General features: G+C 45.3%; 9 protein-coding genes across 9 annotated transcripts in view; 3 read left to right on the plus strand and 6 right to left on the minus strand.

The window, feature by feature from the left end:
* Positions 1-1,334, minus strand: part of LOC306665132 (histone H1.3-like) — a 2,126-nt gene extending 792 nt beyond the window's left edge. Inside the window, exon 1 of the mRNA XM_079146412.1 lies at positions 1-1,334. This exon is cut by the window's left edge and continues 792 nt beyond it. Within this exon, the coding sequence (XP_079002538.1) occupies positions 614-1,279 (666 nt within the window). The 5' untranslated portion in view covers positions 1,280-1,334 and the 3' untranslated portion in view covers positions 1-613.
* A 4,863-nt stretch (positions 1,335-6,197) lies between these two features.
* LOC306666837 (histone H4) lies at positions 6,198-6,538 on the plus strand. Its single transcript, XM_079149102.1, has one exon. The coding sequence runs from the start codon at positions 6,219-6,221 to the stop codon at positions 6,528-6,530; it is 312 nt and encodes a 103-aa protein (XP_079005228.1). The 5' UTR covers positions 6,198-6,218; the 3' UTR covers positions 6,531-6,538.
* Positions 6,539-11,494: 4,956 nt separating this feature from the next.
* LOC306665170 (histone H4) lies at positions 11,495-11,850 on the minus strand. The gene has a single exon (XM_079146433.1). The coding sequence runs from the start codon at positions 11,833-11,835 to the stop codon at positions 11,524-11,526; it is 312 nt and encodes a 103-aa protein (XP_079002559.1). The 5' UTR covers positions 11,836-11,850; the 3' UTR covers positions 11,495-11,523.
* A 1,011-nt stretch (positions 11,851-12,861) lies between these two features.
* On the minus strand, positions 12,862-13,346 carry LOC306665230 (histone H3.2). The gene has a single exon (XM_079146562.1). The coding sequence runs from the start codon at positions 13,319-13,321 to the stop codon at positions 12,911-12,913; it is 411 nt and encodes a 136-aa protein (XP_079002688.1). The 5' UTR covers positions 13,322-13,346; the 3' UTR covers positions 12,862-12,910.
* Positions 13,347-14,163: 817 nt separating this feature from the next.
* LOC306665671 (histone H2B type 1-C/E/F/G/I) lies at positions 14,164-14,860 on the plus strand. The gene has a single exon (XM_079147341.1). The coding sequence runs from the start codon at positions 14,193-14,195 to the stop codon at positions 14,571-14,573; it is 381 nt and encodes a 126-aa protein (XP_079003467.1). The 5' UTR covers positions 14,164-14,192; the 3' UTR covers positions 14,574-14,860.
* A 12,209-nt stretch (positions 14,861-27,069) lies between these two features.
* On the minus strand, positions 27,070-27,544 carry LOC306665943 (histone H3.1). The gene has a single exon (XM_079147605.1). The coding sequence runs from the start codon at positions 27,517-27,519 to the stop codon at positions 27,109-27,111; it is 411 nt and encodes a 136-aa protein (XP_079003731.1). The 5' UTR covers positions 27,520-27,544; the 3' UTR covers positions 27,070-27,108.
* Positions 27,545-28,535: 991 nt separating this feature from the next.
* LOC306665472 (histone H2A type 1-H-like) lies at positions 28,536-29,083 on the minus strand. Its single transcript, XM_079147050.1, has one exon. It carries the CDS (start codon positions 29,003-29,005, stop codon positions 28,613-28,615), a length of 393 nt encoding a protein of 130 aa, XP_079003176.1. The 5' UTR covers positions 29,006-29,083; the 3' UTR covers positions 28,536-28,612.
* Positions 29,084-29,350: 267 nt separating this feature from the next.
* LOC306665473 (histone H2B type 1-C/E/F/G/I) lies at positions 29,351-29,801 on the plus strand. The gene has a single exon (XM_079147051.1). The coding sequence runs from the start codon at positions 29,397-29,399 to the stop codon at positions 29,775-29,777; it is 381 nt and encodes a 126-aa protein (XP_079003177.1). The 5' UTR covers positions 29,351-29,396; the 3' UTR covers positions 29,778-29,801.
* A 7,681-nt stretch (positions 29,802-37,482) lies between these two features.
* On the minus strand, positions 37,483-37,896 carry LOC306665646 (histone H4). Its single transcript, XM_079147333.1, has one exon. It carries the CDS (start codon positions 37,853-37,855, stop codon positions 37,544-37,546), a length of 312 nt encoding a protein of 103 aa, XP_079003459.1. The 5' UTR covers positions 37,856-37,896; the 3' UTR covers positions 37,483-37,543.
* Positions 37,897-70,072: the final 32,176 nt, after the last annotated feature.

Consider the following 70,072-nt stretch of genomic DNA (forward strand, 5'->3'; position numbering starts at 1 on the left):
ATAAATCTCGGAACAGCCCAGCAACACAAAAAGAAAACCAACTTCTACGCGACTGCCACACTACTTTCTCTTATTGCTTTCTGAACAAACCTGGGTGCGAGGGACAAAACAGGGCTGAAGCCTAGGGTTCCTGGTCCCGCATGACGCTTGCATTCCTGCTGGGAGCAGACCCTATCGCTTGCCAGAGCCCTTGGTAGCGGCGCTCGATACCCTCACCAGGCGTCCTCGATCCGTGGAAACAAATTCCGTCTAGCAGCGAAGCTACAAGATGTTACAAGACCATAAACATCACCGATTTGGCGAAAAGCACAGGCTATTAAGTGCACAACTCAGCGCACACAAAAGCCCTCATTAGCACTGCAAACAGGCTGCACCATCTTGGAAATCTAGCCATGCGCGCTTGCGCACGCGCCATGCGTATTGGCCAAAGGACTAAATAGCCAATCACACGGCAAGGCGGGAACTCAAAATTCAATTGCAGATTTGAAGTTAATATCAAAATTAAACACATTGCTAACAAAGTTCAAATCAACTCAGCTCTTTTCAGTGAGATCTGTGGGTGGCTCTGAAAAGAGCCGTTGAGACTTTTAAAGCAGGACGTCCCGCTCCAATCTTACTTCTTCCTGGGGGCCGCCTTCTTGGCCTTTGAAACCTTGGGCTTAGCCGTCTTGGGTTTGGCTGCCTTCGGCTTGGGGGCTTTAGCCTTAGATGGACTCTTGGCAGCCTTCTTTGGCTTGGCCGCTTTCACCTTCTTAGGGCTCTTGGCCACCTTCTTGGCCCCTGCAGGTGCCGCGGGCTTCTTGGCCTTTTTCGGCGTCTTCTTGGCGGTCTTCTTCGGGGTGGCCGTGCCTGTCGCCTTCTTAGGCTTTTTCGCAGCTCCAGCAGGCTTCTTGGCCTTGGCAGCGCCCGCCTTTTTAGCTTTGGGCTTGGCCTCCCCGGAGGCCGCCTTCTTGTTGAGCTTGAAGGAGCCAGAGGCGCCGGTGCCCTTGGTCTGCACCAGGGTGCCCTTGCTCACCAGGCTCTTGAGGCCCAGCTTGATGCGGCTGTTGTTCTTCTCCACGTCGTAGCCTGCGGCCGCCAGCGCCTTCTTGAGCGCGGCCAGGGACACTCCGCTGCGCTCCTTGGAGGCGGCCACCGCCTTGGTGATGAGCTCGGACACCGGGGGCCCAGACGCCTTGCGCTTTCCAGCGGCGGCGCCAGCTTTTTTCGCCTTCTTCTTCACAGGTGTTTTCTCCGCAGGTGCGGGCGCGGCAGGAGCAACGGGAGCGGTCTCTGACATGTTCCTGTCTAGCCAGAAAAAGCTAAAAGTAAGCTCAAACTGTCAGAACGGCGAGTGCCGGGCGCCGGCGGCTGGGGTTTATATAGAGAGAAGCTGCGTGGTGATTGGTTCCCAGTGCCGTGCGCCGCGCAGTGGAGAGGGTTCCTCCGCTCTGCCGGGCAGCTGTGTTTGTTGCCCCTCAAAAAAGAATAAAAATAAAAGAAACCTGGGCACGAAACAATTAGGGATTTGGGGGAAACGGATCCCAGAGGTTTCAGCCTTCATTCCTGCCTTATTTTCTACGAGTACTTTCAAAACCGACACCATGAAACTTTCCTGATTCCCCCAACTCTCTTTCTAACTTCACTCAAATTGAGACAACTTTCAGGTTTTCCTCAAAAATACTATTTCTCCCGGCTTCATTTGCAAATCTTTTTTTCTGAGCATTGTTCTGCGCATTTTCATCTTGTCAAGATTATATAAATAAACTAATTTTTACTCAACTATATAGGGAAATTCGGTTTTTTCGCCGAAGCAATAGCACAGGCACTCCCGCGAGCTGTTTGCATCAAGCTCTAGGAATTGGCACTGGGATAGAAAGTTCTACATACAAGAGGGAAGATTATTTTAGGAAAACAAAATAGATTTTTTTAAGCAAGTTAAAAACCTGTGTATAAGTTGAGCTGATGAATCTGTTTTAGTGATTTAAACAGTTTCCAATCATGGGGGCGAGGCACCTCCCTTCGTCTTCTAGGTAAACATTTCTAAATAGAGTTTTCAAATACAATGAACATTAGAGACCACCCATCTACAGAAATAGAAAACTGAATCATGAAGTAATAGAATGACGGTTCTACATGGTTTACCAACATTATTTATGTCCTGTCCCACTTCTATAATACAATTAAATGACAGGCACCTTGTCATACAACTTTCCCTTCTGATCTTTAAAATAGAATGTACACATTTCCTATTTTTCAAAATATGCTACTTCGAATTTCAGCATTGAAAATATGAACACCGAGGACTAGAAAAAGCACTTTGTGAAATTTCATAATTCTCACTGAGATTTTCACATGTGAAATAGGCTGCCACAACTAATTTAATTTTAAATAACTGAATGTGTGTCCCCCTGAGGTATTGGACAAATATTTAAATGCAAACATGAGTGATTATACTGATGAATCTCTTTAGATGACAATACAATAGAGCTGATATAAATAGGTCATTATTTGAGCACAAAAGCAATGCTTCCATCAAATAGTTATCAAAACGAAATCCCATGTTTGTTAAATAAATAGGAAAACTATTTTAGTGTTCTGTTTAATTTAATAAACATGTATATTTCCAACACCCAAGTCATTCTGTCCTATATTCAATGATCATTTGAAGATTTCCTTCTGTAAATCCAAGACAGAATAATCGACTTTGCAGACACCACGGCTTCACACTTAACCAATTCCATAAAAATAACTTGTCTTGCTTTTAGACTTTATCGACTAGAACCAAATCTCTGGGACCCTAAGACCATATTGTGTAATATAAAATACAAATACTACTTCTAAAAGATGCCAGCTAATAAGACTGCATCAGCAGCAGAAAATAATGCTTCTAGGAAATATTTTATGGATTTATGGAAAAGGGGGCTATTTGACACCATCTGTAGCATCTTTCATCAACAGCAATAGGCAGAGACATTACATATGCACTTTCCTTCTTAGATACAGTGATTTATATTATGTAGAGTCAACATTAATAAAATTCAGATCATTCGTGTAGTCATAACAGAATTTGTCTAATAATTACTGGAATTTTTCACATATATTCCATGAGTGTTAGGATAACTGATAAAAATATCCACCAGAGACACTTCTCTGAGTTCCAGTGAAGGTTTATTGACGGAGAGAGTCTGCCAGGCTGCCCCTCTGCAAGGTGCAGCGGCCTGTAGGAAAAAACTTCTTAACTATATAGTCATGTACAATGGAGAGGTTAAAAATAACCTGTCTGGCCCTGAGTTTGTTACTTGACATCTTTGCTGTGGTTCTGGTAGTTAGGGACTTTTTTGGGGTGCGCCTATGGGGAAGATCATGACTGATGGGCAGGTGCTGATTTTCAAACTGGAGTTACTTTGACCTAAGGACTTAACAATGAGCACATGTCACCATTTCATTTTTGTGCAACTCTTACTGGTTCTTGTGGTTATTTAGATTCCTTATAAATGAGAAAACATTGGGGTTAAGGGACAGTTCTTTATTTCTTGGTACATAATCTCTGCCCTTCATGGAGAATTGATTTCACTAGCAAAGGTCCTATCCACATGTTTATAGAAGGTTGATATTGTAGGGAATATAGTTGCTCTATTATTGCATAGGACATAGTTGCTTCTCTCTAACTGTAGCATGGACAGGTTTCCTGAATGCTGAATCACACATGGGATTATAAACTTGAAGTCAAAAAACGTTTCACCTATTACTTTAATAGGGTAGGCCTCAAAAAAGAAAAAACATTTTTTTAAATTGTGTTTTCTACTCTGAAACCAAAATCTACATATGTATATTTTTTTATCTCAGTAGGTAGACAGATCCTAAAAGGATAGATTATTGTTTACACTAACTTTAATTTTTATAGATATAAATTGTAGCTATAGGTGTCAAATTCATGGCTTCATGTTGTCTCAACTTTATGTTAATTTCACCACTACCAGTCACTGCCATGGTGAATTGCTAAAGTATTGCTTGTTAGGTTAGTCCACAGGGGCTATGCTTACGCATTCCAAAAGTCAATGAACATCAGAGATTTCAAGATGTCAGTTACTCTATAGAATGAATACCAAAAGGAGCAAAACAAGGAATGCAAGATACGGCATTGTTAGAATCAAATGTGCTCAAAACGTCTATAGGAAAATGTTAAATCAAGTCTAATGTAACTTCTTATCAGATGATCTTACATGAGGATGCAGGCCACTAGAAACTCCCCTGCAAGCTTAAATATAGCATATCAATTTTATTTTCTGAAGATAGCACTACTGTTTTCAAATTTTCAAATCCTTTTTATGTCTCTCTTTCCAACCTGTGTTGTATGATGCATCCCAAAACTGGCTTATGTCTATTACACTTGGGAAATACTCTACCTCCTCACTTCCTGCACTGAGACCCATTGTCAAGCACGTACCACATTCCCCTAGGCTACAACAGAAGTTCCTCTCAAGAAATCCCTTATCACCAACCCACAGACCAGAAGAAGTTTCAGCAAAGAGAAAACATTCTCTATCTGCACTGTGTAATAAATAGTGGATACAGTAGCTAAATTTTTTTTTAATTTAAATTTACACGAGTACATAAAGCAAGAGAGTAAGAATATCACAGTTCAGAACACTACTCTTCAAATTTGAATGAACATACCACTAGCATTGAGATATTGCTAAAAATGTCACAAAAATTCAAGAGTATTGGGCTTGAGATTGAATTCTCTAACAAGTTTCAGAGTGATGTCAGAGCAGTTGGAATATAGCTGTTTGCCCTATTCAGATCACAAAGCAACTAGGAATATGCTGAATTGACTCCTCATCCCTCAACTTGAGTATTTTTCTTATATAGACTTGGAGTTCTTTGAAAGAAGGGAAGTGTGATTGTCTGTTTAACCTGGTATTTGCAAGCCATTCCTGACAAGTAACCTTCATGAAAAAATATATTTTGGTGACTATATAGAAAGGGAGAGCATAGAGTCCTGCCTATACCTCCTGCCTAACCCTGTAGATAACTGAGCCTAATTCCAAGTAGAATCTTGGGTTCAGGAGATGACCATTTGTCTCTGTTTATAAAGTAACACCCACAGAGAAGGAATTTTTATAGATCACATCTACACTGTATGAAAGTCACCGAATGTGAATGGGACCAATGTGGAAGCAAATGTTAGAATTTGCCTACAATACATACAAAACTATGATCTGAATAGAACAGACTGTGGTCACTTTATATTTGGACGACATTCCACACAACTTATTAGCATTATTTACTTTAAATGTTAATTTGCAAGTGCCACTCATCATGGCATACTATTAGATATTTCTCCTGGTGTAGAAGGCTCGAAGGTCAGGAGGTTCACGAATCAGAACCTGCAAAACCACTTAAGGCAAAGAGGATCAGATTTCCAAGCCTGGGACCCCTCATCTTTATAAAGCTGACATCACTTTACAAAGTGGCAAAGAATGGAAATGCAGACACCGCTGGCTCCCTGTCCTAGAGGGGCCTAGCAGGAGTACTGAAAACAATGTAGGAGTATATGCTTCTGATAAATGTAACATATCGTGTTGACCAAGTTTAGTAATGACTATCAGTGGAGTATAAAAGTTAACAATTATAGCCAGGCACAGTGGCTCACACTTGTAATCCCAGCGACAGAGGAGTCCAAGACAGGAGTATTGCACATTTGAGGACAGCCTTGGCAACTTGGCTAGCCCATCTCAAAATTAAAAAAGAAAAAAAAAATTCATAAAAAAAGCTGTGGATGTAGCTCAGAGGAACAGCATCCCTGAATTCAACCCCCTGTACCGTCAAAGAAAAACCATTTTTAAACTAGTAGTTAAAATTTTTTAAAGAAACTTCCCATTGAAAAATTAATTTTGTTCTGGCAACCCTCACTGTATATTCAAGTTCAGGGCTAGAGGCTCCTCTTTACAAATCTTAAGTCTGGACTTGCACATCACATCATAGAACCTATATAGGCACAATCCTGGACGACTCTGCAGCGGCCCTAACAAAAACAGGAGGCGCACACAGCCGCGTTTCCGCTACGCTCAAAGCCCCTTTGTCTCCTTCAAGGGCCAGAAAAGAGAGGCGGCAACAGAGGCCGGTATTCCCGCCCGCGCCCTTTCAGTTTCCTCAAAGGTCCGCAGCGGAGCTACATAAGGGGCTGCAGGGGGCGCCAGCGGCACAGCTCCAAAAGTAGCCTGCTTGCAGCCATGTCTGGTCGCGGTAAGGGAGGCAAAGGTCTGGGCAAGGGCGGCGCCAAGCGCCACCGCAAGGTGCTGCGCGACAACATCCAGGGCATCACCAAGCCCGCCATCCGCCGCCTGGCCCGGCGCGGCGGCGTCAAACGCATCTCCGGCCTCATCTACGAGGAGACGCGCGGGGTGCTCAAGGTCTTCCTGGAGAACGTGATCCGCGACGCGGTTACCTACACGGAGCACGCCAAGCGCAAGACGGTCACGGCCATGGACGTGGTCTACGCGCTCAAGCGCCAGGGCCGTACGCTCTACGGCTTTGGAGGCTGAACCTTACCGTCAACCAAAGCTAACAAAAGGCCCTTTTCAGGGCCACCCATATTGTCACAAGTAGAGCCGTTAACTGACAGTCTTTGGACAATGATTTGATAAGTTGGTAAAAAGCGTTCTGCTTAAACTTTGGGAAGGACTGAGAAGAGGAAGAGCACTTGCGTTTCCTGGCTGCAGCTTACAAGAGCCTGATTGCTTTGCTGCTCCCTTACTTAATAAGCCTGGCATTGAGGTGTTTGCCACAACTATTGCAAAGCATTCATATAGGTCAGCGTTAACAGGTCTAGCCTAAGGTATAAATGGCCTGCCTCCTGTGTTCTACCTATGTCCAAGTCAAACCACTCAACTGAAATGTCCTTACCCTTGGTTGCCAGTCAGCAAATTATCAAGTCCAAAGGTTCACTAAGAATTTAGGCTAAGGATTTAACCTCTGCTGTATCTGGCTGTTTTAATACCCTTACCTTAAGATCGTATAATACTCTTCTTAACAACTTAGATCTTGTTTTTCTCAATTCTGTTTGGTCTTCTGGGTCCTTTTGGTTTTTGAACTGAAGATACCTTAACACTTTGTAGTATTTATTTTCCAGAGTGTGCTCTTATATAAAAGGTGAGGTTTTCAGGCATGCAGCCTTAGAACCCGGCAAGACAGTTCCCTGTAGTGACCAGTCCTTATAGATCACCTGCATTCTAACCACCTTGCAATCAGAAGCTCATGCAACTTACAAACTCACCTGTGCAAAAATAAGTTTCACAGGTTCTATTATTTGTAGAATGAATCCCTAGTATCTGACATCTGCCTACCTCCACAATCTCGTCCCCAGCCATGGATTCTGCCGCTAAATGTACCAGACTACTTGGAATGCTTATCAAAAGGAATCTTTTATGTACAATTCCTTTTTCCACACATAGCCCTCAACTCTTTGGGGGTTTCTTTAAGAATTTCCTTCAGGAGACCTTTCCTTTACCTATTTCTCCCAGGTGCAATCAGTACCCAAGGTTTTCTTCTACCCTACAAACTGCACTGCACTCTTGTCCCTGGGCCAACTTCATAGTTCACTTAGGACCAGAGGCATGGCACACTAAGGACACAGGGTGATTATTGCTCCTTTTGTCTCAAGATCTTGAAGCCTTGGACAATGTCTTCATTTTACTGTCTTCAGGACTGAAAAACAATTATGTAGCACATACCATTCATTTCATACATGTTAATGCAATGACTGAATGAATCAATGAAGTTAAGCATCTGTGAAAGCAAACTTTCACAGATCACTTCCCTTCAACAATGACTCTCTTCCCCTAGCACTTTCTCCTCTACCATTTCTTTTTACACGTCAGGTTTTAGACTGCCAACCATCAATTGCAAATGTCTTTAAATGCAGGTTGTAAACTTACAGGAAATGAAAACAATTTAATGGGTCTCAACTAGCATTAAAAAAATGAAATAAATAGAAATTATCAAACACTTCATATAAATGAAAATATTTTTTCAGAAAATAAAATTTTAAGTGCATACACTTTTGTTTGTTCCCTTTGTAGAATCTGGAGGACAAATATTTGAAAAATACTGGTCCATATATCTTCAATATAAATTGGTGAAACTCCCAGGTTAGGTCTCTGTGTCAAAAATCTTGTTAGAACTCCAGTTGTCAATCTCCCATGAAGCAAAAGTGCTGATATGTGTCATAAACTCCACTAATCATTCACACTTCTAAAATACCTCTTCGGAGCATGCTCCTTAGAGCCTCTGCTTCTCCTGGGAGAAAAGCCAGCTTGGGGCAGTGGCAGCAGTGTTGGCTTCCAAGTGGTCAAGTGTGACACAGCAGCAGCAGGCCACTTCTGCAGCACCCTTTTGAATTTTATTCTGGAAGTACCTTCGGACATGGATCTATGACTTTCCTAAGAATACTACTACCTTTAAATATCAGTATGCCTTTAAACATTTTCTTCTAACATATGATAACCAGAGTCAGCCTACAACTAAGGATATAGAGCCTTTTAAAAAAAAAAAAAAAAGTTTTAACTGCTTTCTGGTAGAGGATTGTGTACTTGAGGAATTCAGAATTGTATGAACAGTGATGATAAAAGGTTTTATGCCCCATAATAGTTGTAGACAGAATAATGTCTCTTTCTCTCTAAAGATGCTCATGTCCTAATCTCCAGATGTTGAGAATGTTTCCCTGTGTGTTAAAAGGGATTTGGGGATGTGATTAAATTAAGAATTTGAAGAGTAGGAGATGATTCCCTATTGCCTGAGTAGGTCAGTATAATCATAAACATCTTGGTCAAGATGGCTGCAGGGCCAGTCAGAAGATGTGACAAGGTAAACACAGATTGTAGTGCATTTTGGAAATATAGGAAGAGGCTATACTGGCTGCCTTTTGTTCCTGAAACAAAAACATATTCTCTCACCTCAACTTTGTTTTGTACATCCTATATCCTGGGATATCTTTGTCCTGGCTCCCTACCTTACCTCAAATCATGAATCCAATGCCAGCTCCTCCGTCCCTGTCTAATATGACAGCCCACTCACTCCCCAGTTACGGAGTATGACACAGCCTTGTATCATATGTGTATTTCTTCACACCATTATTCACCAACTCTATGCATCTATTTTCTATCTTCAATCTTCTTTCATGTGAACAAACTCTTTATAACAAGGTCCCTTTCCAGCTTGTCACTGAAACACCAGTGCCAAACAGAGTACTAACACAAAGTGGGTATTAAAGGCAGATGTGTGTGAATTAAAAGAGGGAAAATATTCCCAAAGGACACCCAAATCTTTTCTCCTGAGTCTCTCCTACTACAATGCCATCATCAGGTTGGATCCAGTATTTGACCAAGAGTGTTGATATAGTGTAGCAGTTAAAAGCAAAATCATGAGCTCTCAAATCCTGAGTCTACTTGGACTTAACCCTAATCTGTGAGCAAAGGTACAGTTACCAGCTAAGCACACATTTAGTAGAAAGAACCCAACCTTTTCTCAGAACTTCATTCCTGTGCAGCAAGGTGACCTAAAACAAGTCAATCTTTCTCTGTACCTCTGGTCAAGTCTCTGAAATCCTTGGCTCCAAGTCCACAATTGCAGATATACATCCATTTAATTGTCAACACATTAGTATTCTTGTTCATAAATTCTTCAAAGTGTGGGTGACTATTTCCTAAGAGACTGAACAACTGCACAGGACTAAAACACAAAAGATTCAGAGACTGAAAAGCATAACATTCAATCTGGGCCTGATAATGTCAACATGAGACGCAGGCAGCAAGGGAAGATTGACCTGGAATAAAATGCAGGTCTCGTTCTGCCATCTTTGGTGACAACGAGGGTCTGTGAAGACTCTGGAATCCTACCTTACTTACAAGATACGAAGTTAACCTGTAAATCTTTCATGATTGCTAGCAGTAGACGTGACACTCCTGGATCATGTCACACCTGGCTGGCACATATATCACCACGTGAAGTGAATTCTGAGTATTCCAGTGTAGATGATACTCTCCTTACTCAGACAACTGCCATACCTGTTTCTTTCTTCCTGTATCTGTTCCCAGTCTCTGGCATTACTACCTCTTGGCCCTTGTATCTTACACTTTGAACCTTTGCCAAAATTGCTTGAAATGCCTATTTCAACATCTTTTCCCTTTGGCTAACTTCAGTGTAAGAATCTAGAGCAGAGGAATTCTACACATGCTAATGACGAGCATCGTGCCCTGCTGCTTCCACCTCCATAATAGCAGACAGGGGTTGACGTTCACTGTTGGGGGAACCTGTCTCATGATGGTGGCAGAGCAGTTTTTAACATACTGTGTCATTTGTTTGATTTTTCTAAAAACTTCATTATAACACTATTCAATGAAAAATGAATGAAAGGTAGGTTTATCAATCATCTCCCACCTGAATATAATTGTACGATTATTTTGTATGTCTTGTTCCAGGCCTGAACCATTTGAAAGTGTCAGACATCTGAAATTTCAGAATATAACTATAGAGTATAACTCCTAAGAATAAAGCAATTATACATGTAATCTCAATATATCAAATCTAAAACTAAAAATATAAAGATGGTCCCTAAAATGAGTTAATAAGCAGTGCACATTCCAGATTCCTCAATTGTCACAATACTCAGTTTTTTTCCTCAGAATCAAAGCCTCATCAACATTGTTTAACTCTACTGAACATTTGCTATATTGGTTTAGTCTCTTTCAATCTTCTACAATCTTCCCTTTTTCAAACTGAATTTTTTTTTAACAAGCAATCCAATTGTTTTACACAATATTCCACATTCTAGCTTCCAGGTTTTTTCTCCTGTTGTATTTAACTGCTCTTTTTATCCTCAGTACTCAGAACAGCACATTGATATCATTAGATTCCAGTTACACCTTAGTCAAAGTGAGTCTTCTGAGAGACCACAGACAGAAGAATCCATTTGCAGACCGATTACTTTTTAATAGTGTAAAGTTGGAGGACGTCAGGTTACAGGGGACACACCTTTGACCCTTGGTACATGGGAACATGTTAGCACCATCACAGGATATCACTTACAAACTTTCGCTCTCCAGTTTTTCTCCTTTCACCAACAATTCACGCCCGAATCACCATTTTAGATTTTTGCATAGTTTTCACACGTTTTAAAAAAAAACAGGGTCATAAGGGAGGAAAACTTACCAGTAAAAGGTTAAGAATGCGATGGGTACCATAAGCTGAAGTAGATTTTAGAGGCTTAGGGTTGAAGGCAGTGCACCTATTTAAATCTGCATGGTACCTAAAGGCAGCCAACATGAGACTAACCCATGTACCTAGAGACACCGGTGTGACTAGCCTAGCACAGCGGCTAAAAATAGCAAACATTTCCTAAGGAACAGTATTAAGTGAAAACATCCAATGCTACAATATTAACACTAGTGAATACTTTGCCAAAGTGCGCAACTGCTCCAGAGAAAAAGTAATTGGCCCTGAAAAGGACCTTTGGGAAAGGCTGAGGGAAAGGACAGTCACTCAGCCTCCGAAGCCGTAGAGCGTGCGGCCCTGGCGCTTGAGCGCGTAGACCACGTCCATGGCCGTGACCGTCTTGCGCTTGGCGTGCTCCGTGTAGGTGACGGCGTCGCGGATCACGTTCTCCAGGAAGACCTTGAGCACCCCGCGCGTCTCCTCGTAGATGAGGCCGGAGATGCGCTTGACGCCGCCGCGGCGGGCCAGGCGGCGGATGGCGGGCTTGGTGATGCCCTGGATGTTGTCGCGCAGCACCTTGCGGTGGCGCTTGGCGCCGCCCTTGCCTAGGCCTTTGCCTCCTTTGCCGCGACCAGACATAGTAATACACACAAAGGAGACAACTATCGAAAATACTGCAGGTTGTAGCCTCTTTTAGTAGAATGATGCGGACCTATTTGAAAACTGAAAGACCGGAAGAGGCGGGAAACGATATAGAGTCCCCTCCCTTTTGTATCTGAACAGGCCACGGACTAAAAATGGGATGGTAGATTTATTGATATTTAAGGAATCACTAAAGTGTCAACAGTAAGGAAAGTACGTCACTTGTTTAATGCACGTAAAAATTAATTTCATGTGCAGTCTTAGTTTGTTTCCAGTACTAAAATGGAAGCAGACCAAAATTCTAAGAAACTAAGGAACTCATTCATAGACCAAAACGGGAAATCCAAGCTTTGTGGAATCTGCGTGGCTGCTCTAAACTTTTATAAGCCTGCTTATCAGAGGCGTGATGACCGTATCGGGAAAAAATATGCTTTGAGTCGTAAGCAAAATGACACTTGTCATTTAAAGTTCTTACGATGGACTGTTCTTACAAAATGCTTAAACACAGGGATAAAGCACACAACGTGACCTTCTCATTAAAAGTTTGTAAATGTACCACTGCTAACCGCATGTCAGGCTTTGCCACCCTGAGGACTCCCATGTTCAAGTCAAGAATGAAAAAGAAATGTCCTAACAGTACAGTTGAATGGGTGCACTTAGTCCACTTAAAACCTGAAATGGTTCTAACAAGGATGTCCAATCCAGATGGTCACAAACGGCATTTGCAAAGGAACCACATGCACTAACAAGAACGGGTTCACCAACGGCAACCTACTGGGGCCGGGGCTTTGGCAAATTGGCACGAGGCTGAAAATAGGTAAAAAGCAGGATGCAGGGAAAAGCCTGGAATAAAGATGTATAAAGCAGAAAGCAACAGGTGGTACGCACTGCACTGCTACCAGGGTAGGAATTTCGGCACGCGGGGTAGGGTGAAAATTTGCAGCTGGAATCAAGGGGTCTCATAACGCTTTCTGCAATAAAAACTTAAGTCACTGGAGAACAGCTCTTTTAAGGCGAAAGTGAAAGTGGCTCTGAAAAGAGCCTTTGGGTTTCATAAGCTGCTAAAAATGCTTTACGCCCTCTCCCCGCGAATGCGGCGCGCCAGCTGGATGTCCTTGGGCATGATGGTGACGCGCTTGGCGTGGATGGCGCACAGGTTGGTGTCCTCGAACAGCCCCACCAGGTAGGCCTCGCTCGCCTCCTGCAGCGCCATGACGGCCGAGCTCTGGAAGCGCAGGTCGGTCTTGAAGTCCTGCGCGATCTCGCGCACCAGGCGCTGGAACGGCAGCTTGCGGATCAGCAGCTCGGTGGACTTCTGGTAGCGGCGGATCTCGCGCAGCGCCACGGTGCCGGGCCGGTAGCGGTGCGGCTTCTTGACGCCGCCGGTGGCCGGCGCGCTCTTGCGGGCGGCCTTGGTGGCCAGCTGCTTGCGCGGCGCCTTGCCGCCGGTGGACTTGCGAGCAGTCTGTTTAGTACGAGCCATGACGAACGGAAGTTGCAACTGGACACGCAGTTGTTGTTGCTCCTATTTATAAAGGTAACGTCCTCCTGATTGGTCGGATTCTTCAAATTCCGCGCCATGAATCAAATAACTCCATCGGACTTGTGATTGGCTACGGAGTCTGGTAATGAAAGGTGCTCAATCAGCGCTAGTTTTTCCTGGCCTTATGTTACGCGGCAGCCTGTATTACGTGCCTTCTTATTTGAACCTTCCTTTGAGAATGAGAACCCCCGGAAATTTACGTTGGGCAGTTCCTGAGAGGTTTAAGCAAATTCGCATTTGAACCTGCACGATCCAACCAATGTGACCTTTGATCTTTTATAAAAACCTCAGACTTTACAGAAATGTCTTATCAGCACAAGCATTGTATTTCATACTTCTCAGCCTTCCAACCCTGGCATCACTTCCGGAAACTGTTAAGGGACATTAAAATCACACCAGTGTAGGAACGTGCGGACTCCGCTTTTTGAAAAGCCTTTAAGATTGCTGCGGACTTTACTCGTACAAGTATTATGCGTATGGATTTTATCTGTCCTGCGTGCATGTTCAGACGTGGAGCCTGGGAGACAGAGCTCCCAAATACATACTACTGCAAATACATTCGTTTTAAAGTATTCTGAAACTGAAAACTTTATTGATAGTGTTTTAAATAATTTAGGACAGGTTTCAAATAGCTAACCAATCAGAAGGCATATTTGAATTTTTTCCTTATTTGTATAAAACCTTCTATTGGCTGATTTGGTCCAATCACGGATGGTGGGAGATTGTACCTCATTTGCATACACAACCTACAAAAATAGGTCCTCGCTGCTAGATACTCAGCATTGCCCTCTTTTCTAAACAGACATCCGTCATGCCTGAGCCAGCGAAGTCCGCTCCCGCCCCGAAGAAGGGCTCCAAGAAGGCGGTGACCAAGGCGCAGAAGAAGGACGGCAAGAAGCGCAAGCGCAGCCGCAAGGAGAGCTACTCGGTGTACGTGTACAAGGTGCTGAAGCAGGTGCACCCCGACACCGGCATCTCGTCCAAGGCCATGGGCATCATGAACTCGTTCGTCAACGACATCTTCGAGCGCATCGCGGGCGAGGCGTCGCGCCTGGCGCACTACAACAAGCGCTCGACCATCACGTCGCGGGAGATCCAGACGGCCGTGCGCCTGCTGCTGCCCGGGGAGCTGGCCAAGCACGCCGTGTCCGAGGGCACCAAGGCCGTCACCAAGTACACCAGCTCCAAGTAAGATTTCAGAGGCATTGTCAAGTCCAAAGGCTCTTTTCAGAGCCACTCAAATCTCAAATGAGAGCTTTAATACTTGATTGCTGTTGCACCCTACAAGGAATTGTTGGTTTGGTGGGCTGGAATTTGATTCACTGATAGAGTGAGGTGTACACCTGACGAGATCTGTCGCTACCAAAGCTTAAATAATTTGCAAGATAATCTTAGCAAGACTTCCTAATGTTTGTGTCCTCAGACTTTTAAATCTTACTCCTATCAAAGGAGGGCTTTTGGGTATTTATGTGGAATTTATGAAGGTTAAGTGTTCTGCATAGGGATAAATAGCCTTCGTGAGTTTTAGATAATGTCTTCAGAAGATGGTGTCAGCAAGATGAGGGTGGAGTTTTTAGCTGAACAAAAAGGTCATTTACCAGACCCCTGTGCAAGAAAGTAGGTGGTTTCTATAAAAAGTGAAGTAACCTAAGGATGTTATCTTAAAATCTCTACAGCAAAGCTAATACTTGACCATGTGACCTCCAAAATAGGTGACTTTTTTTTTTAAATCAACTAAAAGCAAGGAAGGAACAAGGTCAAAGAAGTAAAAAAGTGCACATCATTTGTGTATGGGACTAGCCCAGGTGAGATTACTATCTAGTAATTGTCAGAAATAGCATTTCTTGTTATTCCTTGGGAGCTGTTTGAACTAACAATGCCTCTTCAGTTGAAAGATGCTTCTGAGCTGCAAAAGATGCACATTTACAACTGTAAGCCTTTGTTTTGGTAAATGTCGAGGAAATGGATGTGACCATAGAGCAAGGGCTATTTTAACCCCAATCTTTTTAACAAGAATTGCAGTCTAAAATTCATAGTTAAATAATAATCTCACAAACTAATAAGGGGGAAATATCAGTCTGAAAGTAACTTAAAAGAAAAAGTATCGGCTTTTAATATTGCCGAATTTAAAATGTCAAAATCCAAAATGACAATCTCAAAAGATTTCAATTTTGGAAGTAATTCTAGAATGAGAATAGAGCAAGAGAGGCAAGGGAAGAAGAGGCAGCAAGACTATACTGACTTGCCTTTTTTAGAGAGAGTGAGAAAGTACAGCCAGAGTTCAAGCCCCAAGACTACAGCCAAGGGCCACCCGTCTATGCTGTGATAGGGCCATGTTTGATCAAAGAATTTTACAGAGGTCCTTAGTTTAGTGCCTAACGTTAAGTATAGAATATAATGTAATAAAGACTAGTCTTGTCCATTATTTATCTTAATTTATTTTAAAAATTTGTTTTAATGTGAACCTGTTTACGTATCAGATACCCCCTGGAAGTGATTATGTAAAATGGATACTAATCAATAAAAATAAAAGTGTATTTCTCATATAAAGTTACCTAACTCAGGCCTGGAATGGGAACCATGGTATCCTCAGGGAACTCATCTCCTATGCAAATGTGTATCCCATGCTTGTATGATTATATAAAAATGTATTTTAACATCATGTATAACTAAAAGGACCCAATTTTTTTTAAAGGAGTGTATTTTTTATTATTGAATTTTTCTCCGATGTATTCTGCTTTTGAGTTCTTTCATGGGGAATCAACACTACCCGATGGGATGAATGAGACATAATTGTGAAGCAATTTACACAAAGTAGAAAACTTATAAAAAGTGTAAATGGGTAAGCAAGAAGTTTGAGATGTAGACAAAATTCAAAATTCATATGTTGAATATGAATCACAAAAGAGGAGACTGTGAGGAATGTTAGAAAAAGGCACCTGAGTACATTTGGCTTGGAAAGAAAAATGGCCAGATGTGCCCCTATACACTGGTTGATGGGTTGTTGCCAATGCTTTGGGACTGGAAAGAACATGATTGGAAAATGAGTGACAAAGACATTTGGGGAAGGATGTGAAGACTTTTGTGTCCCATGTAAATATTCATCAAAAGGTGACCTCAGCAGAGGAAGACTAATAATCCAGTGCATAGGATGACTCAGTCTAGATAGCAGTCAACCTTCCCCCAGTCACCCCTGTCATTGCCCAATGCACTCTTGAAAAAAGTGGCCATGATGGCAGGGGTGAAGGTTATGCATGGGTTCAGCCACACGGACTTTCACTCACCAACACAGACCTGGCTATGGCCACTACTGAGTGTCCAATCTGCCAGCAGACTAACACTAAGCCCCTAATATGAAATCATTCCCCAGGGTGATTAGCCAGTGACGTGGCAGCAGGTTGATGTCTTTGGACTACTTCCATCAGAGGGGCAGCACTGTGTCCCACCCAGGATAGGCACTTATGCTGAATATGGATTTGCTTCACCTGCATATGACATTTCTGCCAACACAACCATCTGTGGATCACAGAAGGCCTTAGCCACTCTCATGGTGTTCGACAACATTGCTTTTGACAAGAAACTCACTTCACAGACAAAGAAGTGTGGCAATAGACTCGTGTTCATGGGCTTCACTGGTCTTTCCATGTTCCTCATCATTCTGAAGCAACTGGTTCAACAGGACTAGTGCAATGGCCTTGTGAAGACATGGTTACGAGTCCAGGAGGCAGCCATCCCTTGCAGTGATGGGCAGGGTTCTCCAGAAGAGTGCACATGCTCTAAATCAACACCTACTGTATATGGTACTGTTTCTCTTATAGCTTATAGATTCACAGGTCCAGGTTCGAGATGTGTGTGTGTCGGGGGGGGGGGGGGGGGGGGGGGTTCTACCACATCCCGGGTGGATGAGAAAGGGTTAACTGCCAGAGGATGATGTTGGTTATAAATCAATCAATCACCCCTAAAACTTATCTAATAAATAAACACACAATAACCCCTACTCTTTTTAAATGAGAGGGGTGTGATGGACCGGGCCATACCAGATCTGGCCTCTAACCACATGGAGTTGTTCACCTCTCCTTTATGTATAGTCACACAAGTAAAGGGGCCCAGACCACTAGGGGCTTCTTCTGTGATGAACAGGATGGGGTGGAGTTAGGGGAACCATTTGCTCAGGGAAACAAGCATAGAACCAGACAGGGAAACACTCCCACACAGCACCCCATACGCCCTGGCGATCTGGGACAGTCCTCTGTGGCTGCCAGTTCCTAGAAGTCAGGCCTCTGTGTCCCATGGCTCAACCACATCTGATTCTGCTCCATAAGGATGGCTTCACATCAAGGGATGGGAATTGGAATGGGACCACTCACTGTGACCCCAAATGACCCTCAAGCAAAATGTTTGCTTCCTGTCCGCACATCCTTATGCTCTGCTGGCCTGGCAGCCTCAGTTCTGGACTGGAAATACTTCCACCAGGAGGGACTTCCTGAGTAACAGGCTAAGAAGGGAATTATGGTGTTCGCAGGAGTGATTGATCCAGATTACACAGGAAAATTGGACTATTATTCCATAATTGAGGCAAGGAAGAGTACTCCTGGAGTGCCAGAGATCCCTTAGGATATCTCTCGGTATTACCATGTCCTCTTATTAAGGTCAATGGGAAACTACGACAACCCAAGCCAGGCAGATTGAGAAATGGCCCAGTCCCTTCAGGTATGTAGCTGGGGTCACCACTCCAGGTAAAGAACAAATACCTACTGTTTTGCTTGCTGAAGGTAGTAAGGGTAGTAAAGAAGGTGACTATAAATAATAGCTACAACATAGCCGGTTATACAAATGATATTATAAAAAATATTTCCTATTTTGTTAGGCATGTTTGTGCATATCTATAAATATAGTGAACTGATATCTTTGTGTTCTTTCCTCTTATTCTTTTGTCATTTAACCTTTACTTATTATTATTTTACTTATTTGTCATTAAATCTACTTTATACTCCAAGTTATGGAATGTTGAGAATAGTAAACATCACTCAAAAAAAAAAAAAAAAAAAAAAACCCTTTTCCTCCTATTCTGGGGAAGGACCTAATGCATTTTTTGGTATATGCAGGATAGTTGTATCATGTTGGGCAGAATTGTGTTGATTTGGAGATTGAGTACAGTTTAAGGAGAGGTATGTAGATGGGTCACAAGGTGACAAGAGTTGGGCTTGTCATGGCCAATCGTAATTACCAACCTGACTGAGTTGAGAGATGCCTAGGAAACTAGTGAAGCACTTCTGAGTGTGTTTGTGAGGGTGTTTCCAGACACCATCGGTATGTGTGTGCGACAGCAAACTGAGGGCAGTACCTTCCAACAATCTGGGGGCCCAGACGGAACAAAATTGGATGAAGGAGAAAGCCTGCCAGCCCCTGTAAGCAGGCTTTGCATTGCAGCTGCTGATGCCTGAGGACTCCCAACTCCAGCTTCGTCCATCTTTCACATGGACTCACCTCAGCAGTTCTCTAGGGAGTTTCCAGATCTTCAACCTCAGACGGGCTGCATCTTTTCTCCGTCTTGTTCTGAAGGCTTCAGCTTCTTGGACAGGCAGCTATGGGTTTCCAGTTCTCTAGCCTGCAGAGAGCCATCATGAGACTGCCCAACCTCTGGTAGTGTAAGCCACGCTAATAAATGCATGTGGTGTGTGTGTGTGTGTGTGTGTGTGTGTGTGTGTGTGTGTGTGTCCCTATCAGTTCTGTTCCTCCAGAGAACTCTGATTGCACTGACCATCTCCCATAATGTGCAGCCTTGTTTTTTGCACTAAATACTCAGTTCTCTCATTTTAAAATACTCTTCCATGACTCTCAAAGTTATCCACATCTGAATTGCCCACCTCACTCAAATGTCTATCATTCTGTCAAATCATAGAGATGACCCAGGTATGGTCCCTGTGGGAAGCCGTCCTTATTCAGCAGACTAGGCTGAGCCATGTGACGCAAAGGCCTGGCTTCTAGGAACTGCTGGGAAGTATGTGGCGCTGCATGGGAGTGGTTCCCTGACTACTTCTGGAATTTTCCCCTTAAGAGGATGGCTCCCTTAACTCCACCCTATCCTGTCCATCACAGAAGAAGCACCTCCCAGTCCTTCCTTGCCCCCTTTTACCTGCATATTATAAATAAAGGAGAGTTGGGTGACTCAGTTGTTATAAAGAGGCCAGAGTTGGTATGGCTGGACCTGTCACACCCCCTCTCATAAAAAGAGTGTTTATTGAGTAGATAAGTTTTGGGGTAATAGATAGAGAAAAACAGCCAACATTCTCCTCTGAAAGTCAATCCTTTCCTTCTCCACTCAGGATGTGGCAGAGAGGACCCCCCACAGTCCCTGTTATCTACAACATGAAACACGGTCCCATTGGGAAACTGATAATGAATGCAACTATACGACAGCAATGGAACGTACTTAAAGTTGCAGAGTTTTGAAGTCTGCAGCCCAAGTTGAATGTTGTATCACATTTGCCATCAGGTGACCTTAGACATGCAGACATGCCGCTGGTTTCTTCATTTGCTAAATAAGATACTACAGTGATGTTCATAGTGATGAGGTGACTTGTTCAGGCTCATTTACAGCTGGGTCTGACAGAGTACCAACTTCTGTTTCACTGCTCAAGAAAGAACAGGGCTTTTGGCATACAGATTATAGAAGACAGGGTTTCTTAGAAATCTGGAAAGGAATTTACAGCAAGAGAGGCTATCTAAAATGACAGATATAGGACATTAAATCTTGGCCCTCACTTCCAAGTAAACTCTATAAACCTTCAGATATACAGGTTCACTAGCTGCTGATCTCTTTCTTCCTTATTAGAGCTCACTTCCCAGCCTCCTTTATAGTTAGTTGTGGCCTTTCCTCTGTGTTTTCCCAATGAACTGTAAATCAAAATAAAACTTAACATTTCTAGGCCTGGGCATAATAACCTTCCATTAAAGATTTTTCATACTCTTCCTCCTCCCATCAAAAATAGGGATGCCTTGACTGAAACACAAAGACAGAAATCACTTGCACTCCATACCCACTGCATGGAAGAAAGAGCTGCTTGCACTACAGCACCCATTGTGAACCTCATTTTCAGCAGAAAATAGGCTTGTATTTTGTTGCTAAGGCTTGAGGATTTTCTTAATAATATATCCTGTATCAAAACAGAGTCCAGATCCTTAGTTTCTAAAAGAAAATGTAGTCACTTATTGCCAGATGCATCTCCATATTAAGGATATGTAGAAACAGATGGCAGAGGATTTATAGGGAGATTGACTCATGTGGTTATGGAGACTGAGAAGTCCTACAATAGGCTGTCTGCGAGCTGGAGACCCTGGGATGCTAGTAACATGGCTCAACTTAAAGTCAAATTCCTAAGGACTTTAGGGGTCCCTGGTATAAGTCCTGGAGTTCAAAGGCCCTAGATCCTAGGTTTCTGATGCCCAGACGTGGCAGTGTTCTGGCTCCAGGAGAGAAAAAATGAGTTCACATTTCCTCTTCTTCTTTTGTTCTACCTGGGCCCCCAGATGATTGAATGGTACCCACCCACATTGTGGGACAAATCTTCACCACTTATTCCTCTCAGACTCACACACCGATTTCCTCTAGAAACTGACACAGACACACCAAATAGGTTTTATCAGTTGCGTAAGTATTCCTTAGTTCAGTGAGGCTAAGACCTCAAATTAACCTTCACAGAAACAAAACAAAATGTGACTGAATTTTTTCCTCAAAAATTAACCAAAGAAGATGAAACTGTATTGGCCTCCATCAGCAATAGGTCCCATGATCTTTGGAAACTGTATGATACCATAAAGATAGGCAGAGTTTTAAATATGTTACTGCTTAGACTCAATTAGAAAAGTTCAAGAAAAGAATATGGAAATTCTAGGGAATTAACAGTGTACCACAAAACTCTCAATTATCTAGACGAATCCTGAAGGCTCACAGGCTCCTGTTCTTGCAATACCACTTACAAGAAAAGTGGAGGTAACTGATACTCCACACACTGTAATGGAAATGCCTGTATCTCATGTTGGACTGCAGTCTCACCCAATATGAAGGGGTCAGAAGGGTGGTGGCCTCTGCCAAGATTTGACTGGGAATCAAGACCAGTTGTTGAGGAACATGTATCATCTTCATCGGAAATAATTTTTTTATTTATTTTTGCTTTATTTCAATTATTATGTACTTGGCCATCATATTATAACCTTGAGAAACTTTTACTATAGAGTTCTAATGGTAATAGAATGAGCAGATTTTATTTGTACTTGAAAACTCAAACATTTAGTATGATTCTCAAAATTCATTTGTTCATGAAACCTTTTTAGAAATATTACATTTAGATTTCTGAGAAGATAATAATGCTAACTTTGTGGAACCTCAGATCTCTCTTTTCATATTTTCAATCAATTATCACCTAATTAATATTGTCTCCCAAACTTCTGGCATCCCTGAATCAGAAAGTTCTCCATGGGAATAACACTCCTCTTTTCCTGCTTTTGCTGCCTGGTTCACTATCTTAACTGTGGGTCCTCAGGCACCTGGAACAGTATTTGAAAATTAACATGTATAAATCAGAGTTGAGTTACCCATAAACTCCATCTTGGAAAAAAAAAAAAATGGAATAGGACCCTGGTTTTATGCAATAGGTTATAAAAACTGAGACCACCGCTCCCATCTTGGCCTCTGTGAGGTCTCTCTTTCCTGGACTAATCATCTACAGAAGTGTGAAGACCTTGCTCCCTTCCAGATCTCAGGCCTCTACCCAGTTTCCTCTTCATTATGAGATCTTCTCTACGCACTCTGTTTAGAATTGCAGTTGTCTACCACCTAACTGCACCACCAACTGTCCTTGTTCCCCCTATTCTTTATATGCATTCCTCATCTTCTTCACCTACACACACACACACACATTTTTTGGGGGGTAGGTCTATTTTCTGTCTCCCACAATACCGAGAACTCTCCACGCAGAGGGGCTTTGCTGATGTCTCTACCTCCAGCACCTAGAGCAATGTTGAGCACAGGGGAAGTACTCAAAATGTTTCTGCTCTCTGTGGGTATAGCTCAGTGGTATGGTAGGTCTTTGTTCAGTGCATGGATTAATTAAGGAAAATAAAAATACGCAGAACATAATGTCCATCTTTCTTACCCCTGAAATAAAGACCATGACTTAATCATCCAAATGAGTCCCTGTGTGAGGCCCTTCAGTTCACAATGATTCCCCTTCTTCATCTTTACAGTGGGTCTAATAATGACCTCCAATCCAAGGAGATACTGTGCAGATTAAATAAAATAATCTGTATGAAACCCTCCAATAGACACTAAGTTACATTACTTTGACCTGATTAAATCATTAATTCTTGACCACCTTGGATGATTTACAAGGAGGCTGTCAACAAATAGACTGAGCAACCAGCTACACAGAGCTTGTAAGTGATAATCAGGGATCTATCTTGGATTCAACCAGATCTTTTACTGACTGAGACCCAGTGAAATAGAGCTTGGTGGCTCACCACTGTCCCTATTCAATGAATGCTTACCTGAACCCTGAAGACATTATGGTGTACAAGTCATATAAATCCAGTGTCTTGCCAGGGTCAAGGAATTTGGCTGTGGCTATAAATCTGGCAATCTGAAATACTATCAATATGAATGAAATATAAGCCAATACTAACTTTTATAGGTGTTAGCTTTCTCCCTATTTTTTTAGGGAAGGAAAAATAATGTTTTCCTTAACTCTCAAATTTTTAGCTGGAACAGACCCATAACAAAAGTCAGATTACGAATAGAAAAAAATACAGAAGTCTGATTTACGTGTTTCACATATACATGGAAAACACCCAGAGATTCAGTAGTTTTTAAAGAAGTAGCTTTGAATTCAGGCTTATCTAGCACCTTCAACAAAGAATAGTAAATTTTTAGAGAAGTGCCAAAACAAAAAAAAGGGAGCAGCAGAATTTTCCTGCATCTGCTGCTTCTTAATTGCCTTCATGTCAACAATACTTATGCCAAAGGAACATATTTTTAGAATGGCATATTCTGGTCTCCCGTACTATAAAAGAGCTCCAGATCAGCTTTCATTTTCAAAATCTGAAAAACACAAAATGAAAGGAAGCAAAGTCCTACTTTTTATATTGGAGCACAATTGAGACTAAAAATAAAGAAGCTGCTTAAATGAGAGACAGATACAGAGACCCTTGAGTTTGATTCCTTTCAGGACCTTGAATCTCAATTTCAGCAAAAGTCAGATCCCTTACAGCAGCCGACGTGAAGATCAGAATATGCCATTTGCAAATATGCAAGGTTGTTAAATTAAATGAATGAAGAAGCAGATACTGGTCCAGTGCAGTGGCACATTCCTATAATCCCAGCAACTCCAAAGGCTGAGGCAAGAGGATTCCAAGTTCAAGGCCAGCCTCAGCAATTTTTAGCCATTGCCCTAAGCAACTTAGAGAGACTCTGTTTTAAAATAAAAACATAAAATAGTCTGGGGATATAGCTCAGTGGTAGAACATACCTGGGTCTAATCCCCAGTACCAAAAATAAAGAAAGAAAGGAGGAGGAGGAGGGGGAGGAGGAGGAGGAGGAAACAAGACCACTCAGCCCTCTCTATTTCTGTAAAAGGCACAGATTTGCCAAGATAATAAGGAAGTTCCCTTGTGCCCCCACACCCCACATCCTTCCACCAGGGAAAACAAAGGCTAACCACTGAAGACAACTCTCACTCTAGATAGCACGGAGATTCACGCAACAACAGACTTCACCAATCTCTGCTAACCTGCCTTTTTCTGTTATTTATTTATCTGTCATTTATTGGCCTTTCTCTTAGTTGTCAACCCCTAGGGACACAAAGTCCTTTTCCTTTGGTCTTATTAAGATATAAGAGATTAAAAAAAAAAAAATAGGTAGAAAGAGTCAAAAAGGAAGAAAAAGGAGAATATAATTTTCACCTAAAAACATTATGCTTAACTAAAAGGATGCTCTGCATCCTTTTCCTCCCAGGTCTGTCACTCACCAAGGCCTGTCATTTACCAAGCCAGTTCTCTCTCTCACACCTGTCACTCCCAAATTTATGGGCAATCTGTAAATCTTAGAATTACTGTAAATATGCCCATTTATGAAAATTACCTTGCACACCATCAATTAGTACACATAATAAATAGGCCAAGCAAAAAGTGATGCAATATTCAAGTACTTTCCAACATCACCTACTGTTCAGTTAATAGAAACCACATCAGCCTAAGGATCCTGAGGATGACCAGACGACCATGAATCCTCTTGTGGTTATCAGACTGAGGTCATCCTCAGGTACATTCCGCTTTAGTAAACTTTTTTTATAGCTGTGTCCAAAATTCCTGACAGGAGTAATTTTAGAGGAGTAGAAGTTTTATTTGGCACTCAGTTCATAGACAGCTGACTCCATTGCTCTATGCCCCAGATGAGGCAGAACACCTGACGGAAGGGTGTGGTAGAAGAAAGCAACTCAGGACATGACAGTCGCGAAGCAGAGAGAGCTCTCCTCCCCAAGGACTCCCCAAGGACGAGATATAAACCACAAAGGCACACCCGGAATGACTCACCTCCTCTAGATACATCCTTCCTGCCTAAAGTTACCACCCAGTCAGTTCCTATCAGGGGATTAATGTACTGATTAGGTTAAGGCTCTCCTAACCTAATCATTTGCCTTTGCACTTTATTACATTCTCGAACATGACCTTTCAGAGGACAAAAATTATCTAAATCATAATAGCTTCCCTTACCTGCCCCTCACCAAGTTTCCTTTAAAAGAACAGCCTAGGACGCCAAATCTATGTCTCACTCTGGAGATGGATCACATTCTCCCTTGAATGTGAGGCTGCTTTCCTAAATAATCTATGTGTCTGACACACCCTTAAATTTATTTCTAGGATAATATTCCCAGGCAGGATTCCTCAAAGTTCAAGCATTCCTCAAGAACCCCACTCATCCTGAGTCTCGAGCTCTCCTATTCCAGGACTTCTGGTTACATTGTCACTTCTCTAAAAACTTATTGTTCTTTGTTAAAGGTGCTGTATAAACCTGAAATCAAAACCAAGTCTTTAAGAACTACTAATTCTCTGGATGTCTCCCATGTATATGTGAAATAAACTTGTTTGATTTTCTTTTAATCTATCTTGTTCTGGTGTCTTTTCCAACTGCAAACCTATAGGGGTTTTGAAGAAAAACTTATTTTGCCCTCCACCCACAAGTCTCTGCAGATCTGGCTTCCTTCTGTTTTCTCAGCCTTCCTCTCCTCTGGTCCCCAGTTCATTCACTACAGCCCCACCTGCTACCTCTGTCAATTCTCTCCTCCCTGAAGACATCTGCAGGGATTGCTCCCTCACTTTTCAGCTCATGGTGAAATATTTTAATGAGGTGTTCATTGGTCACCTTGTGTAAATTTGGGCTCCCAATTTCACTCCTTGTTCATGCTTTTCCCCTCTCCTCATCACTTACACATTACATGTGATACTCACTTACCTGCTTTATTTGTTGTCTATCCAACAAGAGCCCACAGCTGTAAAAATTTTGTTTTGTTTTCCAGATGTGTTCCCAATGCATACATTTTAAAAACATTGGATTAAATTTTAAAAATCATCTGTTTAATGCTATGCATTTCTTACCTGCTTTCCATACATCTGAAATGTCCACAATACATTTTCTAAAATGGAAATATCTGGGAAAAAATTAATAAATTAAGGTCATAAAGTAGGAAGCAGTTGGATAACCCAAACAGGAACTTTGTACAGAAAAAGTTCCATGCAAAACAGAAAGAAGTCTTGGACCATGGTGTCTGTCCCTCCTAACATTCCTGAAAACCTGAAACTGCCAAACACTGAAAAGGGCGATGTCTCCCAAGATGCATTAGCTTTCCTTAAAATTACTGTAAAATTCAGTGCTATTTGACTGTTGCAGTGAGGTAAGCAGTTGTCACATAAACGTGAAAGTCCGCTCTTGGAGACCAGAATTTCTCAGAGGAAAAACTATAGGAACACTGGCTTCAATTGGCTAGGTCCTTGCTACTCAAGTCAAAACAGGAACTACTCACATTATTGCAATTTGGTCAGCTTTGTCTCAGCCCTAGCGACTGAGTAGAGCCGAAGTTTTAATGTGCAACTGCCTAAGCCCATCCAACACTCTTCAGTGAAATTAATTCTAAGTGGGGAGGGGAAAGGCATTTTCATAAAAGTTCCAAATGACTAATGTCACACTGAGACCAAGCTATAATGAAATCGATCTTCAGGGTCTCCTTATGTGCACCATATAGTATTGTTCTATAAAATCTCAGCTTACAGGTCACTCCTGGGGTTCTTTGGTAGGCTGCATTGACATGGTAAACTCGTTCTCATGTAAACCTACTATAAACATAGAATTCATGGAGCAGATTCATTAGTCTGGAGGGGGTTGGTATTCTAAATACCAAAGCATAAACTCGTAGCGAGTGGATAAACAGGATTAAAAATGTAGAGACCTTGGGGCCTGATTTGAGTTCAGACAAGCTAACCGTTATGGTTATTTTAATGTACTTAATCATCTAAAAGGACTGTGGTCAAAAGATATTGCCAAGCAGCTTGGGAATTAGGTTTTTAGCATATTAATTATGCAAGGACTAATTAGCCAAGGTAATCGCAGCCATTTTTAGCGAAGTGGGTGGCTCTTAGAAGAGCCTTTGCGTTTTGTTAGACTTGAGAGATACAGTTTTTTACGCCCTCTCCCCGCGGATGCGGCGAGCCAGCTGGATGTCCTTGGGCATGATGGTGACGCGCTTGGCGTGGATGGCGCACAGGTTGGTGTCCTCGAACAGCCCCACCAGGTAGGCCTCGCAGGCCTCCTGCAGCGCCATGACGGCCGAGCTCTGGAAGCGCAGGTCGGTCTTGAAGTCCTGCGCGATCTCGCGCACCAGGCGCTGGAACGGCAGCTTGCGGATCAGCAGCTCGGTGGACTTCTGGTAGCGGCGGATCTCGCGCAGCGCCACGGTGCCGGGCCGGTAGCGGTGCGGCTTCTTGACGCCGCCGGTGGCCGGCGCGCTCTTGCGGGCGGCCTTGGTGGCCAGCTGCTTGCGCGGCGCCTTGCCGCCGGTGGACTTGCGGGCTGTCTGCTTGGTGCGGGCCATGCTAATACACAAAAGAGAACAGCAAAGGCTTAGAGGCTGAGTTTCAAGAGATTATCTTTATATACACTCAGAAACATTCTGATTGGTCTTACTGCTTTTCAAAACTCGCGCGCGATAAGCCCATTGGCTGGAAACTCAACAAGGTGATTGGTAAATTGCTGAATGCTCTGATTGGATTCTCAAGTAATTCATCTGATAGGATGAATTACTTAGCCTTCCACTTCCTCATCTCCGCTGTTGCTTGGGACCAAGGGAGTTAATTTCCTAGATATCCAATTCCCTCTTCTCAAACTACTATTCGTAACGAACCGCTTTAGAAGGTCTTGGAAGGTGCTACTTCTCATTTAGTTGTTGTATGGCGGAGCTAGATCCCGAAGAACACGCTTTAAGGACGGACGCATTTGTTGGTTACTGGTGGGTCTCTTGACGCACCTGGACTACTTTCATCTCGTGAAACCTTTGGTCTTTATAAATGAGATTCGTGGGTGGAGTACCTGGGATATTACCAGCAAGTGCATACCCCAAAGTGACAGGGCAAATGTTAATCGACTTGCGAAAGTCGGCTCAAATGGAAATGGAGCTTTGCCGGGTATTCTAGGTTAAAGTGAAAGCCCGGACTCAACTTTCCAAGAATCCTACCGTGCGCTGCTTCCAGAGCTAATGGTACACGAATACCACTCCGGGGAACGTCTTCGGGATGGTTTTCCACAAATTCAAACCATTCCTTCACTTTTGATTTCCCTCTCTAAAGAAATAAAGCACTAGAAGGAAAATGGGTGAGCTTGTCTAGAAAACCTGTATGACTGTGGAAATTATTGACGTACTTTTCATGTCTCCACTGTTCTTTAATCGAAAGCAATGTTGGCCTTTCCTCATAGACCCGTCTTATTGCCTGTTTCCAGGACATCTCATTCTTTCAGTACTGTGAGTGACCTTAAGGGGTTATGGTCGTGTAAAACTCACAAGGCTGATCTGTACTAAGCAAAAGCTATACGTGCAGCCTGTTGCAAAGCTCTTTAAATGAAAATGTGGATGGCTCTGAAAAGAGCCTTTGGGTCTTAAGAAAGGTTACTACACAAACTGATAGACAACTTCACTTGGCCTTTGCCTTATGGTGGCTCTCGGTCTTCTTGGGCAGCAGCACGGCCTGGATGTTGGGCAGGACACCGCCCTGCGCGATGGTCACGCGGCCCAGCAGCTTGTTGAGCTCCTCGTCGTTGCGGATGGCCAGCTGCAGATGGCGCGGGATGATGCGCGTCTTCTTGTTGTCGCGGGCCGCGTTGCCCGCCAGCTCCAGGATCTCGGCCGTCAGGTACTCCAGCACCGCCGCCAGGTAGACCGGCGCGCCTGCCCCGACCCGCTCGGCGTAGTTGCCCTTGCGCAGCAGGCGGTGCACCCGGCCCACCGGGAACTGCAGCCCGGCTCGAGAAGAGCGCGTCTTGGCCTTGGCACGCGCCTTGCCGCCTTGTTTGCCGCGCCCAGACATGCCCAACTACCAAAGAAAGCGATAGTAAGCAGAAACAGCCTACAAACGCACAAGCAGGTACCTTTTTATACTCTCTGGAAGTTTTGTACAAGAACCTATGATTTGCGGTGAGGAGAAATTTCAGCCAATTAAAGAGCAGATCATAAAAAGACCGCCTCTAATTTACATGAACTGTGGATAGATGAAAGTTCAAAGAAAGGTGGAGCTACCAGAGGAGCCAATAAGAGTTCGATTTGAAAAATAGCCTATGAGAGATTAAGATACTAAGAGAACCAATCAGAAAATGTCATTTTGCAATCCTTAATTTGCATACACGGAAGCAAATATTAGGGGTGTTTTAGCGCTCTGCTTGCAGTTTATCAAGGTTGGACTGTGGTGGTTGCGTGCAGCTATGCCTGAGCCAGCGAAGTCCGCTCCCGCCCCGAAGAAGGGCTCCAAGAAGGCGGTGACCAAGGCGCAGAAGAAGGACGGCAAGAAGCGCAAGCGCAGCCGCAAGGAGAGCTACTCGGTGTACGTGTACAAGGTGCTGAAGCAGGTGCACCCCGACACCGGCATCTCGTCCAAGGCCATGGGCATCATGAACTCGTTCGTCAACGACATCTTCGAGCGCATCGCGGGCGAGGCGTCGCGCCTGGCGCACTACAACAAGCGCTCGACCATCACGTCGCGGGAGATCCAGACGGCCGTGCGCCTGCTGCTGCCCGGGGAGCTGGCCAAGCACGCCGTGTCCGAGGGCACCAAGGCCGTCACCAAGTACACCAGTTCCAAGTAAACGGTCCCTGCCATTACTGATTAAACCCAAAGGCTCTTTTCAGAGCCACCCACTTCATCCTTTGAAGAGCTGTAACTGGAAAGAGTGAAAGAAATGGTTAGGACAAGGTGATGGTGATCTTTGGGATGTTTTTCTGTATCTTGCAACTGTCAGTGAGAAGTAAAATGTAACCACTAATGACCTTATACAGGGTAATCTTACAGCCTTCTTATTTTCATGACCTAATCATTACCTCTTGGCCACAAAAGCAACTCTTGTAGGTAGTTCTTATGTCCGCTAGAAGTTTCTACCCAGCTTGACACTTGATTTTACGGACAGGCAACTGAGAACACCTATGGGGAGGAAAGGTGAACATAGTGAATGTGTGCAATGTGGTGGACAGGTAGTCCAAAAGGACCTCTCCCCTATGAGCCTCTTGATTTGGTCTCCAAGAACTCCTAACCTGATATGGATCATTTCTAAAACAGCTTCAATGCCCTGAGATTGCATTTTAAGAGAAGTAGGTTTCAAGATCTTCACATTTGTATGGTGCTCCTTAGCCGAGCCCTTTGAAAGAACAAAGGGATGGACATACACAGAGTTCCCGCTCAGGTTCCCACTCAGGTCCTCTATGCAAATGAGGGGTGTGTACGAGTATGAAGGACACAGATCTGATTGGCTGATTGCAGGATAGCATTCATTGGTAATCTGGGCTACAAAATGGAATATCCAGAGACTGTTCATCCTAGCAGCTCAAAGGAAATACTCCTGGCAAGTTTTCAAAGCTCAAAGTGTAGTTCTCGCAAGAGCGCAAAATAGGTGTGTGATTCTAGTCAATGTCTGCTAGGCTGCATTTTGAATTTGGACCCAGCTAACCACTTGGGCCCCTTCTTGGTAATTCATCGTAAGTTCATCACGTTCAGATGGGTCAGGTTGTTTAAGGAAAGATCTGGATATTCATGTAAGAATTGCTTTGTAATATTTTAGAATCTTTTTCTCTTCCCCTGCCCATTTATCTATTTATTAACCTCATTACGTATGCATCCCTTCCATTTATATACTAGGTCTCCCTCATATTCCCACAAACCTCATATACCTGCTTGTTAGATGGATTTATGCAGCATAACAAGTATATTCTTTAATTGAAACAGAACCAGTGCTTGAGGAGACCTAGCTTACCTGAACCCACTGATGGTGGTCACTTAAGAGGAAACGTGCAAATTCCTGTACCTAAAATGCTGAGGAACTCTAGAACCCCTCACCCTCAAAGTAAAGGTAACATATTTCATCTCTTTCCGGTAGTTGCTACCTTTCTGTCCTTCTTATGGTGATAACAACAAAAGTCACTCTCCCATCTACCCTCAACAGCATATACATAAGTGAAGTTCAGAATGCACTACCTGAAAATGTAGAACCCTGGTATACGGACTTTTTTAAGATAAAAGAATTTACTCCAACTTTGTCCCAGCTATCTCCTCTGAAGCACATCATTCTAAGACTCATGAGACCTGCAGGCCCCAACAGGACTCAGCAGGCCTTGATAGTTGTCCCCCAGTTTAATGTTGGCATATTCTTTGTGTCCTGCCACATTTCTCCAAGACTGTCCACTTTATCAACCCCAGCATGAAAACAGGCTTACCAGCTTCTTCAGGTTTTTATTTCCTTATGAAAGCTCTCATGTCATGTAAAATTTAAATGAGTGCGCATGTGCTTCTCTTGTTTACCTCTTCTTACTGGAGAAGATAGTTTCCTCTGTACAACAACCTAGGGTTGGATATGTATTGTATGTGCTTTTTTTCCTAGGACGAGAAGCAGGCAGAACTTTAAAAAGATCCGGAGAAAAACAATCAGAATGGAAATGTTTAAGAAGCATTCTAGTTGACTAAGGCTGCCATAGCAAAGTCCCACAGGATGGTGCCTTAAGACACATTTTCTCACAATTCTGAAAGTAAAGCCTGAGATCAACCCTGCAGCAGTTTTCTTCTGCATTCTCTCTTCGTTTGTAGAAGGCTATCTCCTGCCTTCCCAAGGTCTTTCCTCTGTGTGGATGCGTTTTAATCTCTTTACCAGTCAGATTGAACTTGGACCCACCCAAATAACTTTGTATTACATCTTTATCTCCAAATAGAGTCACATTTTCAGATGTTAGAACTTCAATATATGAATTTGGGACAGATAAAATTCCACCCATAAGGAGACATATAGTGATGCAGGGCACAGTGACCCTTGCCTGTCATCTCAGATACTCAGAGGCTGAGACAGGAGGAGCGCAAGTTCTAAGCCAGTCTCAGCAACTTAGTATGGCCCTAAGCAATTTATCAAGACCCTGTCTCAAAACAAAAAATAAAAATAAATAAGGGCGGGTATGTGAGGGCTGGGGCTGAGGCTCAGTGGTGAGCGCTTGCCCAGCATGTGTAAATGTGTGAGGCACTGGGTTCTATTCTCAACACCACATATAAAAAAAAAGGAATAAAATAAAGGTCTATCAACATCTAAAAAACATAATTTTTTTTTTCAAAAAAAAAAAAAAAAGGCTAAGGATGTGACTCAATGGTGAAGTACCCCTGGGTTCAATCCCTGGTAACAAAAAAAAAGTATAAAGATAATGCTTCTTGATACTACCCAGAGTGGTTTCATTATACTCTCTTCATACACATTTAAGTTTGAAATCTTGGCCTTATTCTAGAATATTCCCTTTCGTTTCGTGCATATAGTTAAAAATATATAAAATCCTATTGATCTTCTAATTTTTTAAACATGCTCTATGCTTCTACCAAATTTTGTAAAAACTAGAAATTGAGAATTTGGCTAAAAATGAATTTTGTCTGTAATAAAATACTGTAACAACCATTAAAATCATTGTGACAAAAATAAACACAGAATGTTTGTGGGGTAGTATAGGGTTAAGAAAAGTTGCCAAGAAGTATCTTCTCATTTATATTTTATTTACACACAAAATACAGTCCAGAACAGGGGTGGGATGCATTAGAAGAATCCATACCAAAATGTGAATAGTACTGTCACATTTTTCTAGGTAAAAGGATTAACTCCTCTGAAGAGAATGTTCTCCATTTGACGCTCTCCAAAACTTCCATTTGTGTGTTTAACAGATAATGTTCTATTTCAGATCTTTCTTCTTCAAGTCTCTTTGTCCTATTTTAAAAAGAAAATTTATTCAAATAATTATTGAGTAACAATTCAGTACCAAGTGTTGTGTTATGCTATATCAATATACAAAAATGAATGACAATTCTAAATTATTAAGGAAAAGTAAAGTGTCTAGCACAAAAGGAAAAAACACTGAGAATTTGCAAACCACATAGCTCTGTAATGCTAAGCATATGGTTCTTATTTATAAAAGAATGCTCCACCTTAGTTGAAGAGGAACAAAGGAGAAAGTTAAGCAAAACTTTGTGTAGTGTGGATATAAGGGGCAGAAAAACAGGAATTTTTAAGACAAAAAAGATGGAAATTCAAAATTCTGAGCTGTGGTTACCTCTGATGGGTAGCAGAAAGATGAGATGAGATCAAAGCAACCATTGGTATTATGTTACTCCTGTCAACTGGCTTCAAACGTGGTCATCATATTATTCTTTACAACCTGTCTATGTGTTTAATGTATTCTTGTGTATGGATCTAGAATTATAATTGTGACACTAACAAAGAAATAAGAACATACAAGTATATTACTGGGAAAGTCAACTCCCTTCCATAAAAAGGCAGAACCTGCCTGACTTAAGAAATTTGGTTATAAGAAAATCACACCTTAACTTTGCAAAAACTGCTGCTAAAATAGACTTATTTTTTAAAGGATTCTTTTTTTTTTTTTTTCCACCCTTTCTTTTTGTTTGGTACCTGGGATTGAACCCAGGGTGCTTTACCTATGAGCTACATCACCAGCCTTTTTAGTTTGTTTGTTTGTTTTCTGAGACAGGATATCATTAGATTACCCAGGCTGGCCTCAAACCTGGGCTCCTGTGATCCTGCTGCCTCAGCCTCCCAAGTTGCTGGAATTACAGGCATGTACCATACCTGACTTTTAAAAGATTCTGCATGAAATATCTCCCTTTTCCTCCAGAAAGAGGAAAGAGTGACCTGAATTACACCCTTCTGACTTCCTGCGTGGTAGTTCACCCCTTTTGCTTTCCACAGGGGTGTGCTTTGCTTTCCTAGTAGACTGTCGGCTCCTCAACCACAAAGAAAATGAGAGCAGGGAGTGGAGGCAGACAGAGAAATCGCAGTGCTGCACGACCTCACCCACAGGGTGAGGTTTAAATGCAAACCTGAAGGAAGTGAGGGAGTAATTCAAAGATCTGGAGTGGAGTGGCCCTGGCAGCGGGGACTGTCAGTGCACAGTCCCTGAAATAGACAGAGACATTGCTTCAAGAGAGCTCCAGGGGCAATGAAGCTGGGAAAAGTATTGGGATTTACAGCCACATGAGCAACAAGACCTCGGTGGGTCAATGAAAGGACTTGGGATTTTACACTGGAACGAGAGTCATTGGAAGTTTTCCAGCAGAGAAGTGACCTGGTCCAGTTTGCCCATTACTGCGATCCATCTGGCTGCTGTGGCAGAGAGAACAAGAACAGATCCAGGTGGTGAGGGTATTGCAATAAGCAGTGAGAGAGGGCAGTGGGGCTGGACCAGGCCTCAGCAACCAGAATGAAAAACGGTTGAATTCTGTTTGTATTTTCAAAGTAGAGCTTTTAAGGCTTGCTGATGGATTGGGAGCAGAATTTTGGGAAAAAAAAGAAAAAAAAAAAAAATATATATATATATATATGACTCTAGCTGAAAGATTAGAATCACCATGCACCAAATCCAAGATAGAGGAGCTGCTCTGCAGAAGTCATGTCAGAAATGCTTTCTGAGGACTGTTAAGTTGGAGATGGCTATTAATTGGACTTCAAGCATAGATGCTAAATAGGTACCATGGTTTCTGAGATTGGAGTTCAAGGGAAATATGCAGGCTGTGGTTTAATTTCCAAATCATCAACATGCAGATAATATTTCCATGGCAACAAGGAGACATCAGTTCAACACAAACAGATTTTCATTCTCAATATCCACCTTCACAGGACTATAAAGGTTAACAAAGCTAAGAGAAAAGGCATTAGATATAGGACTCTTGAGCTGAGTGTCACGATAGGGTTTCAGGAAACCCAAGAACTCCCTAGAGTTGTTTGCAAAATATGTAAGGAGAGCAGGTGCACTTTGAAAAGGGTGTGCATATGTATCCAATCCTCAATAATCACTGCATAGCTCTAAATTTAATAGATTATTTGAGTATAATTTCCAATTCAATCGCCTGTATTTATAACTTGAGGGCATTCTTCCGCATCTGCAAAATGGAGATAATATGTATTCTGTTCTGAGAAGGAGAAAGAGAGACTCAATGGAGAAAGTACCTGCAAAACCGGAAGTTAGGAATTCACATGTCACAAACAGAGCAAACACTCATGTCTTTTAACCAGGGCTCAGCCCTTGAATTGCTATTCATTATCAACCTTCTTTCCTAATAAGTTCCATCTGATCTTGTGGCTTTTCAGTTTTCATGGCACTGATACTCTTACAGCTGTCAATGTCGCTTCCAACTCAGACCTTTACCCTAAACTCCAGACTCATAGGTACAACTGCCTATTTCATATCTTCCTTGTAGATATGCAACAGTATTTCAAACTGTCTGAATATCCAAAACTAAGACTGTAATTGTCTCTGAAACTCCTTTCTTTTTCATTCTTCCCCCTCTTAGTAATTGGTATATCCATCCTAGTTGCTATGGCTAAAAATCATTGGAATTGTTAGGATAGCTGGCACGAATATCCACAAGAGACACAGCTCTGAGTTCCAGCAAAGGTTGATTAACAGAGAGTCTGCAGGCTGCCCTCTGCAAGGCACAGCAGCCTCCAGGAAAAACTTCTAAACTATATAGTCATGTACAATGGAGTGGTTAAAAAATAACTAGTCTGACCCCGTAACTGTTATTTGGCGTCATCGCTGTGGTTTCAGTAGTTAAGGACTCTTGGGGGTGGGGCGGGTAAGGTCATACCTGGGTGGGCAGGTGCTGATTTTCAAACTGCAGTTACTTTGGCCTAAGGACCTAGCAGAACTGACTGTGAATTTTCTTTCTCTGATCCCCTATATCAATAGCTTAGGCTGGGGGCATAAAAAGACCTTAACGTTTTAAAATATATAAACTCTGACCTCTGTTCACAGCCTCCACCACTATCACGTTGGCCCAGGGTATCGTCATCGCTCATCTGACTTATTGTAGTAGCCTAACTTGTCTTCCTGCTTCTATCCTAGACCTATCAGTCAATTCAGACATGTAGACAGATCATTTTGAAAGATAAACCAGATTTTGTCAATCTTCTGCTCAAAACTGTACAGTGGTTCCCACCTCATTCAAAGTCAAAGTGAAAGTAGTTACACAACAGCCTGAGGCCAGATGGGACTATTCACTTCCATTTGCTTCCCAGGCCTTAGCCCCTCCTCTGCACCCCAGGCAGTGCTATTTGGAACACAACCTCACTTTCCCAATGTCTTTCTTTCCCATCACTTTGTCAAATATTTCTATGTCCCTGTCATTTAAATGTTACCTTCTTCTTCACGCCTTGTGCCTTCCTCCACTTCAGTGATCTCATAGCACCTAACACCATCTAACACTTTCACCTGTTTGCATGTCCACACCCAACAAACTACAGGAATGAACATAGGAATATTGGGGTTTTTTTCACTGCCACGCAATGCTATATCAGAACACAGAAGAATGCCCACGTGCTTAATTTTTGTCTTAACATCTTTTTGGAGGTTTCTCCTCAAATCAGTGTCTTAGCTCCAGTACAATGATTCTTTCATATTTATACACAAGAATCCATATCTTTTAAAAGATGAGGTTCAAAATAACTTTGTTGGCTTTCCTGACTTCACAGTATTACCCTACAGATTGCTTGCTTGGGAAAAAAGGCCTTATTTTACAATGGAACTATTGCCTTATGCCAACAATTGACCTATTATCTTGCATTTGGATAAAGCAAACATGATGTGCCCCTGATGAGATGCAAGTATGTACAAGATCGCTTTTACTTCACATGACATAGAAACCCAGGAAAACGTTCCCATCAAAAACTCACGAACTTTCTATAGAACTGGTCTCAAACAAATCACTAAAGGAAAGCGAGAAGACGGGCATAAGACGGGAGACAGAACCAGAAACGTGGTTCTAGCTCTAAGCAAACCGTAACTGGGTCGTTTCCTACGCAAACCGAGTAGCGATCTGAGGATCTGGTTTTCAACTAGTGACCAGTATGAAGTTGTAGGAGTGAAGTGGTTCATGAGCTAGGCGAGCCCACCGATGCCTGTACTTGAAGATGTCCACTTAGATTTACCTCGTTTGCTCCTGCTCACGGACACCCTCTCCACACCGCAACCTGGCGTAAACCTTAAGCTCCACGCGGAACACTCGCCAGCCCTGCTGCACAGCACAGGCCGCTCGGCAGGAGACCGCTCACCCGAAGGCCGGGAAGCCTCCACCCGCTGGGTAAGTTGAGAGCCACACGGAGCCCAAGTCCCCAAAACCGACCGCTTGCACGCGACAGACTCGCGATCACTACGAGATACGCTGCCGCAAGCCTGTAGTTACTCCCAGTGACAGGCCGGCCTCAAGACGCACACACGACAAATGCCCGGTCTTAACTGGCACGGCAGCTCTTTTAAGGAAAGCCGTGGGCGGCCCTGAAAAGGGCCTTTGGTTGAGATTCGTAAGCGAAGGTGAAAACCTGGACGCTCAGCCGCCGAAGCCGTAGAGCGTGCGGCCCTGGCGCTTGAGCGCGTAGACCACGTCCATGGCCGTGACCGTCTTGCGCTTGGCGTGCTCCGTGTAGGTGACGGCGTCGCGGATCACGTTCTCCAGGAAGACCTTGAGCACCCCGCGCGTCTCCTCGTAGATGAGGCCGGAGATGCGCTTGACGCCGCCGCGCCGGGCCAGGCGGCGGATGGCGGGCTTGGTGATGCCCTGGATGTTGTCGCGCAGCACCTTGCGGTGGCGTTTGGCGCCGCCCTTGCCCAGGCCTTTGCCTCCTTTGCCGCGACCTGACATGGTAACCTAGCTGCAGAAAAGCCTCAGGATGAGCGAAAAAGCACAGAAGCAATTCCCTTATATGCACGGATTTCGGACCTGATTGAAGACTGAAACCGCGCACGCTTTCCTCCCGCCCCTCAGGGCTCCACCCGGATGACGTCACTGACAAACAAGTGCGCCCGTCTGCGCATGCTCCCTGCTCAGGTCTTTCCGGCGGGTCCTTTGTCCCCATCGGAGAAGTTTACGACCTTTTAGCAACTGCCAAACTAAAGAAATGTACACCATTGAATGGTGATCGTGGGCTTCGGAACGGTCGCGCAGCTTCTTTCGCCACAAAACTGCAGGTGGCCGGCTTTGTCCTCCGTTAGAGGCGCGAAGCAGCGAGGCCGCTGCCTCACGGCGCCAACGAAAACCTGAACAAAAGCGTCTTTTTCCGAAGGAAGAGACTTGGCTGGTCCTCGGCTGTGGTGTAACGCCCACGGTGCGGAGGCCGGAGTCCATCCCCGGCTTGCTTGTCCCCCTCTTACGAAAGTGGTGATTGTTAAAGCCTGGCCCCGCTTGGGGTCTGCGCCCAGTGACCTCGGCGAGCCCACGTTTGCTCTTCCCTTCTGAGTTCCGGCTCTGGTTCTGGTAACAGCGCTGCTCCAAACTGCTGCCTGAGGCACAAACGCTGAGCAGGCGATTTCCTACCGGGGTTTCCTTGTGGAAGGCCCGAGCACGCTGCTGGCGAGAAGCTTAAGAGGGCTACTGGGAGGCTGCCGGGACGTGCAGCAGAGTGGCGCAGCGGAAGCGTGCTGGGCCCATAACCCAGAGGTCGATGGATCGAAACCATCCTCTGCTAGCATGTGGCTTTTTTTTTTTTTTTAACACAAAAATATTGTAGATTAGTTTCACAATAATTGAAAAAAAAAAAAAAAAAAAAAAAAAGCTGAATCCAAGTTTTAGGGGGCAAAGTCCTGAGATTAAAAATATTTCTAGGAAAAAAAAGCATATAACTGTTTTACCACCTTTGCAGATCAACAGAACATCTTTCATGGACACCCAAGTGTCATTATAATATGTCCTGTCATGATGAATCTGATTTCTTCTGACTGCCAAAATGGCAGTGCCATAGTTGTCAGCCAGGACAATTCTGTGTTGCCTCTGAAGCCAGGAAAATGCTGAAATAAACTGAATGCTAAGGACAAGAACAGAGTAGGGACACAGGAATGTAGGGTTTTTTTGTGGTTGTTTTGGGTTTGGGTTTTTGTTTTGTTTTGTTTTTTCATAAAAAATTAGGAAGCCTTTCTTGCCGAGTGGTTAGGATGATAGACTGTACATTCACTGGATAGTCATTGTGAGGGTTTTTTGCAACTACAAGAGCCATTCTTAGGAGTGAGTGGCACTTTGAAACAGGTGTGGAGTTTGAATAGCTACCATTGAACTCTGTCCTAAGAAAATTATTTCTGCCCCTGACACTGGTAAATGTGTCTCTAATCTCTTCTTTCCTGTAATATCTCTTGTACAGTCAATCTCTGTGCTTATTTTTTTTAAACACATGTGTTGTTTTATTTTTCTCTCTTTCAGAAAGGATTCCTGTTCAGATATTTGTGTCAAATACTGTTCTAGAAGCTCAAACACTTTAAGTAGCCTACAGCCTAGATCTACTTTTAAAGAAATATTTTTATTATAGCATCATTTATTTAAAACGATCATGTGCTGAGTGCAGTGGGAACAAGGGAAATATGATTGCAGACTCATGGCCATCCACTAGTTCAGGGTTTTGGGGGGAAGTACTTCTAAAACTCAGCATTAACAGATTAACAGATTGAGCTGTATTACAACAAAGGATAGAATGCAGGAAAATCATGGGGGAAATGCACACTTTGAAGGCTGGAGAATGCTTCCTGTTCTCTGTTGTCAGTCAATGATCACACTTGTGTGCTTCTCTCCAGCTGTGAACTGCAAGGACATTTGTCAATTGCACCTGCCAAGCAAAGTCCACTTGAATATGGAATCAAAGTTGTTAGTGGGAGCTGGTCACCTAGCTACAACACCAGCCACGGGACACCAGATTCAGTGCACATCATGAATCTTCATGTCTGCTTTAAATACACTGACAACCTGGTTCATAGTGATTCACTGCTTCAGGGATATAGAATAACATCATTACCCAGTGACGATGTGGACATTCCAGTATTTAGTTTTCAGAGTGTGACGAAGGCACTTACTACAAGTTGAATGAAAATTGAATAAAACACTTTTGCTGTGTAACTTTGCCCTGGCAATGATCTGCTTCAGGAATGGTGGCAGGTTTTGAGCTGAAACTTGGATAAGTCCTTGTTAGACAGTCAGAAAGAGCACCGTAGGCAACAGGGGAAAAAAAAAAAAAAAAAAAAGGAGGCATGATAATGAAGAGTTTCTAGGAACCATTAATAAGTCAGCGTAACAGATTATGGCAGTGAGGGAGAGGGAGTTGGAGAGAATTGAAGTGGCTGGAATCACCTCCAGTTCACCCACTGGTTAAGGAGGGTCCTTGCCCTAAATATATGAAATGGCCAAACACATAACACCAGATAGATGAGACTGGTAACAATGTACTGGTCACAAGTACAAGTTAGAAGAGAAAGGCCCTACACGCCACCCAGCACCTCTGAGAGGTTTTCTCAGAAGCAGGAGCCAGCAGGACTGTGATAGGCAGGCTTTACAGCAGAGGGAGCTGGCAAGAGAACCAAATCCATTATGTCAGAAACTGAAAGGGACACTGATAAGGGAACAGGACCAATGGGGAGACTCTCCTGTTCATGGGGTCATATCTAGCAAGACTAGGAACTTGTGGTTAGGTCTTCAGGGGCTCTGTAAGGGTCAAAAATGTCAAGGAAGCTCTTGAATTTTTAGAATTACAATGCACTCTAGAGCTATGGCAGAGCAGACAGAGAAAGGGCAGGTCACTGAGGGAGTCACTGTCCAATGCAGATGGTTTAATTTTTATTTTCTATAGGCAACAGGAAACCACTTACCAGTTGTGATCAAAGAATATGACAGGATTCTCTTGTTTGAAAAAAAAAAAAAAATCTCTGGAATTGTTATGGTTCTTATTTAGCCTTCGATTAGTTTATTCGTCAGCAAACAATTCCCTCCTAAACTGTGAGAGGGAAGGTTTGGACGACCTATCTCACTAAGTCTGACCACCTCACGTTGGTCACCTCCACTTACCGTTTAATAAATAATTCAAACTTAACCGGCCAGGTGCGCCGTAGGTGTTGCAAGCCCGTAATCCCAGTGGCTGGAGCGACTGAAGCAGAAGGACCCAAGCTCATGAAGCCAACCTCAACGACTTGGTAGACCCTGTCTCAAAATAAAAGGGGCTGGGAATGTGATTTTTCTGGCACCCTGGATTCAATCCCCAGTGCCAAAGCGGGGGGACACTTAAACGAACAGACCCTCGCCCGCACTGGACTCAGAACAGTCACTTCCACACGGTCGGCCCGGGCCTGGATCTAGGAGGGTCCTTGTGTTCGAACGTGGATACCGAGACCCCCGCCAGTCGCGGCAGAAGCCGCCCAGCGTGGCTCCGGTCTGCATCCGGCCGCGGGGCTGCGCGCGCGGCGCGTCCGGGACGAGAAGGGCCCCCTCCGCCGAGGGCGGACGCTCTGACCGACAACGCAGCAGAGTCCGCAGTCGGAGCTCCCCGACGCCCCTGCGCGCTCGCTTCCTAACCCTGAGCACCTCCAGAAGCGCGAAGGTCCTGGAGGGCCGCACAGAAGGCCCGAAGCCGCCCTGGACCTCCGGCGCCCCGAGAAGCTGCTCTTCAGACGCGCGCGCGCTGCGGGAAGCGCCCGGCCCGCGCCGCCGCCGAGAAGGCGCTGCGGGCCGAGCCAAGCCGGGCGGGCGCGGGGCGCCAGGGCCGCCGCAGAGGCCGGCGCGCCGGGCCGTGAGCCAGTTCCCCTGCGGGGAGCCGCGGGCAGCGTCCTCCCGGAGCAGCCACGTACGACGAGAGCCGCCCACGGGCGACCCCAGGCGGGCCATTTCCATTCTCCAGGGAGCGAGTCCTGGGCGGCGCCTCTGAACTTGGGCAAGAGTCCGCCACACTCCCTAAGCGTCACCGCCGGCAGCGCCCGGAGGGGACCACGTGGCCTAACGGATAAGGCGTCTGACTTCGGATCAGAAGATTGAGGGTTCGAATCCCTTCGTGGTTAGTTGCGTTTTCCTGGAGGTTTCTCCTCCGGGTCCTGAACACTCCTGAAAAATGACAGTACTTTGTATTCTTAAAACCGAACACAAAGCAAACCGACCAAGAAGCAAGCCATCGCCCCTTCCCTGGTTCTTCCACTGTCCTTTTGCACCTCTGCCCTGCTCTGCAGAGAAGGCACCTGCTGAAGGGTCCCTGCGGCCGGCCCGGCCCGCGCCCCGCCGACCTAGACATCCTATTGACGGGCTTGAGTTAGGGGCACTGTCAACACAGCTCGCGCCAGACGGTCACTCTGAACATGTTTCTCAAGGGCCAGAGATGAAATTCGAATTTGAAAAGCGCCCCACCCCCTTCCCGCAAGCAGAAGTGTCATTCCCATCAAGGAGAAAGGTCAAGGTTGAGGGACATCTGTACAAACCCACCTGTTCCACTCGTCCTTGTGCTCCCGGCGGATTCTCCACCAAAGTAACTACCTCGGCCAAGCCCCTCGCCTTGCCACGTTGTTGTAATTGACAATTCCCTGTCCAATTCACAATGAAAGTGTTCACTCTGACTTCACCTTGGAATATTCATCTTATTCTTAAGATTTTTTTCTCCTTTCAGTTGAACTCTCAGGCCCAGTGAGGCAAAAACTCTAAAAAGAGGCAAAATTTTGCCCCTGTTATGATGCAAAAATATTAGGCATTTCATTATGTCTTAGAAGGGACAAAGACTTGTGCTTACACCTGCTATTACTCCATAACATACAAGGAAACAAACACAACCGTGGGAGGGTAATCACCTGCATGTGTGGCTAAAGGCCTGAGGCCTAGGCTAAGCCCTCTGCTCAGCTGCCTCTGCTCCTCACACAGAGCTCTGGTGGACTTGAAGTACATTCTTTATACCAGGCAAGGGGTAAAGGACAAAGTCAGTCAGAGGAACACTCATGCAGGGAAAGTCAAAGGCCTAGGCGACCAAGGCCCGCTGACATCACATTGACCAAGGACATCCCCATGCCCAAACCCAAAGTTAAGGAACAGGGAGGGAGACACCATCTCTAGGGAAGCATTGCAAAGTTATTAGGAAAACTACAGAGGGAATTAAAAACTCAGGTTCATATTTTAATCACATGAGTCAATACAGATTTATGCACTTTAGAAATTCTGAATCCCCTCCCATTATGTTAAACTTTGCTGCATTTCATATTATAAATAATTCATCAAATTTACAAATTAACATGTATCTTGAAGAAGGCAAAAGCAGTCCTGACAACCAGGACCTGGCCTGGCATTAACGACTAGGCCCTGGTGCAGCTAGAGCTGGCCAACGACTCATGCTAAGGCCCGGCCATCTCCTGAGATGAAGCCAATCTCAGAGAACTGGTCACCACTAACAGGTAAGGCCACACTGCGATCATGATGAAGCAAGGTGGAAACAAGACAGTTCAAATGACCAACATCGCCTCCTTCCAGGATCACACCTGTGACGCCTGCTTCTATATCAACTTTAGCTGCAGTTTTGCTTTGTCCTCTCACCTGTTACATAATGATTATCAGGATGACCGATCAGGGTGACCGAGTCAACTGGTGACACACCATGGCATTCTGTCTCTCTCACTGCCATACGTCGACAAGCACAACTTTACTCAGCTTTCGCTGCGCATCTGCTGGCCTTTGGCCGCAGATCACCAACAATCTCGAATTTTCATCACAGAAATAGAGGCAGCTAACTTTTTAATACCTCCCCTTTATCCATCACTAAACCAAATCAAGAGGAGACGAGTTGAAAAGTTGAGGACCAGAGCTGGGAGGTAGCTCAGTTGGTAGAGTCCTTTCCTTACAAAGCCCAAGGCCCTGGGTTTAATCCCCAGCATCAAAAAAAAAAAAAAGTTGAAGACCGTCTGCATGCCCTCAGTATAGCAAATTTTTTCAGTTTGCAATTTACTATATTGCTGCATTTTTGTTTAGATATGGGATGTTGGGAGCCAAATGACAGCCTTTAATTTTTATTTAGTAGCTTTATCAATCTTTTCCTGTATTACTTCTTTATTCAATAGAAACATTAAGCTCTCAAGATCTCTCATTCAGGAGCAATATAATATGTGTAACTAGTCCCTTATGAGCACACATATAAGATGTTGCTGACTACTGTGAGATAGAGAGCTGTTATATGTTCCTGTAGCCAGTAAATACCTGCACATACACTGTGTCCTTGATAAAAGACCATCCTGTTACCTGGATGCAGTGGTGCATCCCTGTAGACTGTGATCTTGGGTTGAGGATTATGAGAGAACAGGGTGGGACGTTCAGAGAGGAACAAGAGGCCAGGTCACAGTGGCCTGAAGGACAACTGGGCCTCCCTGACAGTCACAGCGGTAGAAGTAGTGATGGAGTGGAATTGGGTTCATTGGCAAATTTGAAGAGTGAAATCCAGGGACCCAAGGGTGCCGGCAGGGCAAGAGGGTTTATTAGAGTAGTAGAAAGAAAGCAGAGCTGCTGATGGAGAGGGGTCCCCAAAAAAGGGATACCAGACATGTCGGTTGTCTGGGAACTTGCAAGGGTCTGCAGGGCTAAGGGAGCGAGTCCCCATCCGCTCAGCATCCCGCGTGAGGCACTCTGTCCACTAGCAATTCGTGCACTCTTGGGCCCCATCAGGTCACCACACCCCGGTTTTGATGGGAGTCTGGGTACCAGACAGCAGGCCTCACTGACGGTTTTTTCTGCTTCCACGGGAGTCAGCCTGACCCTGGTGAGGCCTGGCTCGTGTTGCGTTTTCTCAGCCCTGACACGAAGACCTGACCTTGAAGGAGCCCAGGTTTCCTGCCTGTCCGCTTGAGCCCTTCCTCCTGGTCCGTGAGAAGTGATCTGCTTCTGGACATTGTACGGAGGGAACGAGAGGCTCCCCTCTTTCCCCGTGCGTTTCCTTTGCTCTTTAGTAGGAGGGAGAAATGAGTAGAAGCTGGAGAGCTTGGAAAAGGTCTTCGACTGAAGTGATTCGACAGAACATAGAGTGGGGATTCGCGGCGAGGGCTACATCTGATCTGGGGGGGGGAGGATTTTGCAGAAGGCAGCAGGAACTCGGCGCAAAGACCATCAAGCGCGGGAGAAATGAGATGGGGTGGCGAGGCGCAGAGACCGGGATCGCCAGCGCCCAGGGCGGCTCTCCACGGGGGTCCGTGGGTGCTGGAGAGAGGCCGAGGCCTCCGGGAGGGCGGCTGGGCTTAAATCACGTGCATCCTCTATAAAATGGGGGGTGCTCTGGAGCCCACAGGTACGGTGCGCAGTCGCTCCGAAGCTCACGGTAGATAAAACCTCAGCCCCACGAGCCGACGAGGGTGGGATTCGAACCCACGCGTGCAGAGCACAATGGATTAGCAGTCCATCGCCTTAACCACTCGGCCACCTCGTCACCTGCTCGGGGGCCGCTCAGGTCTCTTATTTCTTTTTGGACGTCTCTGTTCCCCTTTTGTTTCCCGCCCTTATTGTTCTAGGGGAACAGTTTCATTTCGCAGGTTCTATCGCTTCAGCGTATGACTTCCTCGATGCAAACGATGTCTTTGCGCTCAGAAATGGCTCCCTTTGACAAATGAAGGCAAAAGCGAAGAGGAGAGCTGGACCTGAATAAAGATAACAAAGTACACTTCCTACGGGGGACATGGAGAGGTTAATGAGGAAGAATGGAGTTTATAACCACTTTTGTTTTTAAATCAAATTGGATTTTGTCGTTTCTGCAAAGCCACATATATTAACACCATAATTAAACCAGTTCATGTCGCCTACCTGGAAGCTGCTAGATAGTATTCTCAAAATGATGCTACCACCTGCCATTAGTGCTGGGAAGAAATAATCATCCCCTCTCCGAGAATACCAGGTGGTGACTAGTGAAGCTGGGAGTGGTGCATGAAGGTCGAATTGTCACTGGTTCAAATCAGACCGAAGAATTTGGACTTTATCTTGCAAAATTGCAGGGCTAACGGAGGGGACTTTGCATTGTTTATTTTGTACAGCTAAATGTAACAAAAATGATAATGTGGCATTGCCATTTTGTGTTACTGCTGTGTATTTCTATGCCCTCCAGCCAAAGACCACCAGGAATACAGCTGCAGTTGAATAAGTTGTTTTTGTTGCTACTGTAACTAGAAAGAATGCACATGGGAAACCTTGGAGGATCCCATAAGGAGGTGTTTTAAGAGAACTTACTATAGAATTGTGCTTGTGTTGGGTGATTGTGGGGAGGGTACAAGGAAGCAGGGCTTTTTGCACTGCATTGGATGCTTTCAGGAAGAGAGGGCAAAATTTAGTAATTGGGTACCTGAATAAATTTTTTCTAGAAGATAAAATACAATGAAGTTGAAGCTGTAAAAGCAGTGACCTCTCATACTAACTGGTGGGGGGAGTTTGGTGTTGTGGACTGCACCATTACTGTTTCACTATGTACTTAGTAGAGACTGTGAAACACTTGATGTTTGGTTGTTTTATCTCATTTCATCACAATCAGAAAGGTCAATCTGTTGTAGCTGTTCTGTGTGAGATTGTTCAACTGCAACAGAAGGACGGTGAGCACCAGGCCAGTTCCTACAATACGCAGGCCTTGAGAATTGTCAGTCTGGCTCCCAGATGCCAGGGTCTGCTTTTCTCTTTCTCACTTACGTTCAATACCATTATTTGAATAAAAAAAAAAAAAAAAAGTGATGTGTGAGTATGTTGTAACATGACATAACAATGAAGAAAATAAAAGATGAAATGTGGAAAATGATCAGGGATCAAAGGTCATATCAAAAGATGATTTAATAAATATTAACTATTAAATATCAATCTGTATCAGAACATATCAAACTAAAACAGGTAAGTTATACAAAGCTGCATTTTTTTAAACTACACTGTTCTAAGGACAGGAGTATATACCACACACAAAATTCCCTACCATGGTGATACCTTGTTATGTAGAGATACACAGTTAATAACTTAAAAATCAAAATATAGAATGTGTCAGAAAGCAGTAAGTGCCTTGGAAGGGATGGTGGGTGGTTCCCACTCCATGCTGCACATTTAAATCCATGAGGGATTTTTTTTCATGTTTTTGCTTTAGGTGTAGGTGGACACAATTCCAATATTTTATTTTTATGTGGTGCTGAGGATGGAACCCAGGGACTCACACATGCTAGCGGACCCTGTAGCATAGAGCCACAACCCCAGCCCACCATGGGGCATTTTTGAGAAGTATTCATGTCAGGCCATCATCCTTAGAAATTCTGTTTCATTTGTCCAGGACTGATATTAGAATAGCAAAAGACAAGCTCTTCAGTGCTGACTTAATTATAAAGGAAAACAAACAAAGCAGTTAAAAAAATTAAAAAAAAAAAAAAAAAAAACGAGGCACAAAGATCATTTTCCAATCGGAGCTTTGGCAATCAGATTCCATACAGCCAATCTTGACTGTGTGAGGATGGGCCTGCAAAGAGTCAGTCAGCCGTGCTCATTCTGCCTCAGGCTCTGTAGGGTGTTCAGAACCCAGTGTGGTGGCCACACTTCTTGTGCAATCCCCTCGTTTTAGTGTGGGCTGGCCCTAGTGACTTGCTTCTACCCTACAGAATGCCAAAAACGTGATGTCACTGTAAGGGTTAGGTTAGAAAAGACTGTGACTCCCGCCTAACCTGCAGATTTGAACTCCTGCCTCTTCCATCTTTGTGCTTTGATAAAATGACCTGGCATACTGAGAAGGCCTGCCCCTGTGGCCAGGAACAAAAGATGAGCAGCAGTCAATGGGCAGCAAGTAACTCAACCCAATAACTGTTAAGGGATGGAATCCCGCCATTGAAGGCATGAGTTTGAAAGTGCGTCCTTCCCCTGCCAAGCCTGGGGACAGCTGCAGTCCAGCCAGCACCAGGACAGCAGACAGGGAGGCTTGAGGTAGACCCGGTTAACTTGCTGTTAACGGGCTTTAGATTTGATCTAGTGGTCATGCTGGGACCAATAGAAGCTGTGTTAGCTGAATGATGGCCCCCAAGTGGGTCCTCATCCATGGCTGAAGACAAATAAGCAGAAGGGAGTTTACAGGGTCTTTTCTTTTTTGTAGATGGATACATCTATCCATACCTTTATTTTATTGATTTGCGAGGTGCTGAGGGTCAAACCCACTGCCTCACGCACGTGAGGCAAGCACTCTACCACTGAGCTACAACCCTACAGGGCCTTTTCTAAAACAAATTTTAGGGGCCAGAGTAACTCCTGGGGCTCCTTTGCTATCATTGAGAGCACCAGAAAATGTTTTGAAGTGTGCAGAGTCAAGAGAAGAAATCAGGATCGCTGTTTTCAGAGTCTAGAATGGGATCTTTGCATAACAAACCTTCACAGTAAAACATGTCTATTCTTGCATGTGCTCTGTAGATCTCTAGGATATTTCTGGCACAGATTCAATTCAAGGAGCATTGGCAGAGAGTCGTGTGTGGAGAGCACATAAGCTCTCAGGTGACTATGATGGCTGGGATTTCATTCTATCATTTTTATGTCTGCGTCCAGAATTGACCTACAATGCTCCAGAGAAGAAAAGAGTCACAGGTGGGGCTTCTAAACTAGGACACTCCATCATCCCAGCACACGATTTACAACTTGATGGACTGGATCCACCAGCAAAGCAAACAGACATCAGAAGGAGGAATTATAGGAGACAGGGACAGTCAACGTTCAGTGGCCAGAGGAAAGAGCAAGGAGCTGGGTGTTGCTCGAGGAGAGGAGGTGCGAGTCTGAGGGGATGTCTGTACATGCCAGGGGTATTCCCCATTTGGGCAAGCTTAAGGACAAGGTCTCCAGACCTGATCTAGGTCTGGAGATCCAGGTCTCAATCCAGCTGATTGAGACTTGAAATCCAGGTGATAGCCATTAAAATATGAGCCAATTTATCTCATTATATGTACTTTTAAAAGAACAGTTAATCTTCCAAATAATGGGAGCCACACATTAGCTTAAAGTGTTTGAATGGAACTCCCACTGGATACAGTCACTAGAGACACTAACATATACACAGCTGTACAGCTATTGCAGCTAGGACTTTCCCAGGGCAGTGTTAGTGCTTATAGGCCAGTAGGCTCCAGGAAAGGAGAAAACGAAAATTGGAGACTGTAAAACAAAAAATTACCCAGAGTGGAAATTACCAGAATCTGAAGAACTTTGGACAAAAAGGCAAAAATGGACATCAAGTGAAAGTGGGACTGGGCTTGAAATCCAGAAGTAGATCAAGACAGTTTCCACCTCGCCAAAGAATCCGGGTTGATTTGGAGAAAGTAATTGGCAGCACACGTAGAGCCAGGCACATGCAGCTGGAAAGTGGGCAAAGAATTCAGGAGAATCACAAGAGGGAAGTCACCAGATGTTTCTGAGGTTCCCAGGAGATGGGATTCAGCTTCCTGAATCCAGAAGCCAGTGGCCAACCATCAACCCATGAAGTCCATGTAAGTGATGAGCTTACTACTGCAATTCTTATGTTATTCTTGCATTCAAAAATATATTTGAAGGGGGATCCAAAGAAGAAAAAATTCTGTCCCATGAACTATTAAGAACCAGGCCACAGAGACTATTTCCCTATACCGAAAACGAAACTAAGGAGTTGCACCCCTCTGGGGAAGAAAAGGCTAGGGAGAAGACGAGTCTACAGATCCAGATTCGGGAACAGTTAGAAATAAGCGTGAAGGACATGTCACCAAAACCACAGAAGGTCCCACCGAGATTTGAACTCGGATCGCTGGATTCAAAGTCCAGAGTGCTAACCATTACACCATGGGGCCGGCTCCCACAGGGCTCTGCGGGGATATCCACACCAAAGATGGTGAAGGGTGTCACTCTGTCCAGTCTGGGGAACCCTGGTCTAGATAGTCCACAGACATCGACTGCATCCCGGGCAGCAGACCCGGGTTCTCCTGTGCTACCAGTTCCTCGGGACCAGAATCCTGCCACACGTTCTCTGAACTGGAAGCCACTGAGTGGTCTTCACAAGGGGAGGCCGGTCCTCAAGACCTGGGCAACGCTGACACCCAAGGCGGGAGGAACAAAAGTGTCCGTGCGGCTTCCCGCGAAGTCGGGAACAGAGCCGTCCTGCAGGGGAGGGAGGAGGCACCGTGCTCAGGTGTCGGCTCACGTACGCAGGGTGGACGGGGAGGGAGGGAAAGCGCCAAAAGCTGAGAAGGTCCCACCGAGATTTGAACTCGGATCGCTGGATTCAAAGTCCAGAGTGCTAACCATTACACCATGGGGCCCGCGAGAAGCGCCCTTCCTGGCCGATCTTTGACAGCAAAGGAGCAGCGCGTCGCATCGCCTTGGTCGAGAGGCTGTCTGGTCCAGGTTCTCCGCAAACGCGGTCCGGGATTCCAGGCCTCGCCCGGGAGGACGAGCACAGCAGACCCTTGCAAGACCACAAGCGCACACTTGTTAGATGCGCTCCCTGGGCAACGGGAGCTTGTCTGCCTGCGAGCTGGCGAGCACGGTGTCAGCGCCGGTCAGCCTCTCAGGGCCCCGGGCGCAGGAAGGGCGAGCGCGAAGCAGAGAGGGCCCGACTGGCCACGCCGCGCCGAGCACAAGGGGAGGTTTTTTAATCGTCTTCACTTCCTTCCCTTCCTCCTCCGCCTTTCCCGATGGCTCGATCGTATTTGTTCCACGCTTATCCACATTGCACCAACAGTTATCCACATTGCACCAAGTTATTCACATTGCACCAACAGTTATCCACATTGCACCAAGTTATTCACATTGCACCAACAGTTATCCACATTGCACCAACAGTTATCCACATTGCACCAACAGTTACCCACATTGCACCAAGTTATTCACATTGCACCAACAGTTATCCACATTGCACCAAGTTATTAACATTGCACCAACAGTTATCCACATTGCACCAACAGTTATCCACATTGCACCAACAGTTATCCACATTGCACCAACAGTTATCCACATTGCACCAAGTTATTCACATTGCACCAACAGTTATCCACATTGCACCAACGGTTATTCACATCACAATCATTCACATCACACCAACAGTCGTTCACATTACACCAACTGTGTCGGGAACAGTAAGGGTTAGGATAGCAAAACGGTCTCTTAGAGAGGACAGCGGAAACCTAGGAGCCGTTTTGAAAACTCCCCCTCATTTCCTCTGCAAATCCCGGGGAGGGCGGAGGCCCGGCGGTTGGAGGCCGGACTCCCGCCCGCGATGCGGTCGGGGCGGTAGCGCTCGCTGAGCCGGCAGCGCGCAGGCGCGTCGGGTCTCTGGAGAGCCCGGGGCAGCGGGGCGGAGGGCGCGATCTCGGAGCGTGAGAGCCCGAGGCTGGTCGGCCCAGGCGTTCCGGTCCCGGGTGACTTCCTGGGGCGCCGCGGGGAGGCTGCTGGGCGTCCGGCAGGAGATGGACACAAGTCCCGCTTCCGAGCGCGAGGAGAAAACAAGAGCCGCGCACACGCGGGCGGCCAGCCAAGAAAACGCGCCAGCGTAGTCGGCAGGATTCGAACCTGCGCGGGGAGACCCCAATGGATTTCAAGTCCATCGCCTTAACCACTCGGCCACGACTACTCGCTGCGGCCGCCGCACGGTTCCCCTGAGGAGTAGTATCTTCCTCCCCGGCTTCCCGGTGCCTTGGCGCCGCCAGCGCCTGTCACCGCGGTGAGAACGACAGGCCCAAGAGCGGGCGCGCTCGGAGGAGGGACCGCCGGCAGGGGGCTCAGGACGTGCTGCCGACGCCAGGCCCGGGGAGCGCGTTCTCCAGCCGGGAGGACCGCGCCGCAGCCTCCGCGGGGGCGCCACGCGGCAGAGGACGGTTCTTCTCAGTCTTCCCTCGCGACTCTCCGCCTTCCCGTCCGGCCCCCAAAACTCTGAAAACAGGTGTTCAGTGCCGGGACTCGGGGTCCCCCTCGTGCCTGCGCTTCGGGCAAAAGGAAGCCATGGCCTAGCAGAGGATGGTTTCGATCCATCGACCTCTGGGTTATGGGCCCAGCACGCTCCCGCTGCGCCACTCTGCTCGCCGCCCGCGCCCGCCGGGCTGGGCCTAAGGCTGGTAGGGAGGAGACCCAGGGGCAGAGGTGGCCCGGCCAGCAGGGCAGAGACTCCGTAGGGCTAGCGGATAACCAGAGGCAGGCCGACCACACGGACTTAAAAAGGCAGCGCTGCGAGCGCCCGGCGGAAAAGAGGCGTGCATTGGCCGGGAATCGAACCCGGGCCTCCCGCGTGGCAGGCGAGAATTCTACCACTGAACCACCAATGCTCGCGCCCGCGTCTTTCCCGGGCGCGCCTATGGCGCAGAGAGGCCCGGGGCCTCCGTTTTGTTTGTTTTCCCAGATCCGGTGTTAAAATCCCTGAACTCGAACCTCAGAAACCCTGTGGACAGAAGAGGAACCTGCTGACAAGGGGAGAGCGCCGGGAACGGCCGCGCAGCAGGTCTCCCGTCCCACCCCAGCCCTTCCCTGGCGCAGTCGGGAACCTCCCGTGCAGGGAGCGGCCGACCCGCCGCCGCGCCAGGTCCAGGGACTCCCGGCGAGCCGGCCGGGCCGCCAGGATGGCCGGCGGGGCCCGGGAGCACCGCCCCGGGAGGCGCGGCAGGCGTCCGCCCCGCCCCGGAGCCCACGGCGCCTGGAAGTCCACCAACGCGGCCCAAAGGGTGGTCGGCCGTGACCGGCCTGCGTCCACCACGCAGGGCCAGTGAACGGGGTCCTGGAGAGGTCGAGGCAGGCCCCGCTCAAACGTCCAGACACACTGCTGGCCCGAACTCCCGAAAATGACAAATTCAAAAGAAACGCGGCCCCTGTTCGTGAAGACTGTCCAGCTGGTTGGAAGGAAGCCATTGGCCAACCATGAAAACCAGATTCTTTCTACTAGAAGTCCAGGGCTTGGATTTCAGAAGTCCAGTGGTCTCGGACCGTGGAGGACAGCGTGCGAAGGCCAGAGGCTTCCCAGCCTCTCACTCTGGCCTCGCGGTTGGGTCACTTCAGAACAGAGCCACCATGAGAGGGGACTGGTCACTCGTTTGTAAGTGAAACTTGGAGAAGTTGACCTACGCTCTTCAGGGAGCCAGCTATAAAAGTGGATCAAAAGTGTCGGAAAAATGGCATCAAGGCAACAGATGATATTAGCTGCCAATGCTTTCTTCATGTAACTCTTTAATGAAACTCTGGAAGTCAGGTGGTTCCCCTTGTTTCTACAGAACTCTTCATTATAATGTACATAGTGGGCACTCGGATTGGTTGTATTCAACTGATGGCATAATGCAGACTATTCTAGAACAAATATTCAAAGTATATTCTTTGTGAATGATATAAGAATAATCTTTAAAATGTTCACTCTACTTCCCCAGATTTTATTGCTATTTATCAAATACTCGCTCCAAAACATTACCAAAGTCCCACAGAAAGAACAGAGTTGAGTTTACTAGGCAAAGGAGAACATTAACTCAGGAATCTTAACATTGTGGACGGGTAGAAGTTGAGCTTTTGACTGAACTTTCTGAAATCTGGGTCTTGAAGAGCCAAAGTAGGCATTTTGGTATGATTGGTAAGGATCATGCTATATTTTAGGATTGTAGACATAGCCAGGAGAGGAATTTGAGATGCACTGCCGTACCTGTTGTCTGCTGCTGTGTAATAAATGGTCCTAAACCTTAGTGTGTGAAAACACAACAAACACTTGCCATCACAGCTCCTGGGGGTTGGAATTCAGGGGTGGCCTCCCTGGGCAGAGGTCTCTCCCTAAGTTGAAAAGAGATGCTGTTGATGGAGTGGAGGTCACCTGGGGTCCCTCCTGAGTCTGCAGAATTTCTCTTCAAGCTCATTCCCTTGACTTCTGGACAGAAACCACAGTGTTCTCTACATGATTCTCCAACAAATTCTGAATGGGCTGCTGACATGCACCAGATCCAGCGATCGAGAGGCCACAAGGATGCCAAGGCCTCAAGAGACTTAGTGTGACTTCATTGTTCTGTCCTCTGGAAGCAGGTCGCTAAGCCCAGCCCACACTCAAGGGAGGGAAATTGGGCTCCGTCTCTTGAAATCCATTATTTGGAGTTGTGTTCATGACAGAGGTGCAGCTTAGTGGCAGAGCAGTTGCCTGACATGCATGAGGCCCTGAGCTTGGTCCCCAGGATCACGAGGAAAAAAAGGAGTGGAGGTGTGCTCAGGTGTGTGCCAAGTCTTGCCCCTGACTGCAGTCACTTGAGTGAAGTATCCTTGCCATTTTTAAAGTGTCTAATGTGTCATCAGAGGAAAAGAAAATAGGTCATCCAGATGGATATTTCATCCAAATATGATAAAGGTTGATGACCGAGTTGATTTCTAGAAAGGTGATTCCTACATGTTAATCTGTATTGTATTGCAAAAATTCAATATTGGCCAAAAAAATTGTTTTATTTATCTTTTTTCCCAAATTATTATTGCTGTACCTAATAGTAGAATTTGTTGTCACATGTTCATATAAGCACACAATATATCGACATAACGTGGTCAGCGCCATTCCCCAGTATTTTCCCTTTCCCTCTCTTCCTCCTCCCTCCAGTCCCTTTCCTCTACTCTACTGATTTCCCTTCAGTTTTTATGAGACTCCCCCACATACATACACCTTTCTTTTTCTTCTTCCTCTCTAGCGTCCACGTATGAGAGGAAACACATGACCCTTGACCTTCTGAGTTTGGCTTATTTCGCCTAACAAAAGGATCTCTGGTTCCATCTCTTTCCCTGCAAATGACATCATTCCATTCTTTTTATGGCTGAATAAAACTCCATTGTGTCTGTATACCACATTTTCTTCATCTGCTCCCTGTCGATGTCCAGGCCGCTGCACAGCTTGGCGATCGTGCTGCTCTAACCTGGGTGCCCACGCATCGTCGTCGTAGGAGGACCTAACTCTTCAGGGTAAATGCCTAGAAGAGATAAAGCTGGTCATGCGGTGGTCCCCGGCCTAGTCTCTTGAGGGACCTCCACGCTGCTTGCCATGTGGTCGTGCTAATTTGCAGTCCCTCCAACAGTGTCAAAGTGTCCTCTCTGCGTCCTCTCCAGCATTTACTGTCGTTCATATTCATGATGGCTGCCATTCTGACTGGAGGGAGATGAAGTCTCAGCGTAGCTTCTTTTAAACTTTGTTATTACTGAGCGTTATAGTTACACCTAGTCGTCGAGTTCATTTTGACAAAATCATACGTGCTTGGAATTTGATTTCCCCAGGGTCCCACCTAGCGCTTTCCTCCCCTCCTCCCTCCGCTATCCTTCCTCTGCTCTACTGATCTTCCATTTACTCCTTTATTTATGTATCTCTGGAAATTTCTGCACATATGTAAAGGTGGACTTCCCTTTGGTACCTTCACATATGCATCTAACATGATTTTGTTAAGTCCGTTCCTTGTTTCCTTCCTTTCCTTCCTCTCACCCTCTACCCCTCCTTCTACTCCTCTGATCTTCCCTCTATCTCTCTGATATCCAGTCCCCCTCCCACTGCCCTCTTTCCCTTACTTTGCGCTAACTTCCCCAAGGAGAGAAAATAGTCAACCCTTGATTTTCTGAGTCTGCTGAGTCTGCTTATTTTACTGAGCATGCTGACTAATACCATCATTTCTTTCTTCTTTGTGGCTGAGTAAAACTCTGTTGCGTGTGTGTGTGTGTGTGTGTGTGTGTATGTACATATATATATATCACATTTTCTTGGTCCACTCATCTATTGACAGGCATCTGGGCAATTTGGCTCTTGTGAATTGTGCTGCCACAAACATTGATGTACCTGTATCTCTGTAGTATCTCTGTAGTATGCTGATTTTAGTTCTTTTGGATAAATACCAAGGAGTGGGATAGCTGGGACATACAGTGGTTCCATTCCAAGTTTTGGAGGAATCTCCATGCTGCCTTCTAGAATGATCGCACTAATTTGCAGTCTCACCAATAATTTATGAATGCACCTTTTCCCCCACATCCTCACCAACATTTATTATTTGTATTCTGGAGAATTGCCATTCTGAGTAGAGTGAGATGAAATTACAGTGTAGTTTTGATTTGCATTTCCCTAGTTGTTAATGTTGTTGAACATTTTTTCATCTATTTCTTGGCCATTTGTATTTCTTCTTTTGAGAAATGTCTGTTTAATTCTTGTATTTTTTAATTGAGTTAATTTTTAGTTAATTATTTTTAATTATATATTCTGAATATTAATCCTCTTTCAAAAAAGTAACTAGTAAAGATTTTCTCCCATTCTGTAGGTTCTCTCTGATGTAGAAAAAAATTATGAAAGATTTTGAAATGGACCAAAGGAAAAAAAAAATGCCTGTGTGAGTAGTCCCTGCACATATTTAGGTAATTTCATTCTCTGGGAATCTGTACCCATCATTGTCCTGATCAGTTCTTCAACTCTAAGTTGTATAAAACGTTCAGTTGTACAAACTATTCCTTTCTGTACAAATACAGATGAGCTGTCACATGGAATGCAAGTGATCATCATCCTGTGGGAAAGAGCCAGTCTGATTTTTCTTTATACATTTGTTCTACATTCCCATACTCCTCTAAATTGGTGACAATAGCCTATGAATAATTCTTTTTGTCCCATCATTCGCAGATGTAAAACATCTGTAAAAACTTAAGTTGAACAATAAATATACCATGTATTATAACTTTGAAATAATCATCATGTGTTTAGAGGCCTATTCGTTTGATAAAAGTAATAGGTGAATGATTAGAGCACCTGAAAAATTCTTAAAGACTTTAAGAAGGTGGTAACTTTGCTGTGAAAGTTACTTATACTAAATGTCCAATTGAAGAAAATATTTATGTATACAACGGACATAAGAAATGCATTCATGAAAGTATTTTCTAGAGCTAGGTTGTCATTGTATTTGGAGAAAAGCATAGCATTTCAAGTTATCAATAGCAGAAAACTGCTGTCCTATAAACAGGGGATACTGTATAGTGACATGCAATGGGTACCACCTGGATGTTCCCAGTTACAGAAATGACAGGCACCTGCTCTCATTACTCTCTGTACATGGAAATTCATCTCTACCCGGCCTCTACCCTGCCTTGAGTCCTAGGAGGCTGGCCTCTAGAGACACAATCAGAACTGTAACCCCTGTCTGGTTTCCTATTGGACTTGTCCAGTGGAAGGCACAGCCAGAAAGGAGATGAGAGTCAAGGTGTCTGTTCTCCATGACCCCAAGTCACAGGTGCAGGTTTGCTGAGGGGCTGAGGCCGAGTCCCTGTGGAGAGTCACAGCACCTGCCTCAGTGCTGGCTGCTTTTGCCAGCAGCTGATACAAGGTGCTAATGATCGCCACCTTCTAGAGGGAGGCAATCCCTAGCTCTTCTCCATCTCTGTCTACACCTTGGTAAATAAGTTCTTTGCACCCTCTTCAAACACCCATTCTGTATCCTGCTTCTTTAAACCCCTTTTGAATGCCCTTCTTTGCTGCTGAGGCCCTGGCTAGTGCACTGCGCTTGAGAAACAGTCTCACAGCAAGGCAGGTACATGAGCAAACAGTATTTCATACCTAACGTTGAAATAAGGATAAACCAAATGTGGAGGTGGATATTTCTAGTCAACAACTCAAAATTCCTTTTCCTTTTCTTCCTTGAGAGTAAGGTAGCTCTACAAATGCTTAAAGTGGCAGAGAATCCACAATCACGCTCTGCGTTTCTTTTGTTTTTTGTTTCTTTTTTTTTTTTTTTGACAGTCTATTCATTGTTTATGACTCGTTAATACACCTTTGAAATATTGGATTCCAAGCCACCGGCACCACAGGGAAAACAGACTTACAAGTGTCCTTTGAAACCAACAACACTGATGAAAAAAAACAAGCAAGAGCATTGTGGAATTACTGATCTGATATAAGTAATGAAATTCTCAAGGCAAAATGGTTAAATTAAATGGACTATGAGGCAGTGGACCCACTTGGCAAAGATCAACAGTGGAGAAAAGAAACTAGAGTCATCATGCCCCAAGCAAACACAGCGGGACTTGTAACAATCTCAATGGTGATGTGGATAAATGCAATTGGATGGTTTCCAAATATTACACTTCTGTTAGGCGAAAGGGTGGTATTGGCCTTTGTTACGCAAATAATTGACATGTATGTTGTCAATGCATGGATTATGCAAACTTGTGAATAAAGATGAGAAAGATCTTGTGCATTTGTTGGACTTCAAAAGAGACGTGCTTATACAGTCAAAGATGCAATGAGAAATCTGCCAGGAGGAAGCATATATTCGCATACCTACTACTGGTCCAAGATGACACCACATTTGACATGAGGAGGCGCATCATTTCCAAATGACAAGAAAAGGATATCAGAAGAAGCCAAGTTGTGGGAAACCAAAAACACATCTTGTCAACATGTAACCTCTGTTGAACTGTTTGCTTCTCTCCTCCAGAAATAATTGGACTGAACAGGAACTGAACAGGTCATGAAGGTGACTCTTTTTGTGGGGAGGGGGGTGCTAGGAGTGAACCCGGAGCCCTGGGCATGTGAGACAAGCATTCTACCAACTGAACCATATCCCCAGACCCAAGTTCACTTCTTTGTAAATTATGTAATGTGTTATCATAGGAGAGCTTTTATATCTAGGTATCTATGTATGTATATATAACACTGTGTTGTCCCAGGGTGCCATTTGTATGATTATCTGTATTTTTTTATAACAAAGGATATATAAGCTGCAGATTTTGGTATGATTTCTGACATATTATAATGCATCTATGTCATTGAAATACAGAATTGAAAATTTGGGACTTCATGGGTTAATCATTCATTATTGAATTAAAACACAGGTTCATTTGTATTTGTGTGAAAGTGATGATTGGATTGTATTTTCCTTTTAACCCATAACTGCTAAAGTCACATGATCTGGTGTTAGAAAAAGCTAAATTTCCATTCGGTTTGTTTCTTTTTTAGATATGACCTTGAATAAGTTATTATGGCAAACTTCAGCTTTTCTGGAAAATGGAGGAGTGACATAAAATCTGGAGAGAGGCTAGCACCACTGAGACATAAAATCTGGAGAGAGGCTAGTCACTGCGTGACTCACTGGGCAGCATCACCTCCCCTGACCCCAGAGCAACACCCAGCCTCATTGTTGGCAAGGACTGAATTCCCCACTTTCCGAGTCACATGCCAAAGTCCTGACATGCAGCAATGTACTTGGAGATAAGGCCTTTAAAGAGCAGAAAGGGTAAGATGAGGTCTGTGGGCGGCCCTGTCTCAGTGACTGATGAGATCGGGACACAAGCACACAGGATTCTGGCAGCCCTAGAAAACAACAGTCTGAGACGGTGCCACTTGGAACAAGACATAGAAAATAATACTGTCCAATGCCTGTGTGCAATTTTAGCAGAGAACTCTAACTTCATATCTTTGAGGAACACAATAAAGTAAAAACTGCCTGCTAGATTTTTTTTTTTTTATGACAATTATCCTATTTTCCCATTTGGGGATAAAACCTTTTTTCTCACTTCTTTATAAGGTCAAAAACAGGGCCAAGAAATGTCACAAATTCATTGATCCAAGTAACATAAAAGCAGTGTCACTGAGTGTGTCCTTAGTAAGGAAAGTCAGCTGAGGCCTTCAGTGCATAGGTACATGTCAAGGAAAAGGGAGGAAAGAGCAGGGGACCTGGACAGCAGGTGGCTTCCCCTGTGCCCTGAGTGTAGCACGCTACCCTGCACCTTGCTGCCGTTCTTTCCTTCCCTTTTTGGTGCTTGGGCTTAAACCCCAAGCATCACACAGACTGGGGAAGCTACAACCGCTGAGCTACAGCCCCAGCCTCTGCACCACCACCTCTGCTGTCTTGCTAAAGGTGTTTAGCAATGACACAGGAAAGGCTGCCCTCTCCTTTCTCCACAACTATTGAGTGCCTTCTGTTTACCAGACACATTGTTAGGCAGTAAGGGTAGCAAAAAAATACACAGACTTGTCCAGTCCTGAGCATGCAGTCCTAATGCAGAGTGGGCAAGAGTCAGACAGGGCATTTCCACAGTGTAGATAATCTAGGGAAAAGTGACGGAGAGCAGAAAGCCAAGTTCAGGCAGCACACAAATGGAGGGTCTTGCCCAGAGACCCAAGAAAGGCTGCCTTGGAGGAACTGGGGTCTTGTTTCCATGTCATCTGAAAGATGAGTGTCTGATTCCTGCAGCAAAGGACAAAGAGGAAATGGCAGGGGCAAAGGCCTTGCGGTGAGAGGAGCCAAAAGCACTTGAGGACCAAGAGGAAGGTCAGTGTGACCTGGGCCACTAGGCACAGTTGACTGTCAGGACATTTGCATTTGATGTCAGGATTAGATCTGCATTTAAAACAAGCAAACAAATATCAAAACATCACATTGTACTCCACCGGTGAATACAATCATGATGAGCAACTGAAAGTAATATTAAGTTCATAAAGAATAATGACACTGAATTCGTGGAACGAAAGAAGAACTGGGGAGACAAGAGATTGGTGTCGATATCACTGGCAAGGGAAAAGGCCTTCCTCCTTCCTGGAGGTAGAGAGAAGGGGTCTGGTAGGGGTAAGGTAAGGGAGGTGGTGCTCATCGCATCCTGATGGTTGACGGGAAAGAGGGAAGGTCCTCCAGGTCAGTGCGAGGGGCGGCGGGGGAGGACGGAGCTGCGCACAGAGGAGGCGAACAGGACCAGCCCGCCAGGGTCTGCGAGAGGGAAGGGCCTCTGCGCCTCCAGGTGCGAGACGAGGAGGAAGACGAGACTCCGCGTAAGCCTCCCACTTAAGAAGTGGCAAAAGATGCGCTGTCCGAGGTCCACAAGGGAAATCCACCCCCGTCTCAGCTTCCCAGGAGCAAGCCTAGGGGGAGAGGCAGAGACTGGGAGCAAATCGCCGTCCCCGGATCCGGGCCCTGTGTGCAGGGTTAACTAGGCACCGCTCCGGGGGAGGCTCACTCGATCTACGTTCCCCTCCTCCCGCACAAAACGGAGGCTTGACCCCGACGTGATTTGAACACGCAACCTTCTGATCTGGAGTCAGACGCGCTACCGTTGCGCCACGAGGTCACGGCCGAGGGGCGCTCCTATCTAAATTAAGGATCCTAAAGATCCGCCCCTCCCACCCCACCCAGCCGGGATTTCTTCCCTGACTACCCTTGTCCGCTCTTTTTCTCCTCCATTCGCAGCTTCCCTAAGGTTTCGTCGGGGAACAGAAGCGACTTATGAGATTCAGCATCAACCTCTAAACCCAAGTGCTCCACAGCGGAAAGACTCAATTGTTTCCACCGGACGAAACTCTCCCGTCTTGAGAAAAATCGTGGGTTTAGATACGCAGTGGGACTGGAATGCGAGGCGGCCGGGAAAACTGCGCTGCCACCTTTCTGCTAGTCCCTGGGGCGCTCCCGCGTCCCCCTGCGGCGCGGCGGCCGCCTGGCTCTGCCCGCCCGGCCTGCCCGCCCGCGCGTCCCCAGGCTGCAGGGCGGAGGCTGCAGAGCGGAGGCTGCAGGGCGTGGAGGCTGCAGGGCGGAGGCTGCAGGGCGCCCCTCCCCAGGTGGATCCCGCCTTGCTCTCCCTCACGCGCCCCAGCCGCTCCGCTCGCAGCGACAGCCCCAACGCTAAGCTCACGTTCTCTGAGCGCTTACTCTTCTCCGAAAACCCGATCAAGGTCCCAGTGAAGCGGGAATTAAAGATAGGCGGCCGGTGTAGACAGACAATGGGGTGGGATCTAGAAAATGGAAGCGGATTTGGATCCGGGAAGTTGGAGACCGCCCCGGAGAGACTGGAATGTGTCTCCAGAGCGCTTTGATCACCAGGATTACCTGCCTGTACTACCCCGCCCCAAAAGGCTGCAGTCAGGGAGTTAGTTAATGGTCCCCCGGACTGCTTCCTGCCTGGACCTCTCCATTTGGCCCTTCCTCCTGCCCATCCTCTTGCCACTGCTGGTCGCCCCACTGGTAACTCCTGGGACTAGTCACCAATACAGAAAGGAGAGAGATGAGGGGAAAAGCCAGAGAACAAAGAAAATACAATGTATCGAAAGGGCAGAGCGCTCTCTCTTCTTGGGATACCAGGACACCAGCCATGGCCCCTTTCCCCGCCGCAGCCCCAAGTCTGTGTTACTACTTTAATAGAAAAAAAAAAAAAAAAACCTGCCTTTATATGCTTGGCTCAGCGTGCTTTTCTAATGTTCAAACTTCAACATTTGAGGAAGCAGAACCCATAACCTGGGGTATCACCAGCAGCGCAAAATTTAGAAGCCCAGATTTTGCGCCACATTCCAGACCTGCTATATTAGGGTTCTCTAGAGGAACAGAATTAACAGGTAGTATGATTACAAAAAGGGGATTTATTAGATTGGTTGACAGGACCAGAAACTGGATAGTCCACAATGGTCATCTGCAGGCTAGAGAGCTGGAAGAACCAGCAGCTGCTCAGTCCAAGAGGTGGAAGCCCCAGAACAAGAAGGATCAACAGTGCTATCCTAGTCCCAGACCAAGGCTTCTGGAAACTCCCTGGAGAATCGCTGGCAGAGTTTGCTTTGGAAGAGTGAAGAAGCGAGAGTCTGATATTCTGAGACGATCAAAGCAGTGAACAAGAAGAGCCGAGCTTGCATCTGCATCTGCTCCCTCGTTCTTCCAGCTTTTATTCCATCCTATTGGGCCATTCTGCCTCGCTTAGGGAGGGTCTCCTGTTCACTATCCCACATTCCAATCATTCCTAGACAGCCCTCTTTGACACACCCGGTGGCCTCTTAATCATCAGCATCTCTTAATCCAATCAAGTTGACAGTTCAAATGAACCATTTCACCTACAGAACTGGAAGCTGGAGGCGGGGCCCAGCAGCAGGAGCTTTGACCGACCCTCCAGATGATGGGGGGTTTGATTATCACTGTTGCAGCCTACAGACCTGATATCTTGCTTTTGAGACCATGGGAACCTGAACGACCCACTGCCCGTACTCTAGACTCGCCTGCTCCTTCCCCAGCTCTTAGGTGGGAAGATGGGGACACTGATGCAGTGTGAGCCAACCACCTTTCCCCACGCCCGGCCCACAAACATCCACGATCCCCTACCTGGGAGCCCAGTGTGAGACTTGTCTCCATGTGCTGAGGCACCTTGTGAATAAACTCTCCTGCAGAATCCTCCTTTCAGTGATTGGCAAGCTGTGCCCTGGACAAAACCAGCTGTGCTACAGTGACACATGGACTCTCTCTCTGTCTTTCAAAGGCATAGGCGGAGGTGTATTTGGGGAATTAAATACATATTCAAGGGAGGATGGGGTATTCTTAAAGAGTGGGATGCCTTTGGGGTAAAACCAGGAATAGGCGAGAGTCACTCAAACACCACCACCACACCTGCAACTCGACCCGCGATGACTTGTTGGTTCAAGTCTAGAGCGGAAGAAACATCTTTTGGAACCTGCCCCTGGCTGTTTTTGCGTTTTGTTTTTGTTTTTGTTTTGTTTTGTTTAACTACTTCCTTGGACATGATTATATAGTTAAGAAGCTTTTTTCAGCAGGCTGCTGCGCCTTGCAGAGGGGCAGCCTGGCAGACTCTGTCAATAAACCTTTGCTCGACTTGGAGCTGTATCTCTTGTGGATAACACCCAAAAAATTATTTTAAAAAATTTAAAAACTTTCATCTCCCTTTGTTTGGAGAGCAACCTGGTCCCTTGGGCAGTGCCATCTCCCTTTGGTGCAGTCCCAGTGAAAGACTTGCCTGTGTGTATTTGTGATGGCAAAACCAGACCTGGTTGTGAAATGAAATTACAGAAACGTTATGGTAAGAAACCAGTGCCTGGGGAAGGGGTTAGTTCCACTCCCCTCTCAGTCTTTTCTTCAGGAAACCTAATTAACTACAGGTCCATATGTTTTGGATTGTAAATAACTGCCCTAAGAGTCTGACCACTCCTTCTTGAAATTTAGCAGATGCCTGTGAAAAGAACCATTTCTTCTTATCTGTTCTGTGAGCATACTTTGTTAGAAATCCTGTACAAGGCCTTAGGTAGCAGAGATTGAGAATTTTTTTTAAAAAGACGGAAAAGTCCCAATGACAAGATGGGTCTAAGATGACATCAAATAACTTATACATATTGTGAGAAACTGTGCATCAGGGCTCAGAATTTGGAGTTTTTGCTTTCCTCTGGGACCACCAGAGCAAAATACAGTTTGGAGTTCTGCTCTCCAAGTGCCGCTTGCTGCTTCTCAACCAGTCTGTTCCCTGCAACATATTCACAGTGTGACTCAGTCTCAATTTTCTCATTTCCAAGCCAAAAGATCCTGACTTGTGTAACACTACAGGGTTCTTTCCTTTTACCTTTGCAATTGGCAAGTAATCTTAGGGTTTATTTTAAAATAGTAGCTGTTTTTTGCCTGCTTTTTTTTTTTTTTTTAATTTCTCTAGGGGTTGCTGATGGTGAGCCTTCAAATTTCATCATTACTCCATATGTTAAGGAGGTACTTTTGTTAACTTGCTGACCTCCCTCCTGACTTGACTGGCTCCCCCAAGTCCTTCGGGAGATTCCCAGGACAGCCTCACATCACCCCTGTTACAACAACCTTGCAGTGCCGACTTCTGAGAGCCCTAGGGGAAGAACTGGAGAGACGCGAGGGAGCCTGTCTATAAATGTCCTCATACCTGAGTGTGCAAGGGAGTCATCTGGAGCGCTGGCTGAAACCTAGACTCCTGGGCCACACCACAAAGATCCTACCTGAAGTCGAGGGTGGCTGAATGGGAAGAGCGGCCTCTGCTCCCTCTGCTGCTGGGTAGAGGACAGAGGTGAGCAGATGGGGTGGGTGGTGAATGACACAGACAGCAAAGGCAAGGGATGTGGAGGAAAAAACAGGATGAAGCTTTCTGCCTGCCATGTCTGAGGCACCAAAAACAGAAAAAAGGAAAAAAGAAAGCATCAAGGTGAAAAGGTCAGATATCTAATTGCTGCCTTTGAGAAAAGAAAATCGTAAGAACATAAAACCACCACTCCAGATGTTAGGAAGGATCCAAGTGCTCAGCCTTCTGACCTGCACCCAGTTGCATGACTCATCGGGCCACATGCTCCACACCCTGGCACCTGCTAATCCACCGACAGAAAATAATCTTCTCTGAACCTGAGCTCCGAACGTAAGTGAAATTATTACTGTAAACTAAGGAACGTCCAACCCATAAAAGAATCTTAAAGTGTAGTTGGAAAAAGAAGTTTTAACTCAATGGTCAAAATTAGTATGAAGTTTGAACTAGAAACTACCACAGACAGGAATATGGAGCATTGATTAATAATTAATAATTAATAATGGAGTGCTTTATGTGTTGGAGGGAGTCAGACAGAAAAGCCACCAGAGAAAAGTAGCTTCAGGTAAGAGCCCAAGAAGCAGAGGCAGAGAAGAACCTGACTGATGTCAGACCCAGTGAGCTCCTGCTGCCTTGCTGGGTTTCCACGTAAAAATCAAGGATTTAACACAAGAATTCACCTTCGTGCACAGGGAAAATCCCACTTCACCAAGTCTGAAACATAATCAGATGGGATGAAAAGTTTGGGACAGGAAGGAGCCCCAGCAGAGCTTTGTGACCCGCAAGGCTGGTGGAGTGAGCTGCTTCGTCGGCTGAAAAGCTGGGCCCTGAAGTGGAGTGGCGAGCGTGAGGGGACAGTGGGCTCACGGCGCAGGCCCCTCCCCTGGGCCGGGCACAGGGCATAAACGGCAGGAGTTCCCTTTCTCCATGTTCTGGAGTGTAGGTCATGTCCCACAGGCATACTTGGCAGCAGTCACTGAGTCAGCGGTGTGAGCAAAGGCCCACCCCTCAGGCTGGATTGGAGCGCCATCCAGTGGACCTGCGATGCTTGCCTGTAGCCTTGGGAGCATCCGCCACAAGCCGAGTCAATGACCTTTTCACTGGTTGATGCAGAAGGAGCCTCCCCTCACGTAAGCAGCAGCGTCGTCTACGTAACCGAAAGCTTTGTGCACAGTAAAGGGATTCTGCTTCACCACCACCTCGAACCAGTCCCTGGGGTCTGCGTGTGGGTGACACCGTCGCCCTCACCCCTCCAAGGAAGAAACCCCTTTTGGAGACCAAAGTTGAGCCTCGAGGCTCCATCTGGGCCTTGCGATGAGGCAACAGAACTTGGGATGCTTGGAATTCGATCACTGCAGGAATAGCACGGGGGGGTGGGGGGGGGGGAGGCGGGGGTTGTGGAAGAAAACAGAGACCAGATCCAAAAGGCAATCAGCCTGTCTGCTGCAGGGCGGAAAGTCAAGGCAGCCAGAGGACAGTCACCCACCAGACACCGCAGGCCCAAGTGAAGAGTCAGTGTTTCCAGCAAAAGCAGTCTTCAAGTCCCTAAAAAGTTTCCCAGGTGTCCGTTTTCATCATGACCCACATGTCGGAGGATCTTCAGCAAAACGAGTGTGAAATCAATCACGTATGGCCCGACCGTGTGACCTCCACGGTTGCTGCCTTGTAAGTTGCTTAAGAACAGTTGAAGCTAGAAGGTAGAGGGTTTATCGAGGTCTTTCCTGAGGAGCAATTCCTTTTGCGTGAAGATTCTGCTTTTGTGGTTTGCTCTGGGTCTGACACCTGGTCTGTTAAAAGGAGCACCACGGTGGAGAAGCAGTGTGCATGCCACAGAGGGCAGGCCTTGACGCACCACGGATCATCTCATCATCCCAATCGCTGTAACACCGTGGTGGCCCCTGGCCCTCTCCGGGACACCCTTTATCTTCAGTGCCAGTGGGACATCCTGACAAGTGCATCTAGTTGCAAAGTGTGTTCTGTGTACAGACAACGTCCAGACAAAGATGTCCAGCCTGAGCCAGATCACTCAGATCCAAGGGTAATCCAACCATTTGGATTACTAACTTAAAGGGAGCGATCGATACATGAAGAAAGGCCGTGGGAAACTACAAGACAAATCCAGAATGTGGTTCCCTCTAAAACAATCGACACAACACCCACAAAAGGCTGGGAAACTGTTCTCAAGGAAAAGGGGTAGAGAAAGCATTACAGTGGGTGAACTTGATCCTGGTTAGACAAATCGGCTTCAAAAGATAAACTAGGTAAATTTAAATAAGGATGGGTATCAGTTAATTTTGATGAATAGCTAATATTTTTTAGTTGTGAAAATGATATTATGGTTATATAAGATGCATGTTTAGGTAGCATATGTCTACATAATTAGGGGCAATATAGCATAATGTCTGCAAATGAATCTCATGTGTTTCAGCAGAAAACAGTAGATAAAACTAATATGGCAAAGTCAGTAGCCGAATCTGGGAGGGGTCATACAGATAAGTCCCTATATTTTCAACTTCTTTATATGTTTGAATTTTTTTTTTTTTTTTTTTTTTGTACTAGGAATTGAACCCAGTGGTGCTTAACTACTGAGCCACATCCCCAACCCTTTTTATGTTTTATTTTGAGACTAAGTTACTTAGGGCCTCTAAATTGCTGAGGCTGGCTTTGAACTCCTGATCCTCCTGTCTCAGCTTCTGGAGCCACTGGGATTACAGGCATACAGCACCACACCCTGTTTGAAATTTTTTATGGTAAAATTTCAAACTTTTAAGAAAGACTTGACCACTTCAGCAAAGGCCCTGAAAGATGAGCCCAAGCCTCCGAGCAGGTTGGGCAGAGGCTGGGGTGAAGGGAGGGCAGGCCTTCTTCTCAGGAGTTCCAGGCTCTCTTGACAGTGAGCAGAAGGGAAGCTGAAAAGGTAAGACATGCTGAATTGAAGTCCTCCACGTCATTTCAAATCTCTCCTCTAGACCCCAGGATACCTTAAAGAAATTAAAGGAAGAAAGGGACACACTCAGATGTGCATTCTCCATTAGCACAGACAAAATCTGCCTTCAACGACATCTCCAGGGCTGCCACTCCAAAAAGCCACGTGTCAATCAGGCAGAACTTGGTTCAGCTCCTCTCCTACTCCATGCTATCCCTCCCCCGGTCTGGCTCACTAATACACATCTTCCACAGCTGAGCTTAAATACCATACATTCATTCCACGTTATGTATTGAGTGCCCACGGAGGATCCAGAAGTAAGGAATGCAGAACTGGAAACTTTCTTAAGGAAGCTTCTCTCATGAGTGACTCTCCAGGCAAACACCTACTACCTTTGTGTTTGAGATCTAGCACCCCTCCTGTGGACTGTGAAGGCACACTGCATCTCACCCAACTGACTGTAATTACTCGCTTCACTACTCCAGAAGGTTCCAAGAGTACTGGCTGTAATTTTCTTGCTCCACTGAATGAGTAGCACCTGGCAAAGCACTTGGTGTGATGTGCTCTAAGTAAAATTAGTGAAGAAATGAAGAGGGACTGAGAACTGAAGGCCAAAAGACTTCCAGGTTGTTTCAGTAACTCATAAGAAACTGTGAGGACCTGATCTACGAAAATGGGCCTGAGGCTTGGGAGGAAGAGCTACATTTGAGAAAAAATGAAAAGATCAAATTGAAGGTCTGGTGGATAGAGAAGGTCCTGGGTGCAGAAGTGCACCCTTGCAGCCCCACAGGTCTGGAGGCTGAAGCAGGAGGACTACAAGTATAAAGCCAGCCTCAGCAATTTAGTGAAATCAAAAAACAGAAAGGGCTGGGTATGTAGCTCAGTGGTCCCTGGGGTTTAATTTATGGTGAAAGAGAAGAACAAGAAGAGTTCTAGGTGTTTGGTTTTGGCATCTGGGTGCTGTATTGGAAATTTGGAAGGGGGTTCAGGTTTGAGGAGAAGGATGGAGCATTTCTTTTGGAATGCATTGCTTTTGAGATGTCTGTGGACATGCAAAGGGGAAAAAAGAAAAAACAGCCTAGGACATTAGGATATTCTGGAACCTAGAAGAGAGATCTGGACAGGAGACGACTTTAAATCCATTCACAGTCGCAGTGGCTTACCAAGTGTACTTACTCACCCCTCCTCCTCCATTGAAACCACTGATGACACCGTCTCTTACATGCTCACTCAGTCCACACACACACCTATCTAATTACGGTAAAGGTAGCATTGTTTAGAAACGTGGAATTCTTGGGATTCTGTTCTTGCTTTGGAGGTGGTCTTTGATATATTTTTAAACTATCATCCACAGAGTATCTGATAAGACTGTTCTTCCCCTTGTGAGATAAGGTCCCATACAGTGAAGAGAATTTGACCCTCATCAATATCTTTTACTCCCCAGTTCCATTCAGTGATATTCTTTTTACTGATTAAAATATTTAGAGATGTATGAAGAGATAGGAGCTAGGACTCCCTGTAGAACATTTCTGTGAATCCAGCTTCTTGAATTTTAAGATGATAACTGCAATAGTAACTAACTTTTGTTGAGCCTTTATTATATTGCAGGCACTGAACTGTGTCTGAAAACATAGGGAACTTTGAAAAGCATCTTTAGCAGATCATTACTGAGGAAAACTTTCCTACGAGGCAAAACTTATGAGGATTTTTAAAGTTATTGAAACATATTGCTGATTTGCAAAAGACCCAAAAAGCATTCTCCACTTACCACGCATATGCCTGGAATAGAAAATGGTTGATGCTTCCTCATTTTCATCCATAGGACATGAAATCAGTTATTACTAAATCTTAGATGCGGAGCGTATGATATATTGTAACATGTAGGATACCAAAAACTATGCCGGTCGTCTGTAGTCGTGGCCGAGTGGTTAAGGCGATGGACTAGAAATCCATTGGGGTCTCCCCGCGCAGGTTCGAATCCTGCCGACTACGAAGTAGCAAGATTTTGGTATTAGGTTTTCCCAATCATCTTTTTCTTTTTGCTTTTATGAACCCCATCCAAAGAGGGTCTTCACATTCCAAAATAAGTTTTCTCTAAGATCTTTTATAAGTTGGATCCAAGTGATGTTCCCGTTGCCCAGGAGGAAGTCGCGCCTGCGAAATGTCAAGGGAACCAATGAAACCACATCGTGTTTCAGTTCTGAAGTTCCTCTGGGTTCAAAATTCCGAAAACTGGGGAGAAAGGAATCAAAAAAGGGTTTCACGTGTTCATCTTCCTGGGACGCCGCCATCCCGCCCCCTTTCCCTGCAGGTAGACACCCGTCCCGCCAAAGGAGGGCGGGCCAGTGGCGCAACTGAGAGCGCGCCTGGCTGTGAGTCCGAAGGCTCCAGGTTCGACTCCCGGCTGGCTCGGCGCCCCGCGGCGGGGTGCGTTTAAGCGT

Source organism: Sciurus vulgaris, assembly GCF_902686455.1.
Source record: "Sciurus vulgaris genome assembly, chromosome: 7".
Classification (NCBI taxonomy): Eukaryota; Metazoa; Chordata; class Mammalia; order Rodentia; family Sciuridae; genus Sciurus; species Sciurus vulgaris.

Coding starts and splice junctions, on each gene's coding strand:
- LOC306666837 (XM_079149102.1), top strand. CDS start 6,219: ATGTCTGGTCGCGGTAAGGGAGGCAAAGGTCTGGGCAAGGGCGGCGCC.
- LOC306665170 (XM_079146433.1), bottom strand. CDS start 11,835: ATGTCTGGTCGCGGCAAAGGAGGCAAAGGCCTAGGCAAGGGCGGCGCC.
- LOC306665230 (XM_079146562.1), bottom strand. CDS start 13,321: ATGGCTCGTACTAAACAGACTGCTCGCAAGTCCACCGGCGGCAAGGCG.
- LOC306665671 (XM_079147341.1), top strand. CDS start 14,193: ATGCCTGAGCCAGCGAAGTCCGCTCCCGCCCCGAAGAAGGGCTCCAAG.
- LOC306665943 (XM_079147605.1), bottom strand. CDS start 27,519: ATGGCCCGCACCAAGCAGACAGCCCGCAAGTCCACCGGCGGCAAGGCG.
- LOC306665472 (XM_079147050.1), bottom strand. CDS start 29,005: ATGTCTGGGCGCGGCAAACAAGGCGGCAAGGCGCGTGCCAAGGCCAAG.
- LOC306665473 (XM_079147051.1), top strand. CDS start 29,397: ATGCCTGAGCCAGCGAAGTCCGCTCCCGCCCCGAAGAAGGGCTCCAAG.
- LOC306665646 (XM_079147333.1), bottom strand. CDS start 37,855: ATGTCAGGTCGCGGCAAAGGAGGCAAAGGCCTGGGCAAGGGCGGCGCC.